General features: G+C 33.0%; 1 protein-coding gene across 1 annotated transcript; it reads right to left on the bottom strand.

Moving 5' to 3' along the window:
* Nucleotides 1-32127: 32127 nt before the first annotated feature.
* LOC148833016 (cadherin-7-like) lies at nt 32128-67233 on the bottom strand. The gene is made up of 11 exons (XM_088918731.1): nt 67027-67233; nt 65587-65881; nt 64586-64705; nt 56255-56422; nt 54995-55182; nt 48762-49015; nt 45833-45969; nt 45097-45218; nt 43753-43870; nt 42659-42910; nt 32128-33718 (listed from the first exon to the last, which is right to left on the bottom strand). Exons 1-11 carry the CDS (start codon nt 67231-67233, stop codon nt 33228-33230), a joined length of 2352 nt encoding a protein of 783 aa, XP_088774857.1. The 3' UTR covers nt 32128-33227.
* Nucleotides 67234-72089: the final 4856 nt, after the last annotated feature.

The following is a 72089-nucleotide window of genomic DNA, read 5'->3' as shown; positions in this document are numbered from 1 at the left end:
CTGGACCTCGGGTGCTATCTGTATGGAGTTTGTATATTTTCCGCGTCATGTGGGTTTTCACCAGGTGCTTCTGTTTCCTCCCATAGTTCAAAGACATACTTGTCAATCAACTGGCTTCTTGGAAAACTGGACCTGGTGTGTACACATGACTGTATTTATGTCTGTGTGTGGTCTGCAATGGTCTGGCCAAAGTGTATCCCAGCGAGCAACAGGTGCAGCTCCCCCATGACACTGAATTGGATGAAGAAGAAAATGCATGGATGGCTTCTTCAATAATCCGGTTTAAGAAGTACTAGATACATTGGATTCAATTTGGAGTAATAGTTAAGTTTCCTCCTTGTTATTTAATCATATTTCTCACATAGTTTGGGGTTATTTACAATTCAAAACTTTGGACATGTTTAATAAAAGTTTCTAGTGAAAGGCTAGCAATGTGTAGGTACAAACTGTACCTACAATATTACAATTGCAATATATACTGTATATTAAAAATATCAAGATATGATTAATTTAACATTAAATCACTTTTTAATGTTTAGTGGATGAAGTGAAAAACACATTATTGATTATGTAATTGAAGTGGAAATCTAACCTTAATTACCTTTATTAGAACATATGTGAGTATTTGCAGTACTGTATAGGGTTCCTCAATAATCAGGGTAATTACTACCAGACAAACTGTATATTATTTGGCGTTATGGCTGTCTTTACTCCTTGTTTTTCACCATATTTCTAGTTTGGGTTTGTTTAGGAATTTTACTGCGTAACACATTTTTAAAAGTTATTATTGACAACCTTAATACAACGGGTACCTGCAGTATAGTATTTGTCTGGGAAAAAAGTCAAGTTTTTGACAATCATGTAATTAATTTAGAACTAAATCCCTTTTTACTGTTTTCTTAATAATGTAAAAAAACGTTAACTGTGGTGTAATTCAAGTGGAAAGCTAATCCTAAATCAGGGCTGACATTAATATACTGTAGCAATCTTTCTTTGTACACATTTCTTCACTAATCAGGTTAACAACTACAGAAGTTGAATCACATTTGTGGTTGTGGTTATGTTTCCTCCTAGTTATTTAACAATATTTCACCTCTATTTTAGATTTACATTTTAACTTTAGACAACTTTAAAATTGCTAATGAGTGTCATAATACAAACTGTACCTACAGTACACTGTTGATCTGAAAAAAGACAAGGTATGATTAATTTAGCATCAAATCCCTTTATAGTGTTTTTTATGAAAATATGAAAAAACATGTCAATGACTTTGTGGGATAACTTGATTCACATTATCAAAGTTATTGACACAGTCAACCAAACATTTTTTTGGAATTGACAGTGACACATGAACTAGTCTAACCTCTAACCAGTTGGCTCATGAGGCCTAACCACATGAAAAAAACAACACAATGGAAAGAAAATACTGTACAAGAATAATTGAACAAAATTCTAACAATAATATATTATTAAATTAAATTACTAAAATGTTCTACCCTACATTTAAAGCAGAAGTCTACTTTAAAGAGTCCAACTTTTACTGTGAATCCTTTTGTAAACCAGATTTAATCTAAATTTAATCCATGTGAGAATATGGCTCTCTGCCTTTCATCAATTAAGTAATTAATCAATTAATTCACCACATCTGAACCTATTTACACAATAGAGGCTTAAACATGTTGTAGTGGCAGGTTAACTGAAACTAGTTCCTGGTGAGCCACAGGCACGCCCAGATCAATTAGCTACTATTAAGCATTTGTAACTTGGTTTGTAACCTTGTCCAAAAATGTAATATATTTTATTTATACACTGCTTATTAATATTCAAGACATTTTTACATATTTACAGTATGAGGTCCCAGGTTCAGTCCCCACTGTCTCAAGGTTTATTTTATGGGTAGTGTGGAGTAGTTGTTAGGGTTCTGTCCTTTTAATTGTAAGTGCATGGGCTCCAATTCCAAATTTTATAGTATTATTAATGTATATTATATAATTTATTAATGTTGAAACAAACCAAAATAAGTTACAAACTGAGGAAATGCTTAAAACCTTAAATGGTATTTTCCTCAAGAATATCTCACAGTTTTAGTTCAGTAACTGATTAAGAGCTAGAATTCTGCCATTCATTTAATTAGTCCAGCTCTTTTTCTTATTTCAACCTGAAAGGGAATTTGGATTTGGGTTATATGAGAATTCCCCTTCTCCCTTTGGAATACAAACAAATGTAAAGCTTTATCTTCTGCATAATACTGGAACATCTGAGGATGACTGATTTATAGGATTAGATCCCCTTTTTGTTATTTTGCTGTTGTACAGAGGCAAGAGGAAGAATAAAAAATACAACATGATGCTTTATAAATGTTATCTACATGTACCATTTGGATAGCAGTTTAGTAATCTTTTAGGATACTGGATAGAATAAAAAACAATGTAATTAATCTCGAACAGCTAAGTAATCATCACTGTTGCCTGTTCACACGTTGTAAATGTTGTTGGAATTCATTATAATGGATGTTCAGAGATGGGTCCTGCATACATATTTTATACAATCATCTACAATCTTGTGAAAGTATGGTTGTGCAAACAGAAACTGAGCTATATAATCTATGTTTCTTTTTTCACACACAAATTCAGGATTATTTTTCATAATAGGTAACATTTTAATTGCTGTTGAAACCTAAATATTATTTTATGTAAACTACAATGAAAATTATTTTTTATTCATTTATATAAATACAATATATTTTATTTAGAATACATTTTTATTTTGTATGAAGTAAATTAATATTTTTTGTCTAATGCAAAATAACATCATAACATAAAGTGTAATTACTGTATGCTTTATCTGTTGAATTGCTAACCATTTGCAAATATTACAAATTAAAATTATTTTGCCATCACAATTCTACTCTGAATCATTTGACATCCATAAAAAATAAATTTACAAATTATCAAATAAATCTCAATTGGCAAAAGTCTGGATTTTCAATTTCGTGACGCAAGATCAAAATGTATCTCGTTAAATATCGTAACTATAGCAACATATTCTTTATTCTTAACCTGCTCCTAACAGGTTAGTTTAAACTGAGGTTGATTTCACGGTTAAAAGCTCAACTTACAGAACAATCAATCTTGTTTATGCAAAAATTATGTTACCTTTCTTCAAGGAATCAGCTGACATTGAGACAGTTGTCAGGAGAGTTTTACAAACAGAAAGAAAGCTTAGGGTTTTCCAAAACCCTTTACAGTTCACTGATGATGTTTATTTGAAAGATACCGTTTCAGTAAAAAAGTGGTATACTTTACATTCACTATACATTTACGATCTCTTAAATCTACTGTATAGCTGTCACTAGCTGCTACAAAAAAACAAATCATGTGCAGTAAAATCAATCAGTGCCTTCCAGCACACGGCAGCATTTCAAACTATTGTATTGCCATTTTTTTTAGGAGTTGTCAGATATTAATCTGAGAAAAACATAGTTGATTAAAAACACATCTGGCCTAGCAGTTATTAGATTGACATTTATTTTCATTTTCCGTTACACCTCAAAGTGCCATCATAAAGAAAATACATAATAATAAAAATATTTTTAGATTTTAATTATAAAAACCTATTATATTTAGTGGCTCTAAAAATTAGTATTTAAACTATTATTTAAATGCAAATATACACATAAAAACCTCAATTGTGATTTCTGTTTAAGGGCATCTTTAAATTGCCTTACTCTCTCAGAGCATGTTGAAGATTGTTGGTCTGGTGGTCAAATGAATTGACTGGTTTTCCTTACTTCCCATATGGCAGTATTCATACGTATGTTAACACTACACAATTGAGGTTCCTTCATGCTATTACTTGTTTTATTATTGTTATTATTTTAATATGTAACATACTGTGATAATTATGTCAATAGAGTTTACATATTATAAATTATATTTTATTAGAAAGAGTCTTTACTATCCCCAAGGGGAGATTTGTTGACATTGTATTGAGAATGCACTGAGAATTGAAAACAGGCCTCCCTCGTGGCAGAAAAGAATTCTACCACTGAACCACTAATGCAACAGTCTTATTGGACGTCCCTCTGATTAGACGAGCTAAATTAAAAACTACAAGTGATGCTTTTTAATGGGTTTCATTTGATTGTAAGTTTCATTTTATACTACAATAGAAAGAAACATTAAATATCTGAACAAATCATTACAATTACTGACATTTTAATTGTTTTTGCAGAGAAAGTGAAAACAAACTAAGCCAAAGTGTTTTGAAATACAATGGTATGAATAAAAAATACTGAACAAATAAAGGTTACCAGCTTAATGTATATTTTAGAGGGATTCCTTATAACTTTCTAGTATAGTGGCAAAGCTAGTTTTTGCATTAGGTGGGGAATAACAGGCTGGAAGGTTGATCAAGTAGTTTATTCCCTTGACAATATAGTGGATGTGCTAGTCATTGGGAAAGACAGCTAAGGCCTGAGAGAAGGAGAAAAAGACAGGTGCTGGTGCTAACACAGGCATGTGGCATAAAAGTCAGAAAGGGGATCTCTTCCCTGTTTTGGAGAGGAATAATTGGGAAAGGGTTAACCTTGAGGGGAAAGGATATTTAGCTAAAATAACACATTGTAACCACTGTACCACTGTTCTTCAATATTCCTGCTGCCCTCTAAGTGTCATCACAATAAATAGCAAAATAAATAGTCTAGTTATACCCAGTTGAGCTGAACACACTTGAATGTTAATATATAATTCTCTATCACAGTAGATGTAATACAAATGACCCTTGTCTTTATGATTTGACCAGGAGATGTAGATCTGTTCTACAGTGTCGAAAATACAATTTTAGTTAACTATTGCAATATATTTGGGAGAAAATCATTAAAATTCTTAAAACCATTCTGCATTAATGGTATTATTTTAGTAATAAACTGCTGCTGAATTTCAATTTTTTTTTCTAGTGATTTATTGTTCCTCTTAGTACCTTATTAAATTGCTTAATATGTTGGAAGAGTTGCAGTAACTTCGTCCCATACAAACATAATAGTTCCAATGCTGATGCCATTTCCCTTTCACTACACACTGATTTAGCTCATCTTGACAATATTAACACCTATACCATGTTACCACTCAATATATATATATACTATTCCTCCGCTCTGATCCTCAACACAAAACTAAAAAAAAAAATTAAGACAAAATATAGATTTTCCCAATGCAGATGTAAACCCTGAAAGAGGCACATCACATTCACAACAAGCTATAATAATAAACTATATATTTACACTGTATGTATATATACTGTATACTGTATGTTAAAAAAAACAAAGTAGGTCTGTCCAGGAATCGAAGCCATCATCTTCTGAGTAGCAGGTAAGTCTCTAAACCGCTGTACTACACTGCCGTTTGGTTACAATGTACTACATTACAGTCTAGAATTCCATTGTACCGTACTGTACAATAAGGACAGTAAAATGTACATACTGTAAGTAAACTGAACATGTCAAAATATTTCCCAAAAATCTACAATTGATATTTTTAGCTGCCAAAATTTCTTTAGTTACATGATTCCATATTAATATTCCCTGTCAAAGGCTATTAAATCAGTACTGCAACTTTTTTTACAACAATATCAACAGCAAGTACAGTGTTCTTTGAGTGTGCTTTATTTGTTATATTTAGCTACTACTACCATCTACTATATGTACATTAGGTATATATTACTGTACATATGAGACTGAATGACTTTAAAGCCACTACAGTAGAGTATGTGTGAAATATATTTTTCGATGTTTCAAAACTTTTAAAGTTAAATTGTTGCCTGATTATTTGCTGTTGAAATTTGCATTACATTAAGGACATTAACGTATTACATTTAATGTATTATGTAAGGACACTACATATTACATTATACTTTTTTTTTGTTTTTGTTTTTATTTTCAGCTACCAACATTTCCCTTTTATTGTAAAACTCTATATTAATATCCCATATTGATATCCCTAATTTAAACATGCACAGTATAGAAACAGATTAAATTAAGCAATCGTTTTACTAACATTTAACGCAGTGGATCTCAAATGTTTTGGACCAAGTACCACCACTGATCAAACCAATGCATCCAAGTACCACCTACAAGTTATTTTCTCATAGGAACTACAGAAAATATCAATGACCAACATGAGCGCGCACGAGCGCGCACACACACACATATAATAAAAATAGCACTGAGCATTTAGATAATTGTAGCCATGTTCCGATGCTTGCTAACAACACTAGCAGTGCTGTTTGTATCAGGTTCAGCAGCAGAGCTAGTGTTGGTGGCCACCATAGGGTTACACATCATCACAGTTACTTTACCAATGAACATATAACGTGGAATATTTTGAGAACCCTCTCCATCCCAACCCCCTTCCCGGATAAGGCAATAGAAAAGTTCCTCAGGCTGTCCTCTTTTTTATGTTTAAATATGGTAACCCTAGTGGCCAATATATAATCCTCCTCATTTTCAACCTGATCTATTGGAACTGGCATCAGTACCCTTGGTGTCTATTCCTTTCAGCCATGACATAATACTTGATCTTTGCAAGGTATTCATTTTCGATCACTCGTTCAGTTGGCGAATGTGGTGCTAAGATGTGTCTCTGAAAGCTCGAGAGGAGTATGAACACTCAAGTATTAGCGTGTACAGTATCTGCGTAGCTAAGTACGTTGCTGCGTATTTGACATATAAACTAATTTTATTAAAACAGAAAATATGAAAACCTGTCTCAAGCTTTCTGAAACTGATTTAGTAAATTACAGATGACAAATTTACATAATATTTAATTTCCAATTTTTCAGCATAAGCAACAAATTTCCAGGGTCATCTGGCATACTACCTAGGGGCGCTCTGTTTGAGAACCAGTGATCTAATGCACCACAAGTGCCACCTATTGATCATCTTTGGCCAGTGAATGGCACCACATTACAGATAACACATTTGGAAGAAATACTGTAACGTTCTGAGTGGCTGCACCTGTATATACGGGACAATTTATCATAAGGCTCAAAACATATGTAACACCACCAATACACACTATGTTCATTGCTCATAGCCATCACACTAAACAGATAATTATAGATATCATAATAAAGATCAGCAACATCAGATAAGGCCTAATGTATTGTTTTATGTTAAATGACAATGAATTGTAGCACCTTAATTCCTGAAAAAAATTATATTGTTTTTTTAGAAAACAGAAACAATTCTATTTTTTTTAGAAAATTGACATGTACAGTAATATATGTTTTTTTTAATCATTAAGAGACACTTCAGTTAATGATTTGGTTAACTGAAATTTAAAAAAAGGGTACTAAATGTTAAAATGTTAGTAATGTTTATGTCTGTTTCTGTTTGTCTCATCCACAGTACAATCTCATTTTTGCAAGTGATTTGTCAAATAATATTCACAAGGAATAACAACACCAAACCAGGAAGGTCAGGAATATAGATGTTTGCATTAATCCACTTGGTTAAAGACATACTGTAGGATGAGGAAATGAGAACCCCATGCAGAGTGAAGAATTAACCAAGGGGTAACTGCAAAGGAGTAGATAGAATGGGGTGGGTGAAGGAGGTTGGAAGAGGAATGTAAAGGACTAATGAATGTGAAAAAACAAGGGGGTGTTGTGATCTTTATAGAATTTGTAGGATGAAACATAATGGAGAATCGTCCTGAACTTTCTTTAAAAACTCTTATTTACATTTTTTAAGATCTACAGGTATACACTTTTTCTATGGTCAAATGTATCACTACTAAATATCAAGAAAATGTCTAACATCACATCTATGCTGGTTTGCAGAATCTGTGCAGAACTTTGAATACAGCCCACAGAGAAACAAAGAAAAGCAAACCAGAAGGGATATGTTACTATAGGATATAATAAATCTGAGAAACTCCCTTAAAAATTCCTTTGTGTCACCATATGCCCGTGAAAGCATTGTGAAACTCCCTTATCACAATATCTTTTTGGTTTTCTGTCAAAGTGAAGAAAGCTAAGTGTTATAGTTTGTGGAGTGTATTATGTGAAAAATGGCTTATATCACCATGACGGTTGTGCTTTTGCAATTTTAATACTATGCTCTTTTTAGTAATAGGGACGATACTTTGTAATGTCAGAGCACCCTCAAACATACTGAGTAGATAGTTCACATGCAATACAAGATCCCTTGATCTGTTTAGTATTCATACACTTCAGTTACCTAAAGGTTACCAAACCTAATTAGACATTAATGCAGGATCTTCAAAGGTCTCTCTGTTATTAATGATGTACTACTCCTACTAGCTGAATTGATGACATTTTATTTTTCATGAATGTGCATCCTTCATAATATGTGCATACAGAATGGTAATCATAAAAGAAACATCTGTATTTTTTTATCTGAATCTGGGATTTTGTTTTAGAAAGGTGAATAGAGTTTCCAAAATTCAATCAACAAAAATTTAAATGCACTTCATACAACTTGTGTTTAAATGTATGTATAAGACAAAATCATGCTTTTTAATAGTTGTTTAAAATGACCATTTATAATGGAAACCTACACAGATATTGTACCAATTTGCAATCCTAAATTCATTAAATTCACTTCTTTTGCAGATGTAACGTCTTACTCTACAATTGTTACTTACTTTACATCATTCTTGTGATAATTATTTTATTACAAGAATATTTTTTTTATTTACTACATACTAGTATATCATATTATAATATAATTGTACTACATAATATTAAACAATTGCCCTGCCCTTAAAATCATCTAAGTGGTTGACAACAAACATGTACATTTAAGGACAAAATACTGTATAAAACAATCTTTGAGATATCAAATAGAAATTATTGTATTAAAGCAGTGTTCACACAGACAATGTGGATTGTTTGCTAAAAATATATTACAGTAATTGCTTTTAAAAATAAAGTAATTCAACCTAAAGTTTATATTTAGGTAGCACAGTGGCATAGTGGTTAGCATTGCTGCCTCAAAAAGCTAGGTTAAATATGATCTCACCGTATTTGCATGGGTTTTCTTCATGTGCTCTAGTTTCCTCTCAGAGTCCAAAAATATACTTGTACTGTAGGTTAATTGGCTTCTGGAAAATTTAGCCCTAGGTATAAATGTGCACTTGTCTGTCCTTCTGTCCTGCAATGGACTGGTATTCCTTCCATGGTGTATCCTGCCTTGCACTTGTTGCTTGCTGGGACAAACGCTTATTGCCCAACAAATGTGAATTGACGAGAAAGTTAGAAAATGAATGGATAGACTTCAGTCACACATAGAAGAGGATCTGTCAAAAATGTACTAACATGAAATTGTTCATGTAAATCTCATTGAGATGTTAACATCTGTCCTTTTATGTATAAAAATAAAAAATAAAATATAATAAAATAAATAAAAATATATCACCTAATCTCATTAAACTTTTTTCAGACATCCATACAGTATATTACATGTTTCAGGCAAGCCCCTGTAATGACCAGTGTAGTACTCCAGGATCTTTGACAAACAAACATTCATTCAACTTCTATTATGGTTTCACAACCTTGACATAGATTGCTTAGAACAACATGTTCTAAAAAACATATTCTATACATAGATGTATAGAATTCATACAGGAATATGCATTTTATTTTTAATTGTGTTTGCTGTACTCACTTTGAATGCTGTGTTAATATTAGGTACAGCGTTAGATGATTCAGTAGCATATACAGTGTCTTTTTGTCTGTATGAAAACAAAAATCAAATCATTATTACCATTACTTAATTGAATGCACTCGTTACAAATACATTATTACATGTTATCATTCTGTAACATGGAATGTTTATGTGTGGAGTGAGGGACCTGAAGAAGTCTCCACAGCTACTTCCAATATAAAAAATATTTTAGCATATTGTAAGTGTTAAGTCATTAAAAAAATTTGGAGTTCTGAATTAAATAAATAAAAACCTTCACCCTCATGCCAATTGTACATTAAAAAAAACTCGGGACTTGCTTCAGGTTTCTGTTTGGTAGAAGCTGTCTCTTGTAAACAAGAGCCGCTATAGTGTACTGCACTTATAATCTGCACTTAGCAGGTGTACAGTATATCTGATACAGGAATGACTACAATATTGAATTTGTGACATTCTATCAAAGATGTGAATAGAATATTGTCATTTTGAGTTTATTTCAATTTAATATCAGTCAGATTCAAATTAATTAAACTTCATTGTGCCATTGTGAATTAAACATGTTTGGGAAAAGCTAATGTCAAATCTCATTATAATTGTAACAGTTGTATGTAGCATGGAATTAAGCAATATACTTTATGTGAGTTTAGCACCTCATTAATTTTCTTTCTAGAGATAAGATATTGTACAGTGTAGATGATTACTGTACGTAACAATGATCTGTCTAGAATAAAAACAGACACTTGATAGTGTCAGAATTAACATACCTGTTGTAGCTAGTCTCTAACTTGAATTTAGTTATAAATGAATTCTTAATTCATATTCAGAAAATTATTAACTTGTTTACAGTCATATACTATTTCACAAAAGGGGAGGAGAGAAAAGGAAATACAGTATTTTGAAAACATTGTAATACAGTAAAGCGCATACTGTAGTACTATCCTATTAGGAAATGCAAAAAAAGGAGAAAAACTACCTGTAAAGAGACCATACATATGGCATGTTCATCACAGCAGATGAGTGACACAGCAAGCTACAGTAATATTAACACAATAGCTAGTCACACCTAAAATCACCTGTGCATTAGTGCTGGTTGCTGTGGCAATTAATTTGACAGAAATTCTGTATCACCAGGAGGGAGTAATACACCATACTCACCTCAGGTGGTTCAAACAACACAAGCCGTGATCTGGCTGTGTTTGGGATCTCTGTCATAGAGTTCACTACCTTTTGAGCTTCTCTCCGAGGTCCAGAGTTCTCTTCCTGAATTCCAGACCTTTGCTTCTACTCGGTTTTGTTCTCTGCATCCCCCTCTTGTGCTTTTGTTGTATCTATCAGGTTAGAGACTCTGCTTGTTCCCCTCATCTCTAAGTCTGGATTTCCCTTTGTGTGATGTGCTTCTGTGTTTACCCAGCTTTGGACCTCACCTGTTTTGGACTTTGTTTGTATGTACTGTACCACTTGCCTGTGCTCCCCAGCCTGTCTCTGTTGCTTACTCCAAACAATGTTTGTATGTACCACTGAGCTGCTGTTTGTTCACGCAGCTGTTTACCTGCCTGCCTTGGGTTTATTTTATGAGCACAAATCTCTGCCTTTCTCCTATAACAGAACCTGATAAATCACAACATAACTATGTTATTTTTCTAGTGGAGGCTGCTGAGTCATATCTTAAAAACAATGTAATATCACATAAAATGACCAAAAGGCTAAGTAGTGTTTTCCAGTATAATATACATTTTGTTTTTTCCTGAAATACTGTACATACATTGGTACTGTATGTGACAGATATAAACACAAAACAGCTGCAATAAGAAAAGTACTTTGGAAGGACATCAAATCAAATATATCTGTCAAGTTCAGAAACTTCATTCTCTTTGTAAATTTATACACAGAAAGACAATTTTTGTAAATGAAATAACTGAAATGACATTTTATCATCACATTGAATCTACTGTAGAACTGAAAGCTGAATGCTTTGAAGACTACTCAACAAGAAATTTCATTTTCACTATTTAATAAAATTTTTTTATCACTATTTTTTTTACTGAGCTAAAAGGTCAACATTTCAGTACAACATGTGCTTTTACCACTGCTTATGACTGGCGTCCCGTGCAGGGTGTGCCCCACCTTGCGCCTGTTGCTTGCCGGAATAAGCCTGCCCTTGACCTTGCATTGGACCAAAGCAGATAGAAAATGGATGGATGCCTTAATCAGGATTCTTTGTAACAAATAACATACCACATAAAGCTTTTACAAGTGTGCAACATCCTGCTACAATGATGATTTTCAAACAGGTGCCATTTTGCCTTTTGTACTTTAATTCACTTCAGTTTATTTTCAGACAATTCTCTTGTTAGAACCCTTAATGTGTGGTGATCAAAAGAACAGCCATCTTTTGCCTTGACAAAACAGTGGCACATGTTGAAACTGTGAAAGAGCAACATCTGGAATGGGTATGCACAGGCTTATGTTCTATGAGGAGCAACTGAATTCAAATTGTTGTCTTGGATAATCCATGTTTATCCATGTACAATTCTGCAATTAATTAAATACAGGTACACATAAGAAAAATTAAGTCCTAATAAAAGGATCTATTTTTGTGATATAAAACTGATTCTGAATTGGCACGATATGCCATACTGCATTCATTAGCATGAAAACAATAAGCAACAGCAAATTAATATTTCCTCAAGAGATCTCATCTGCACATTTGTTTTTTTTCTTAGCCCCTGTTCTCAAGTGACAAGATATAATACCCTTGGCTTTTTAAGATAATGTAATGAATTCCCCAAACAGTCCTTTTATGGATGGAATACTGAGAAATACATGGTTGAAAATCCCACTAATTACATTTTATTATCATGTTCTATAATGCACTGAATACATTAATGCGTATTATTTAATATAAATTAGGGTAACAATTTTCTCCTTAATGTAAATTTGCTTTTTGAATAAAATAAGACCCCAACAATCCACAGAAAACAGAATTAAATGTCATTAGTATTAAAAAATGCAATTATAAGTAATCAACAACGTAGATTCCTCCTATCTGTATGGACATCTACTGTAAGTCACGGCTGGTGTGGACCTTGTGAGTACACTCCAGGAGCACACAGAAAGCAGCCTCCATCTTGTCTAGTAACACCTGGCTCTCCTTGGCAGAAGAGATACTACAGTCTCTGTTCCAGTGACTGACGATTTGGTCCAGGGAACAATGTCTACATGTTCTTTCACTGCCTGTCTGTCTCAGACCTGCAACAAACAGGTAATTTTTCTTCCTCGTGATCAGCTTAGAATCTTTGTGTACGTTATATGATATTTACTTTTTAATTAAACGTTTAAAGTACTTGAATTTCATAAAAGTTGTACTGATTTAATACCTATTGATAGTAATATTACTATGGAGTTGTGTAATTAAGCAGTTAAAATATCACGAGGGGACATTTTGGAAACATTTGACGTTCGTTTTTAATAAAAATATATTATTGTCCTTATAGTGGTAATAGGCTATTGAATGTCATGTACTGCACTGCACCCAGGCGGTTCAAAGCCCGATCAGAGAATTACTTCATTTCTTACATAGACAAATACATAAAAATAGTCCACTATTATAGCTTGTTGTTGGCTACGGTGTGAGTGTGTCTATCTGGATGAATATTATAAGTGACAGTTTCATAATTTAGGATTTCTTCATGGAATTCATTATGTTAAAGGAGAGAACAAGGTTATATTTACACGTTGTGTATCGCCTCTTCTTGTATTTGTAAAACCATTCCAATTTAAATGCAATACGGAATATATTGTTAATAAAATTATAACAAATTCCAGTTCTTAGGCTTGTGTTCTCACTGCTCCTGTCCCGGTTCATCCTTCACCACATGGGCTCGAACCTAGGTCTCCTACGTTGCTCAACAGAGGTTTTGCCGGCTGAGTTGCAGAAGACCTTCTTCAGCCCAGGCAGCCAACATCCCTGTTATGCGCAGGGGAGTAGAGGGCTGTACTGTCACTGTGCCGGAACCAGGTTGTACCATCTGTATGCCGGCTGTTCGTTACAATATTAACAATGAATGACCATGGACAAGCTGTAAACTGAAGAGTTAGAGAAGACACATTGAGTCTTTTCAGCTTGGAATTTAACCTTTACAGCTATCCTTTTGGCTATATTTTTTTACATAGCAATCAATCAATTTTATTGATTTATTAATCAATAAAAATTGATTAGATTAATAACTGGAGTAAGAAAAGATATTTCACACATACTTTGAAACCATAAGGCTTTGGAACAGCGGGAGGCGAGACCCGGCTGGGAGGTGGTATTTTGATTTCCCTGCGTGAACCGTATTTACTACAATACTATAATGAGTTCCTGAGGCATACCATTCAAATTTCTGAATTACAAAAAATAAACCTTTGTTGAGTTTGCACGAGAGACAAAAGGTACCTTTTGAGAAGTTGTGTACTGCTTGCAAAGTAGCAGATTTTAACAAACAGCTAATTTTGATTGAAGACTCTAATGCAATGTCTATTTTAGGCAGACACATTAGGCGGACACACGTTAGACACGTTATATATTTTTATAATATATAAAAAAATAATGTTAATATAGTGTACATCATTTTTACTATTTTATTTTTTTTAAGTCTTTGTGAGAAGAAAAACTTGTTCCCTAAATGTGTACTCGGATTGCCTAGACAGAACCCCTGTTGACAAACCTGCTGTACCAACAGGCTGCTCGGAAACCCAGCTGAGACGAACAGCTTAAAAATGAAAGTAATCATGCGTGAATGAATCAAGTTAAAAATAAAACATGTTTACAAACATTAAAGTGGATTATATTAATACTACCAGCTATTTAAATATACATATTTAGATCCTAAAATAATATTATTATTAATTTCCTTAGATAACCGATTCCATATTATATTTCCTATTTAGCGGACTCTAAAAAGTATGAGTTTTTTTACTGCAATGAGTGCACGTATTCATAGAAAAGGTTAAAACATTATAACTTTTTATAAAGTATATAAACTTAATATAGTCAGAAGGAGCACGTAAAAACTTTTCCAAAATAACCACAGTATGCAACTGAATGAAAGACCTTGATGCTTAAAATGTTTATTAAGAAAGTGAAATACTGGTGTGTATTTTTTATTTAAACTACAAATACCAGCCATATTTAGCTCACATAATATGTTTATATTCCTAAATTAATATTGTGTATGACCTTCAGACATGTTATGCTCCTCTTCTTTTTATACTCAGTTACTAAAATTTCCCTTTAGTTGTAAATTCCATATTAATATTCAATATTAAGCAGATTTAAACATGCACAGTAAAGAGATTAAATGAAGCAATTGTTTCACTAACAACCAATGCACCACAAGTGCCACCTATCAGTCATTTTGGCCAGCCAATCACGTACTGCAGTATTCCGCACTATTCTGCAGATAATTTTGCACAGAACGGGGTTTTACCACGCATTTTGCATGCGTTCCACTCATCTACATTATCTATATTAAATGTTATCTACCATGTGTGCAGTCATTAATTTTACCTGAAACTTCTTGAATTGCATTTATTGCTTCTACAGTGTTTGCTAATCCTCTGAATTTGGTATAATTTGCTAATTTTAGTTGTTTAACTGTTCTGGAATCTGGAATATTAATATTAATACATTTAGAAGAGGAGTGATTCTAGTACAGATCTCTGTGGTACCCCACACCCTATCTGAATATTCACCCGTTATCTAGTAACAAATTTTCAAACCAGACACTTACATTTCCTTGAATGCCTACTGCTTACAATTTGAAAATTGTTTATGAGGAAGTTTATGAAAAAAACTTCTATCATGCTATATGCCCTATGTGCATCTATTACTGTTTTTACTTGTTTAATGCAAGTCTAGTTTAGATTTTATTATTGTTTCCTTTACCTGACATGTGATAGAAGTCAGACTTTCCTGTCAGTAATTATTTACTTATGTTTTGTCACCATTCTTATGGATAATAAATATATGACAACACTATTTGCCTTTCTTATACCATTATTTTTTAGCAATACTTGCAATTCATTATGTATTTCTCTTTAACTTGATCCTTCTTTTAATCATTTTATAAAGTGCTTTTATTTTATCTGATTGATTTGTTCAACAATTTGGGATACTTTTTTAGATTTTGATTCACTCACTTTTGGGATCAATTTATTCTGTGCTACATTTAGAATCTGTTTTAACCATTCAATTTTCTAAAGATTCCCTATCTCTTATCTGATTTTATCTGATTCTCTTATGCAATGTCTCATTTGTTCAAAGTCTGTTTACTGAAAATTGTAAACGAAAACCACTCTACCGTTTAAGTTTATGTGGAAGATATTCCTACAGGTGTTCACCAGTCTATTTTCGGAAAGTTGGGAAGGTCATAAACAACTACTTCTTATTTTGCACATACAATTTTATTTTCATTATAAATATTAGGGAGACTATATTTCATTATACAGTATTGGATTATAATCAACATCTGTATTTGGTGTTCTACATTGTAGATATTTTAATTAGTATGACCCACATAACTTCAAAGACTCTTGATACATCTAACATTATTTCCTGAACCTGAATACTCTTTTTCATATATTACATCTGGCCCTCATATCTTTCCTGTCTCTTCAAAACAGTTTCTCCTAATGTTCCATACTCACCTTTTGTATAAAGAAGTGCTTTTTCAGTACTGTATGTTAAATATGTTTTAAAAGCATCCCCCTTGAATTTCCATTAGTGATATCTAGTTTGTGTTAGTGTAAACTTTGTAAGGGTCTGAATTCTTCTGCAAAGCACTGCATGTACAGTAGATTATGTTTTTTTGCTATCTGCCTGCAAAACCCTACACTTCATATCATCTGTCAGGTAATTGCTTATTCCTGAATTTGTTTAAAGTCTCTTTGAGACTTTTGTAACTTCTGGAGTTTACTATTAAACACCTAGTATGGTATAATCAGTGAATATACAGTAACGTGCTTGCTACTTAAGTAGTCAAACACCCAGGTCATTCATATACTGTAAATTAGGAAGAGCAATGGCTCTAATATAGTATTTATTAGGACTTTTTCAGGTCCTTGTATATTATTGATTTGAAATCACAATAAAATGCCACTGGATTTAAACATTGTGTAATGTTGTTAAAAACCCAAGTGTTACAAGCTACTCTTGATTGGTTAAGGTGGGATGAATCCATCTTTCTGTCTATTGGAGAACTGAGGAAGATCAAGGATGCATTTTGATGCACATTAACCTCAGTTCTGATGCATTTGTAAAGGCCATTTTGGGCAAATACTGTTGAAACCCATTTTACAGTCATTGTGTTACAGTATTAGGTGTTATTAGGTAAATAGATTAAATAAATGTTTTATGTAAAATTGGTAAGTAACATGGACATGCATTTTATATTTAATCAAATAGATATACATTTATTTCTTACGTCTTTACAAGACAGAACTTCATTTTCTTAGGTAATACATCACATGAGATACACTATATGACATGTATGTGTATTTGTAAACCAAAATTAATTGTTTATTGCTTAAATACATAATATTTTATCAATTTAATTATAAAGATCTGAGTCATTTAGCAACCTATTTTTTTTAAATGCAGATTTATAGTACTGGTAATACTTTGCAGGCATGGATTTCAAAAAGCTGAATTAATGCAAGCATATCAATCCTTTTAACACAGTCTGCACTCTGACAGCAACTGAAATTAATCTGCTCTTTATTAATGAAACTTTTCAAGTCTGAGGAAAAAGCCCTGATATTCTATAATGGCATTCAAAACACAGTTTGGACCAAAGGAAAGTACAATGTTAAATTAAATTAGGAATGGTACAGTGAATTATAACAGAACCACATACTTCATTTTTTCATTCCTCCGATGCTCTTCTAAGAAATCAGTATTGTGTTTAAATGATAATTTCATAATCTTAAGTTTTAAAAAACTCAACATTTCTAATAAATCAAAAGGCTTATCACGCCTACTTAGCTATTAAAGCAGTTATGTTAACAGATTAAACATAGGTAACATAAAGAGAACTTATAAATATGTTTATGGCACATGATAAGTCGTAAAAATTAAATTAAAATAATTTAATTTTTGTTGCAGTCATAGTGCACATAGTACATTCACCACACACCAGCTATCAGTGGGAGGAGAACAGAGTGATGAAGCCAATTCATAGATGGGGATTATTAGGAAGCCATGATTGGTAATGGCCAATGGGTAATGTGGCCAAGACGCTAGGGTAACACCCCTACTCTTTTCAAGAAATGCCCTGGAATTTTTAATGACCAAAGAGAGTCAGGACCTCGGTTTTATGTCTCATTAGAAGGACAGTGCCTTTTTACAGCATAGTGTCCCCATCACTATAGAGGGGCAGTAGGACCCAGGGTGAGTGACCCCTTCTGGCCCCACTAACTCCTCTTCCAGCAGCAGCCTTGGTTTTTCACAGGTCTCCCACCCAGGTACTGACCAGGCACACACCTGTTTAGCTTCAGTGGGTTGTCAGTTGTGAGTTGCATCACAGAAAATATATGATTTTGTATGTCATGTGACACAGTGACTGATTCAAAATTGTCTGTGTCTTTCAAGCTGATATAATGCATTAATCGATCAATTAATTGTTCATTAATGAACAAAGAATATGTTATGTAATTGTTGTGTTATGTTGTATAATATGAAAAAGTGGTTAAAAATGACTATGAATGTTCTTTTATTAAATTATATAGCCTTTATGATGGTTTTAGATAGACCATGTACTGATATGGTCTAAAAAAGGATTATTTGAAAAATGTTGTACTAGTGTAATATTCCAAGAATGTATTGCAATTCCAGCTTTTTTAACGATGGTTAACGACCATTAAAAATGGTTAAATCTTTTCAACAACTAAGTGTAGAAATATTATTTTATTTACAGGTTTAATGCCAGGATGTCACCCAGTGCATGATGTGCATGATATTACTTGCATGATACTGTATAACACTGTATGCTAATACTTAATCTTACATCTCTAAAACTTCTGGTATTAATATTATACAGTAATAACTTAGTATTAAATTCTAAACATACATAACAGCATATACCTTTTCTGACACATTTAAACAGCTGAACCCAAACATAATTTAGTAATGAATGTTTTTCCTTTAGTAAAATATGTCTTTACACAGTCAGATAATTATATGCTTCAAGTTCCATGAGCTGGCATAAGCAATTCATCATATTTCCTACACGAGGGGTGGCAAGTTGTAACCCTGGAGAGCTATAACCCAGCAGTTTTTTAAGGCCATCTATAATTACCAATTTATAATGACAAGTAAATCTACTTGGCTGTAGTATACTCATGCTCTCATTCTAAGTGATCACAACCATGTTATGCAATGTACAGTATGTAGTATAATCTTTAGTACTATATGATATAAATGTGACCTAAAAATCCTACTGACCTTGTCTCCAGTGCATATGAATTGCATGAAAAATAATGCAAATTATAAAAAGTTACCTCCCATGGAGCTAAGATGGCCATACAGTTCTAGATGAAATTGACTTTTTCCAACAATAAATTAATTTTTAAGTTGCCCTGAGACTAAAAGTAATATAATCAAAATTCAGAAACTAAACTCCATCTTTACATTATCTTTATTTTGCTACTATGCTATTATTTGCATGTTATCTTTTGTTATTTTGCATACCAATCTATAGACCTAATTTGTCTGTATGTTTCAGTATTTTGTTATTAGATTAGATTAGATTAGATTAGATAAGACTTTATTGATCCCAAAGGGGAAATTGATGAGTTTTCATACTACATTAGATTTTTAATATCAGAACACTTGTGTGAGTTGTATCTCATTGATATATGGCTGAATATTGATTTCTGAGTTAAATATTTAAATCTCAGTGCTAAATATTTAAGCTTTGATATAAATATTTAGGTTCAAAGCTCTTTTTGCTCTTTGGTGGACTGCATGTAGCTAATGAGCTGCTAGGATTCAGTAATGTGAAAAGTATTCTGTAATCTCACTTTGCATCCGCAAAATTAACTGATCATCTGCATAGCTGAAAACAGTATTCTAAGATATTAAAAAATAAATCAAATGGCTACATCAGTAAAGAAAATTTTTAATTTTAAGTGAAATATTGTCCAAACTACAGTATGTGTTAAATGTCTGCTATAAACAGTATAAGAAATAATTCAAAATAACTCCCTTGAATACAGATAGCCCACACCAATTATGGAAATTCTGTTCATACTACACAAAAGTATTTACCCTTGGACAGTTTTAAGATTTGTTGCTTTAAATCTTGCAGTCAAGACACTTTTAAGTTACAATCAATATTTGTTATACAGTATACACAACCTACTCCACACATTGAAAGCAAAAAAGAAACAATTAATATGAAAAAAATAGTATTAAAACCATTTGTTGTGGCTTAGATGGGAGCAAATGTCCAAAGCTCAATAGCCCAGTTACCTCAGAAAGTGGCCTTGTAACTAGAAAAAAACTCAGTTCCAGCATACTTACAACTGTAATACATTGTAAACATCTGGCATGTAGATTTGAGGTCAGTTAAAATTGGAACTTTTTTATCTAAAAGCATTATATCTGATGAAAAGCCAGAAGTGCACCTACTCTATCTACTCTATTTATACTATCAGACGTGGTGGTCACAGAATTATTTTGTAGTTCTGTTTCTCATCAGCAGGGACTGGCAATCTTGTGAAGACTGATGGGAACATACAGTAGGTAGAGCAAAGGACTGGCAGAACTTAGAGGAAAACTACTTCCAAAAACTGGGACAAAAATTCACCTTTCAGCAGGAAAATGATCCTTGACAGTGATAGATGGCACAAGGCCAAATCTACACTGGGGTGGTTTAAAAATTAGTGAATGTCCTTGATTGGAATCCTATTGAGACTCTGTGAAAACGCTTTAAAACTTCTGTCTATCAGCGGGCAAATCCCGGGCAAATTAAGAGTGTTCGAGCAAATTTGCCAAGAGGAATGTATAAAAAATACCCCAGCCAGTGTGCAAAAATTGAGAGAGATCCAAAAAGTCTTGATAAGTTCAGAAGTCTAATTCTAATGTTCTTAATGTTTGCCGACATTTACTTTAAACTTATCTTACCCTCAGTCTTCAGTTAGAACTTTCAGCTTTTTAATTAAGTCTTAAATGTAAAGTAACTTCACAAAATTAGAAACCATAGGAAGGGTCTGAATACTTTTAGAAAGTGTTCTATGATCACCTCAAGCAATAGCAATGCTAGAAAACTGCACTCTTCTAAAGGAATTTGTAAGTTCAAATACAGTATTGCTTTTCTTTAATCTTCTCTTTGAAACTAATGTACAGTTATGAGAATATCTAATACAACTAGAGTAACAGAGTCAATTAGACCTCGCAGTCCAAATCATCTTTGTGTTTCCTTCATATTTAAATAAGGTTTTGACCTGCCTTAGCTATTTTGACCCATATACAGTCTGAAATATGTGTGTGCTTGTCTTTGTTAACTTGTGGATAGTTTAGGGCTCTCCAAGATTAATCTCTGAGGGCAAAAGTCTAGCATGTTTTGTAGGTCTGCATAATTCATCAACAGCACAAGACTTAAGAAGAGGAAGAAATTATTTTAAATACGGCTTCATTGGACCAATTTAACTCAATGCACAGGTGTCAAGCTGCTGATGACACTTCCTCTTTTTTATATTTCAGAATTTCCATGAAGTGTGATGTGGTCTCATTTTAAAACATCAACACATCAGAAAAAATAACACCATCACTTAATACTCATATGGATAGACTTAACATACACTGTAAACATATAATTATAATATGAAGCCAAGATTTCATGTCAAAAACTACAGGAAGAAAATATTGTTACTAGTACCATCTCAGATTTTGACAGTGGATGACAATATCCATATTTATAAAAAAAAATCCCTATTTTTTTATTAGTTTCTAATGAAGTGCCCTTTTTCTCAGTAACACATTTTTCATATACAACATACTGTATAAAATAAATATCATGAGCGTCCATGAAATATATTGACAGCACTGTTTATTTCAAGGAAAATAAATACAAGCTAGATTTAGATCTCCTACTTCTTATATGCAGTATTACATCATGCATTGAATAATATTTGGATTTTATTTGGTTCATTTTTGAATAACACTTTGGTCCAGTTTCTACAATATGTGCAAGTGTGTTCTTTATTGGAATTGGGGGGTACATGGTGTGTTATCCTTAGCTATCTGTCTAGATCAGGTAACTCAAACTCAATTACTGGAGGACCTACAGTAGTCCCTTCTGGTTTTGTTCCACCAATATTCTCAGTTGGTCTAATGATTAGCTGACTATTTGTAAAACCTCTAACTGGGCTCTGAGGTTATTAATGGATAACTGTTCCTTAAATGAAGCAAATATCTTGTTTAATAAACAGTAAAAGACCTTAGGAAAATCCTATATACTGTATGTATTATGTAAAGTTAAGCTGTTCTTTAAGTACCTGTAACTATCAAGTTTAGAATCAAAAAAAATATTTTGGGGTATAACAAAAATATTTGGTGATTCTAAACTAAAAATAAGTGTTTCTGCTACAAACTTCTGGTTGCTAAGCTTGGGAAGGTTAGAGCAAACTACTTTCTATTCCATCTCTGCATGTTCTGGCTCTGACAAGAGCAGACAAGAGCTGGTGTTTTTGAGCTACCTTTTCAGTACCGTAGCCACATTTGGATTAATGTTTGATGGTTATCCAGGGTTGAGCAGAGTGATTTTAAACACACATCCAGTTGAATGGCCAAGAACTCATGCAAAGACTCTTTCTGTTCATATTCAAAACAACTTACTCTAGTGTACCACCTCTGCTTAAAACAGAAATATTCCAGGCACCAATTATGTATGGCTTACTAATCACTTTATGATTATAAGAAGGTAAGTATGGGTAAGAGGCAGTTCTTTTATTTTCAGGGGTAATCATTTTATTCTGTGCACCATATAATAAACTACAGTATGTGTTTGTGTGCAATTGCCGTTGTTTCAGAGGCATAGGACTATACAAAGAAATAATTTACCAATTCAAACTCAATACTAATCCAAAAGTCTGTGTATACAATTAAATGTTTTTCGTCACCCAGTGTTTGACAAAAAACCTGTGTGTTTTTACTGGTACTGGAATCCATCTTCATAAAATTATTAAAAGATAATTTGTAATGTTCATCAATGTATCTTACTGTACCAGATTCCCATGTTTGCAGATATCTTTTTTTTATGGGCAATTCTTTTTTTTCAGAGCTCAGATATCCATCAACCAATGTCCACAATCTTCCAGTGCTTGAGTATGTTCAGGCTCTGCCTTTATTTGCTTGTTTCACTTGGGTCTCAATATGTAACACCAGAGGCACGTTGTCTTTCTCTTAATACCCTGTAATTTGAAATAGAAACATATGGTTAATTTTATTTACAGATGTAGCCAATCAGAAATCGTCTTATTTCTTCTGAATACGGTAAAACATCGGTACGTTGCGGTATGTAATTCACTGGCAAAAGATGATCTGTAAGTGGCACTTGTGGTGCATTAGATGTTAGTGAAATGATTTCTTAATTTAATTTCTCTACTGTGCATGTTTAAATCTGCTTAATATGGAATATTAACGTGGAATTGTACAATTGGACAATGGAATTTTACTAAAGGAAAATTTTGGTAGCTGGGCATAGAAATGACAGGAGCATAACGTCTCTAAACATCCTACATTATATTAATTTAAGAATATAAATATATGGCTGGCATTGGAGCTAAAATAAAAAATACATAACAATATTAAATTTTCTGCATAAAACTTTCTGCATCAAAGTCTTTAACTCAATCACTTAATTTGGTTATTTTGGAAAAGTTTTGACATGTTCATTCTGACTATATTAAGTTTATATACTTTATAAAAATCTATAATGTTTTAACTTTATGAATACATGCTGTTATTATTTCAGTAAAAAAATACTTTTTAGAATCCACATAAAAGGGAATACAGTATATAATATACAGTATAATATACAATACAATATGGAATTGCATAACTAAAGAAATTAATAACCATATTAATTTAAGGATCTAAATGTATTTATATGGTTGGTAGTATTACCTTATTCCCCTTTCTTTGAAAATATCTGTATCAATTGCTTTGACTCACTCACTTGTGATTACTTAAAAAAAAAACATTTAGACCATTTCAGCTACAGTATGTTGCTGAGCAGAGCATTGGTACAGTGGGTACAGTGGGTTTGGTGCCTCTTGCTCCAAGTGTCTCAGGGCACAAAAAAGACTCATTTTTTAAAACTAAAATAGTAAATATTATATACACTTTATTGATTTAAAAAAATATTTTTCATATATCACAATGTGTTCAATATTAAATTATATGAATAAATTAAAGACATGAATGAGTAAACGTGAATACTGACAATAGAGGGAGTAAAAATTAGTTCAACCTGTTTAATTTAATTCAACTGAAAATACTTTATTCATCCCAGTGGGGCAATTTAAGACAAACCTTCACAACAAGCCTTAAAACAAAATCGTATATTTTATAATTGCAATCGAGTATAACAAAGTAGTATTGAAAAGACCACTGAAACTGAACTATAATATATCTGATCATTATTAACAATATTAATTTATTAATAATAAGTTCAAACTGTTTCAGATGTCAATAACTTTACAAACAAATGACACAGAGGCTTCAAACCACAGACATTTTAAAGTTAGAAAATTTAAATATTCAGTTTTTATTTAAACAACACCTAGTACCTGGTTGCATTTTTAGAAGCCTTATTAAACGAGTAAGTGTCTTCATAATGCAAGAATTATTATTTAAAAGCTACTGTATGTATGTAAAACACCTGACCATATAAAGCAGAATAACACAAACTCATTGGGTCCAACTTCTCTTTAATTCTGAAACTATGTGAAACTACATATGAAATTCTTTTGACAGGAGGAAAGATGTTCTGTGTTCAATAGCTTTTTCACCATACCATGCGTTATGCTACATTTTTTATGCATCAGTTGAGGCATTCTGAAGTCAAGATGGGCAACTGATTCTTTTATTTTCTTTAAGAAAATCAAAAATAAGAAACAATGACGTGTTCCTACCTAACTTATACATTGCATGTGACTTTAATAGCTTTACTTTAAAATAGTTAAAAACCACTTTTTATCTGCAAAAAACAGGTGATTGTTCTTCCTCTTGATCAGCTAAGAATCTTTGTGTATGCTGTAAGTTTTTTTTTACTTTTTAATTAAATGTTTAAAACATTTTATTTTTGTAAACACAATGAGTTTGGTACAGAATAAATCATATTATCCTCTCTTCCTGTAGTGTGGAGCAAATAAGCAGGTGTATTTTTTCCAATCAGAGGCTGAGGAAATAGCACACCGCCCAATGGGCTCCACCAGAGAAGAGGTGGCATTGAGAGAGAGCAAGCAACGTACAGTGTAAATAATTTCTTTTAACTTCACATCTTTTAATTATCATTAAACATAGCTTTCTCAACAGTTAGTTTTATTTATGAAACCATTGTTAACCAAAGCAGAAACTTATTGTACTTCTTAATGGCCTTACATGTGGAAAGATTATAAAAAAAAGAAACAAGAGATGGCAGGAGTTGCTCACTGAGGATAAATTGTAAAGTGCTGGCTTAAGGAAACAGCCTTTCCAATTCTCTTCCACATCAGTATCCAGAAGCTAGTTTGTTATTTAAACAAATTGCCTCTAAATATAAACATCTTAAAATGTTGGCTCCATGGATCAGCATCAGATACTGTGTGTTTGCCTATTCCTTCTATTTATGTGCATCCAACACACAGTTCAATGCTAGCAACTACACAAAATCTAAAATGTGCTTAATTTCTAAAACTATTTATATGAAAAACTATTTCTATAAACTATTTGTGGTTTTACATCGAAACCATTTATTTACAGTACATCTCTAACCCTAAATGTCGTAAATTTTCAATTGTCTTTATTATTTGGACTGGATTTTAGCTTCAGCCTTAGAAAAGCTAATGTTTTCTCTATCTTTTGTTACTTCTACAGAGCTCTTTAACTGTGAAGTTTCCAGAATCTTTATATTAGTCTATGCACATTTTTAATGTTAATACTGATATTTATGAAGACAGTGGAATACTGTGTGTACTTTGTATTGATATATTTACCTACCACTACCATCTACTGTATGTACATATATTATTATCCTGATTACTCATTCATAGTTAAATTATCCTGATTACTCATTGCTAAAATTTGCATTAAGGAACATTAGAAATTATCTCAATGCGAATGTAAGCCTGAAAGAAGCACATCAGTTCACAACAAGCTACAGTAGAATAATAAATTATTTTTAATATATAAAACTGACTAATGTTGTTTTTGTAAAACAGCCCAACTTTCTTTTTTAAATTAATTTAATATTTAAAGTACTGCAATACACAGTTTAAAATTAATAAAAGTCTAAACAGTATACAATTTAAATTCTATAATCGTAAAAATATTGTCTCTCAGCATTGACTGGGGATTTGAAACAGGGCATTTTATGGTGACAGCCCAAATGCTTCTACACGCCACACTAAACTTTCACTGCTCAACCTGGTGGTTTTACAAATAGTGTACTCCAACAACTGAATATTTTTCATGTAGTGCCCCGCAGCACGTGCACCACAATGCTGCATTATCCAGCATGCATTCTGAATGGCTGGATCTGTATGTACACAGATTCTACATAGCTGCCTTTTATTTTGAGACATTTTATTTTTTACATATCATGGATAATGGCTAAAATAATAAAGTTAACTGTTTTTTAAGGTATGTTTTTTCATTATAGGTTAACTGTATTCTCATATTTAAAAAAAGAGTATGAAAACAAATTTGATAAATGGGAAACTCTGTTCCAACACAGAATACCCATTTGTATAGCAGTTCAATCTCAAGTGATTTATTACAAAAATAAATTAAGCATCTCATTTTTACAGAATAAAGCATAGGGCTAGTTTATGTACTAAAATGCAGAGTGAAGGCTTTATCAAAGTAAATAAAAATGAATAATTCTAGTATAGCCATAAGCAACTTTAATACTATGACTTTCAGAATTCAAAGATATCAAACCATGCCCTGCTGTTACACAAGTCCTTAATGCTCCTGCAAGAAAGGAAGATAAAAGGACTTATTCATATTGCTAGTAGTGTGGCAGAAATATAGCTTGTGGAGGTTTTGCTTTCACATTGCATATTTTTCTATTACTAAACAAGATGCCACTTGATATATTTTATGCAGATAAGAGCAAGTATTATATGGGAAAAAGAGGAATGTGAAAAATATTAATAACAGATTAGCGGGAATCAATTTGAAAAGGCATCTTCAAAAAAGATGTAAGTGTTATTTTGACTCATGTTAACAATGACCTCATTTACACAATGAAAAGATGTGACTCAAACTTGATTCCATGGATTGAGTGGAGTGTTCTGCTTCCTTCATAGGGATCAAGCCCTGTGATGGGCAGTTTAAAGTAGCCAATTAAGGACATCCTGTTTACTTCTGTGAGAAAACAGGAACACCCCTCCAAAAATAAAAAAAAAATCCTAATGTGGGAGAACAAAAAAAAAGGTATGGAAAGTCTTAATTGAACCAGGATCCTAGAGCTGTGAGACACCAGCACTAGCTACTACACCATACCACAATGCTGAATAATAATATACTCTAAAATAATAACAAAATGCTATACATATAGCATTATATATCTGTAAATCTGGAATTTCAAATGCATAGTACATTGAAGTTTGCTCATGTTACTAGAAATTATTGGTCTCAGTATACATGCACTCGTTGTCTAAGTTTACTAAATTACAAAATATATCAATAGTACTGTATATTAAGTATATAAAAGTATTTCAAAACGCTTTTGAGCAAAAAAGACTTTTATATTTTATAGATATTTTGTATGCAATTCTCTAAAAATAAACTGTAATAAAGTTTTTTCTAAAAAGTTTATTTTCTAATGCAGTGCACAATACAAAATACTCAAAAAAATAGATTTTAATAAAGGTGTGTAAATTACTTTTGGAATGACTATAGATAAAAAGAAAAAATCTGGTGTAATCAAACTATACAAAATGGATATGACACCACCACCACCACCACCACCACCAACAACAACAACAACAACAATAATAATGTTTTTTTTAATAAAAATAAAGGTGATTAAATACGTTTGCCTTGTAAAGCATTCATACAGTACTTCTACCTTTTGATATAAATTTAGGAATTAAGGCAAAGGAGAGCAAAAAATTATATTTGCTTAGTTGTTTAAATAAGTTTGATAGTGCAATAGTACATGATGCCACATTGCATTGTAATCTGTAATCACAAAAATGAATCTGAGCTTTGTATGTAAGGATCATCTAAGACATCTATACTCTGCTATCAATTGTTTGATGACTTCAGGCTTGGTCTACTATGCCCTTCTCTGAGAATGTATTTTAGGATAGAGAAATCTAAAAGTGAGTTAAATATACAAGAAGAAGGGAAAAAAACACTCCTGTAGAGGATCCCATAGTGGGAATTACTGCTTCACTAATCTGAAATGTCGTAAACAACAAATTACTTCCCTGGTGAGATATTTGCTGAGGCCCTTGTCTTATTAAACAATTTAGCTAATGTCAACTTATTAAAGAAGAAGTCAGCTGTAACTCTAAACAGAAAATACTTTTTTTTCAAACATTTATCGAATCAAGCAATTTGTTTGCAACTGCAGCACAGGTAAGCAAAAATATTCCAAAAGACATACAGTAGTTTCTTGGTTATCTTCCTCATCACAATGGTTTATAGAATTTTTAAAGCTTATAACACCCCAAAGAGCTTTAGATATAGTGGGGAACCCACTTCATTCACTGCTGCAGTGGTACACCTACTTGGTGAAATGTAGCAATTATGTCTACAAGCCCACTGCATAGCAGATTATGTTAGGTGAATAAAAATTACTTCAATAAGTGAAGCAAGAATTACAATTTAAGGAGGTCAGATTGTGCAAGCCTAAAATGGAATTTAGCAAAAAATACAGGGTTCAACACTACTGCTCTTACGATCATTGCCACAGGCATTAAAAGTGCCTTCTATTGATCCACCCACACCACTTACAGCCACAATAATAATTAAAACTATGTTTTGAATGTGATTACTGAGAGCAGTAATAGGTCCATCCTGAGAGATGTACTGTATCTTTGACTAATCATTTAGTATATTGTGGAAGAGAGAACTGCAGAGAAAATAGAATTTCTTAAATTTCACTACAAATTAAAATACTTAAAATTCTGTTTATGTGAAGTTATTAGCCACATGGTACATAATACTTAGAACACTGTATGTAGTGTATGTTTAATTACTAACATTTGGAGGATACTTCAGCTCATGCATTTATTCAGGAGTTAAATGGTGGAAGAATTACATTTTCTAATCATGTCTGATAGGAAAAGTGGAGCACAACAACACTTTTCCCCTTTTTTATCCAAAATAGTGTTGCTGTTGTAGATACTGTAGAAACATTTGGATAATTTGTTGTTTGGTAAAGCTCTTTTTAGAGTCTTTGTCTGTGACTGTACATACATATATACAATACCAAACTGTTCAGTGTCTGCAGTGGATTGTTCAAGTATTCTAACAAATAGATGTCTAAAATTTACAGCTAACAAATCTTGAATGGCAGTTAATAATGCTGTTGTTTTCAGGCGCCTTACAAAATTAAATCCAGACAGAGGCACAAAGGTTAAATGACACAAAGAAGCAGTACACAGTCAACCCAAGAGATACCACCTTGATTTCTAGAAATCGAGAGAAAAGGCTGTTCTAAAGTTATATGTGTAATTAGTGGAGTGGGCAGAGAGGAAGGTCTTAATTAACTTAAATTAATCTAAAATGGAAGCACATGGCAAAATGTTTATCCAATTCATCAATTTTCTAACTGCTTCTTCCAAGTCAAAGTCACAGGGGAGCAAGAGCCTATCCCAGCAAGCAATGGGTGCAAGGCAGAGTACACTCTGGATAGGATACCAACAAAATATATAAATGTAAAATATATGGAAAATATAGTAATAATGACAGCATAATGAAGTTAAAAGATTATATACAGCAGTTCAAGTATTGTAAATCCCTTAAAATGTAAATATACAGTATATACTTACAGAGAAATACTGTAAACAAATTTATAGTTAGACATTAATTTTACAGTTAAAGACTGGTGGCTAAGCTAACCATAAAATATCAGTGGCATACAGAGCAACAGTCATTCATTTTTAAACTACTTCATCATTAACTTATGGGAGACAACCAATTGAACTGCACAACAAAATTATTATAAAAAACCTGTAAAAGTTGAATGTATATTGACAAAAACTGTAAACAAGTTCACTGCTCAAGACAGCAATTTTATACTTAATGATTGGCTGTCCTGGTAAATAATAGTCAATTCCAGTAATCATACATGTATAACATATTCTTTTTTGATTTCTTATGTGTTTGGGGAGTATATTATCACACAACACCCCAGAGTACAATTTTTACAGTATTAAAAATGAGGGTAAATATTTTATTATCTGATTAGAAATACATTTGTTGATATCATTCAATTTTAATTTTCAAAAGCTATTTTTTAACTAAATATAAATCAGTATTTTTTGTTCCCTGTGCCTACTTTGTTCCCTATGGTATTTCTGCCATTAAAATCTGAATTATTTACAGAAAATGTCAAGGAATGCCAGTTTGGCAAAAAAATAATCCTATTCATAAGTATAAGAATTTCTACTAATAGCTCTTGCACGAAAACCTTGGCTGAACTCTCTGATGTGTTAAGTTTTGATTTCTGTGGAAATCCCACATTCCTTTTCACCCTGGGGCTTTATTTTCACTTTTGCAGTAATAAGTGGCAGCAGTGATTGATCCATATGAAAATTGTTTAATTAATCTGTTAAGTATTGGATTAGGATGATATGATTTCGCAAAGAAGATTAGCTCTTTTTTGACAAGTGAAAATTTAAACATGCATTGTGCCTCAGGCATGAAAATGCAGTATGGAGTTTAGAGGTGGAGTGATTTTTACTAATTTTACTCATTTTTTGCTGATTACTACACAAGTGTTTACATTATTTTATTTTTTAATTTAGTTATACTGTATTTTTATAGGAAACTTTAATTCATATTACTGTACATTTCTGTCTTAGAAATAAAATGTATTTATAAGAAATTAGCTGCAGGAGTAATTTTTATGAGCTCCCATAATTTAAAAGTCCATTGCCTATTCCATACCTGTAGTTGGAAAATTTCACTAGACAACAATTTTCCCACCACAAATGAAAAAATGAATATCATACCTGTAATATTACATTGCACTTTGTGGTATTATTAGAAATTAAAATGTATTATACCTCTAGTATTTAAATATTTGAAAAGACACAAAGTTAAAACACTGGTATTGAACTCAATACTGGTATTACAGTATTGAACAATCTTTTAAACTTTTAGAACATTTCATGCCTGATTAGTTGACACACACAAATGTTATAATGTGTAATGGTGTTTTAATGTGTTGGTACTTTGTGAATTGTAGTTTTCAGTAACGCAAATGTATTTAAAGCTTTTAAAAACCATGTCACCTTTTCAGTTAAGTATTTTGAATATAAATATCCACAGATATGTCCTACACAACTATGAGAAGTTAGACTTAACAAATTAGGGATGCATTTAGACACTTCAGATTATGTCATTTATACTGCCATTCAGTCATACATATTACCTAACAGAATACATTCAATAAATGACTAAGTTAAACTGCTCAAACACTCAACAAAATGGAAATGTATACACTAACTGAAGATTTCAGTTGATGTTTTGTTATAAAACTAATAATATATACAGCTTTCATAGTTTAATGGTAACATACAGTTAATTTTATCATAGGGTAATAAGCATTTACTTTTCATGTCACACATAAATAAGTTGTAATAAACAGTACTTACCCTTTCATCTCTTTTATTTGAAGTATTTATGTAATCATTTATGTAATGAAATATTTTGAATTGGGTTTTTAATTTGATTTCTAACTAAATAAAACAACATCATGCAAATCAAAACATACTTTTGCAAAGCAAAAATCATACAATTCTACCATAATAAGTATGGTTTGATGCCTTCTATCAAAAAAACCAAGACCCAGCTACACTGGAAACAAGGGGAAAAAAATAAAAAAGATGAACAATTTAAAGTTTTTTTCATAATATCAGAACATTTTATTTTTGTTCTGGAACACAATTGAAAGGAGCAGTATAGCCCTTTTAATATACAAATAACGGACTCCACTTTTAATCATCAAAAATGGATACTTTACAAAGTTTCCTAAAATGCAAACATTTTAATGAAGACATTATCATTTGGAATAAATACGATTTTTACATAGAATAGTTAAACAGAAGCATTTGAAAATTATTTTTATTTTTCAAGGCAGATGGTGTAGAATAAGATGGTAATTGTGACATTGCTTCCTGGGTCTCTCAGGAAAGTTGGAAATCTTCCCAGCAAAAGACAAGTCTTTTGACTTGGGGATTTGCGAATCAGAGATCTGTCTGTGACACCCATGGTCCATATATCTGTGTTAATGTGAGCATCATTTTTTAATTGTTGTTTCTTTCTTTTTGTGCTCTAATTTACACCATGTTTACTGTGTCTGCTTAGTGTCCATGTCATGAAAGTGTTTACATCAAACCCAAACAGGTAACTAATTTATCTTGGAGTGAACTTACAGTAAGTCTTCAAAGCTAGATAATGAATGTATCTGAAACATCAGTAATAAAAATAAATCAATATTCAGTCATCTTTAATGCAACACAACATCATATCATGCAGGAAAATAAATAAGGAAATTAAGATGGGTGCTAAATTACCTTACCTTTATTTTTCTTTGGTTTTCTTACTGTCAGTCTTGCATTTGTCTATTTTATTTCACAATTATTTTAAACCTCATGACTGTTGTAAATGTGAGCACATGAAAAGTACTTGGAAAAGGGATCTACTGTATTTAATTGTCTTCAGGAACATTACTTAAAGATTACATTTATTTTATAAATATGCAATTTCTTTAGCATGGATTTTGTTTGGTCAGTTTAATGTTTTCAAGATTTAATGTTTTGAGATTTTTACATTTATGTTAATGTAACAATGCAACAGCATAACAGCATATATGATACCGTATTAGAAAAGCTGCATTGTTAGTTTTACTTTTGTTAAAAAAGGCAATAAGGCACTGCATGACTAAAATTAAAGAGCAACAATTGCATTATAAAAACTGTACATGTACAGTATATGTACCTATTCTTTCAAAATGATTCTAAATGTCACCAATGAGAAGGAAATGTCCATATTCTTTATATATGAATTGACCTTAGGTAGTATTTTGGCCTACAAGTCTGTTTCCTCATGACCACCAACATACAAATAAGCAAGTCTTTTGAAACATGGTCCAGAGTCACAAATGTAATCATAATTCTGTTCAGAAGGCCATGAACCAAGAGAACTCAGTGACCCAGCTGCTGAGCCTGTCCCTTCATAGGCAAATGTGTGCAAGTAATCAAAAGGAGGAGCATAAGGATCAGTGTCAGCCTCAAACAGCCTCTCCAAAATAAACTGCCTGAAGACTTCATCCTCAGGTCCAATTAGAAAGGACTGCCTCAGAGACATACGGATGCTTGCAGCCACTTCTTCTTTATGAGTTCTCCGATTCCTCTGCTTTGGGTTGGATCTCAGAATGACTGGGACAATGGCATGGGTATCCTCTTCCCCATATCCCTTCTCATTGTAACATACAACATTCTCTGACACTTCCTCCCATTTCTCGTCACCAAGCTGCTTCTTCTTATGTCTCTTCACTGCCAGTATTAGTAGTGAAAGGACTGCAACACAAAATTGTTAGGGGAGTAACTGATATGATTAAACTAATGGTTAGAAATTGTATAAGCAAGCCAATGGACTAAATAACATATATCATGTCATTTATCACAGCATCCTGCAGTGGTAGACAGAAACATAACTATATTATACTCATGACAACAGTTTAATAAAAAAAAAACTAAAGCACATCAGCATGGGATATAACAACTGTTTAAGCAATACACAGGTAGTATTTCAGCAATACAGAGGGCAGCACTGCATTTAGCATTTATTATTGGTACAAATTCATAACAAAACATAATAAAGCATGGTCTACATAATTGTTGTACTTAGCTGTTTTCTGTCAATTCAGGGAGTTGAATCCAAATGTGACATTCATTTTGATTTTTCATCACATACAATTTCCTGGCGAATGCATGTCAACCATATTGTATGGGTGGTACTATATATAGACATACACACAATTATAGAAAGATCAAAACAGGCTGAAAAATATCAAGAAGTTCATGCTTAGCCAGTGCTAGAAAGCTCATCATGTCTCTGAGCATTTTGTGAAGTCTACAATGGGGTTTCTGTAAATAAAGGAGATAAATAATAGCCATCTAAATCCTCAGTCTAACTCCCAAGTTATGAGTTGAGTCGTTACTTCTTTCCTAAAGCAAATAGCAGAAATAGCAGAACTAAAAACAGTTTATTGAAGAAGGAAGCAACACTTTACATGCAATTTGTCAGAAACAGCTTTTCAGAATTTAGTTTGGTAATTTTAATTTTTACAACCATTTTCATATATCCCATCAGGGTTTTTTAGATATATTCATAGTACTTACTAGAGAAATTACTACAAATATATAAATATATATATTTTAATTTTATCACAATTGCTCAGAAATGTTTTCATAATAAATAAAAATTCATACATAATTGATCAATTGTCAATTGACACCCGAAGAAGGCTCCACAGCTGAAACTTTGTGTTTTCTTTCTTCTCGTTTCAACATGGAATAAACCTATTACTTGCTCCTTACACATAATTATGCAATATATGTGTGCAATATAAACAAAGAATGGTTTATTAAATACATGTATGTTCAAATGTTATGTTCTCATATCCCTATACAGATATAAATGTATTTGTACAAATACATAATAGAGCTCACCCTGTGCTTTGGACAACTGCCTTTACTGGTTAAACCACTTGGGAAACCCAGTAAGAGTAATGTAATAGTTTAACTGGAAATGAAATAGAATTGTACAGTAACTCCATAGAATCAATTCACCCTGTCTGCAACCATGTCTGTTCCATAAAGCATAAGTATTTGAAAGTCTGTATTTTATTACATATAAATAATAAAGTTGATCTGGGCACAGAGTTAATCAATCACATCTTTTCAAACCAGATTTATGACCCCATGAGTCTTGCTGTACCTACAAAATCCTGCAAGTCCCAGATTTAGTTTAATACAAATATTAAGGAAATGTTAAAGAAAGTATATCATGTATATTTTGGAAGGAAACATGACAATTAAGGTACTTTATGAGCTCCACACAAGGTTAAAACACCTGTGGCATAAAGGTAAAAAAGACTAGTCTTCTCCCTAACTTTTTGTCCTACAGATGCAGCCATTCAAAATGCGTGCGTTATTTTGCGGCATACCCCGGTGGGCGTATCGCGGTATCACGCAGTGTCACGCAGTGTGACGTGGTTAATCGCGCGTCATTTGACGCTCTGCCGGAAACTATCCGGCGTCACCTTGTAAAACCGCCAGGGGGAGCTTAACCTCTCATGTACAGCATTTGAGCCTTTAATTTTGAACAGTGTATTACAGCATGTTAATCTTCAGTCATTAAAATGTTGGTATATTTTATGAAAGCAAGATTGCTCAGTTGGACAAAAGTACACAACCTACCTTTATCAGAAATATTTATGCATCAAAGCCTTTACCGAAGATATTACTAATAGTATTAATAATGGATGACTTTGGACAAGCTGTATACTCAAAGTATAATTTCTTTAGCACATTTGTACAGGCACTTGGAATCTGTCCAAGCCATACTTTGTCAGGCATTTTGTTTTACTTCAACGGGCATAAAAACTTCCTTGCTTTTAACAGGGCGTTTCATAATTTCTAACTACGAAAATGATTTAAAATGCGACACCTATCATTCAACTAGAGCTTAAAATATCACAAGGAAAAATACACACCGGTATTCCATTTCTCCCTAAACATTGTAAGCTTCGAAGTCTTTAACTAACGTGATACCGGAGTCAACAAGCATAGTTTTAGAATTTGATTAAAAGGGAATATAATATGGAATCGCGTGTCTCAAGAATTTAATAACGGTATGATTATATCCGTGTACTGCGGCAGGGCTGTGTAGGGCTGTTTCGCCTGCCTGCTCATGCGAGCTGACTGTAGCCGACTGGTCTAGGTGCGTGCCTGCCAACGGGCAGGTTGTGTGCTCGAATCCAGCTGGTGCTGAACCTTCCAGTTTTATTTATTTATTTTTTAATCGCGTAACATATTACCGTATGCAAACTGTACTGTATACAGTATGTATATGTATATTTAATGTCTTAACTGTGCCCGTTTAAGTATTGAATATTCATATCTAATTTTACCACTGAAGGGAAATCTTAACATAAACATACAGTATATGGCTGGTCTCGGTACTTTAAAGAAAACATACACACCAGTATTCCATTTCTCCCTAAACATTGTAAGCTTCGAAGTCTTTAACTAACGTGATACCGGAGTCAACAAGCATACTTTTAGAATTTGATTAAAAGGGAATATAATATGGAATCGCGTATCTCAAGAAATTAATAACGATATAATTATATTCATGTTGCAAAAGAACTGCAACGGACATAAAAACTCCCTTGCTTTTAACAGAGCGTTCCATAATTTCTAACTACGAAAATGCCAGGTGAAAGGATTTGTAAACATATTTTGTTAAAGCAAGTCAGTTTTTTCTGCAACACATAAAATACATTTTTCCAAGAAAGTTTAGCCTTTGTCACTAATGAAACCACTAAATAAAGACATAAATATAGAAATCTTAAGATTTGTTTTATTTAATGTTGGTAGCAGGATGAACTGTCAGAGTGTATATTTTGCTCGCAAAGTTGCTGCAAGATGTTAACAGTGAAAAAGGTATTTAGAAATGAGTTATTTCAAGATGAAAAAGAAAACATACACGAAACATGGTTTCATTACGACCAGAATCGGTCTTGAGATATTTTTAACTTGATTTACAGTATTTGAGAGGTATGTCTTAACACCGATACTACAGTGCTTAAGTACTGCTCACGTATATGTTTCTAGGTTTATATTATGCATTTCATACGGTCAAATTACTTTTGAGCAACTAATAAGAAGCGCGAAACGGTATGCATTTTACTTTCGTTTTGTGCTGGGACCCGTGGATTGATTAGAGATATCAAGTACATACAAGTCATTTTTTAAATGTTGTAGTTCGTCTTGAAAAAATGTTACGAGTACATCATCTATCAACAATCACACAGGTTCTGTTTCCATATTGCGGATTTTGGTTAGGTATTATCAAATCCAGTGGCGCTGTTAGTTTACTGAGTCCCATGTCACATGGTCTGTGATTGAAGCCAGTTAGACCGGTTTAATTCGTCACAGCCAGCACTCTTCAGGTGTGAGGGTCTTCTGCTCAGAATGAAACGCTAAAATGTTTGTGTATATTCTAATGGTAGTGGGGGCAGGGTGTGTGGGAACAGGTTTGGTTGAAATTGCATTAGAGATCTATGTTCTTCACACCTGAAACATTTTCTCTGAAAGCATTTTCTTCGCAGTTTAACCGATCTTGTTACAGCATGTTACAGTTTACTTTTATTAACCATATTAATTTTAAGTGCTTAATGTAAAATCTTGTAAAAATATATTTTCATTTCATTGTTCAAATATACATTAAGTCTGACTATCATATAATAAGTTAAATACAAAACTAAAGAAAAAATAGGGTTAAATATAATTCAAAATATTTTGCTAACAATGTTAACTGTTTATGAATAATAAAATGTAGGATGCAAATGTAGGATACTAAGGAGTAGGATGGCACAGTTGTTAGTATGTTTTTTGTTTTGTTTCTTTTTCATAAATACAACAGTAGTACCTGATGTCTCAGTGGCTTTCAAAATTAAATTATGCAATAAATAACCACATGTAAGACTCTGATGCTTAAAATGTTTAGGGAGAAAGTGGAATACTGGTGTGTATTTTTTCTTTAAACTACCAATACCAGCCATATACAGTCTGTAACGTAGGGATTTCTATACGTCTTTATTTAGTGTTTACATTAGTGACAAAGGCTAAACTTTTAGCTTCAGTAACGTGTACATATCTCCCCTTTTTATAAAACGACATGGTTGAAAACTGTTCCAGAGCCACTGTTGTTTCATCAGTGAAAAGTACATCATGAAATGCCTCTCCCTGTTCAATCCACTGGAAAAAAGAAAAGGAGCATAAAGCTTCTGATGGTCATAAACGATATTCATTTAGGAGCAGCATCAGAGGTATGTTTTTAACTGCACTGCATTGGAGAGAATACCATAGTGTGTTTTTTTTTACTCCCTGGCGGAAACTGGCTTCCAGAAGAATCAGTATGGCTCAGAGATTAAATAAAACTTCACTCGCACCAAACAAATGTATATTTCTAAATATCACAACATGATCGAATTTAAGTCATTTTAATAACAATGAATAGTCACCTATGCATTACAATATAAACATTTATATTGATTTAAATCGCGTTTAAATCACCTTTATTTAAAACCCATAAATAAAGCTGATACTGTTTAGACTTCCAATTATTTAAAACTGTATTAAAGCAGCACGATACACAATGCAACGTAAATCGCTATCTTTGTCTTCTGTGTAATAATGTTCACCTCTCTGTCCAGCAAATTTACAGGTTAAAAACAATACTGTTAGGCTGGGAAAACGATTTTTTTTAAGAAATACAAAATGAGATATAATGATATGTTCCGGCTTAGACATAAACAATTACAACCGCCAGGGGAGAGAGAGAACAGGGGAGGGATGTTGGTTTTGCATAAGGGGCGTGGCTATGGAAATTAGGTCTGTTTGGGAATGTGTAGTTACATGTTCTGGCTGTTTGTGAATTATCGTTGTTGAGTATGGAGTGTTGAGGTATTGATTTTGTGTAATGCTTTATGTTGAAAATTGAGGTGGATTTTGTTTATGATAAACAGGATAAACTGGGATGGGAGGAAGGTTTGGTTTTGCATAAGGGGCGGGATTATGATAATTGGAGGACTTTGCGAGAGTAAAATGGTTTGATATATTTGATTTTGTATTGTGGTTGTTATCTATGTTTTTGGTTGGTATTATGTTTATATGGTTGTTTTTGTTGGTTGGTTGTTATTATGGTTATTAATAATACGATCTATAGTTGAAATCTGAGCCTAAATTAAAAGAAAAAGCAAGTGATTAGGTTTATGAGCAATCTAATTACTTATTCGTTTAAAACGCTATATAAAATAAAGTTTATTATTAATTTGCTGCACAGAGCGGTGAATATTATTATGCATAAGACAAAGATAACGATCCTGATCAGTTTAGAAATCTGTGTACGCTGTAAGGTTTTTACTTCTTAAACTTTTAAAATACACGTTTTGAATAGAAAGAAATCCTCTTCCTGTTACAGTATGTATAGCAAACCAGCACGTCTTTTTTCTCCAATCAGAGGGGTGTCAGATGGTGTCAGCCAATCACCATTCTGCGTTGGGTAGCAACGGGTGACTGTTCTCAGGCGGAAGATGTAAACAGCTTAATGTTCGTGTTAAATAATTTTTTTAAATTCAATTAAACGGGCACAGTCAAGACATTAAATATACATATACATACTGTATACAGTACAGTTTGCATACGGTAATATGTTACGCGATTAAAAAATAAATAAATAAAACTGGAAGGTTCAGCACCAGCTGGATTCGAGCACACAACCTGCCCGTTGGTAGTCACACACCTAGACCAGTCGGCTACAGTCAGCTCGCATGAGCAGGCAGGCGAAACAGCCCTACACAGCCCTGCCGCAGTACACGGATATAATCATACCGTTATTAAATTCTTGAGATACGCGATTCCATATTATATTCCCTTTTAATCAAATTCTAAAAGTATGCTTGTTGACTCCGGTATCACGTTAGTTAAAGACTTCGAAGCTTACAATGTTTAGGGAGAAATGGAATACCGGTGTGTATTTTTTTCTTTAAAGTACCAAGACCAGCTATATACTGTATGTTTATGTTCCAAAATTAATATCGTTTATGGCTTTCACACGCGTTACAGTATGCTCCTATTCTTTTTATGCTCAGCTACTAAGATTTCCCTTCAGTGGTAAAATTCAATATCTACAACGGGCACAGCAAAGACGTTTTTACTGTAAGTCTTTCTACGACAGACCAACGGACCACGAGTGCCCCTGTCGGTCAACCAATCACTTACTGCGGTGCCACGCGTCATCTTGCGTCATACTGAGCGACGTCACCTGCGGTACGTGTCTGTGACGCGCACTTTGAATGGCTGCATCTGTATCTCTACCTTTAATCTACAATGAGATCTACAGTATACGCTAAGGCACAAATCTATCTTTTCACTTGCCACAAAAGCTTAAAAAGTTATTTTACACAGATGTGGACTATTTTCCAGAACGTCTTGGTAGTGTGAGTGAGGAGCAAAGAGAAATTGTCACGGAAGCCGGAGGCTACTCGTGGAGAGAGACCGGTGAGATGAGAAGACCCTAAGCGAAGCGGCAGGAACTTATGGGCTCAATTTATCGGACATAAGCCTCAGGAAGTGGACGTGGGGCAACCTGGTGATGCAAGCCTCTCGACAACCGATCCCAATCGAGTGAGGAGGAAAGGACAGACCGGAAATAAATAGCAAACCTCCACCAGACGCACCGGAAGCACATGAACAGGCACAGGGAACCAAGGAACAGTACAGAAAGGTCGAGCACCCTCTAGGGCTATGAAGATGGTCATAACAGAAATGTTTGAACAGGATATCAAGATTATGAAAAAAAGAAGGTGGGATGTCAAAATGATGACAGACTTCTGCTAGCCCCTTAAGTGAGAAAGCTTGATTACAGCACAAGAAATTGACAAGGAAAATAGTATGTTGTACTACTCATCAATCACAATTGATCAATTACAGTATATTTGTATGGTGACAAAATTATATTATGTACAGTATTTATATATTTGTAGTTTTCAAAATGTGTCATGTAAATACTATGAATACATCTAAAAAGCCCTGATGGAATATATGAAAATGGGTGTGAAAATTAAAATTAGCAAGGTAAACTAAATTCTGAAAAGCTGTTTCTGACAAATTACATGGAAAGTGTTGCTTCCTTGTTCAATAAACTGTTTTTAGATCTGCTTTTTGCTTTAGCAAAGAAGTACCAATTCAACTCACAGCTTGGGAGTTAGACCTGAGGATTTAGATGGCTATTATTTATCTCCTTTATTTACAGAAACTCTTTTGTAGATTTCACAAAATGAGCATTCTAGCATTGGCTAAGCATGAACATCTTGATATTTTTCAGCCTGTTTTGATGTTTTTATAATAAGAAAGTTGCTGTTGGCTGAGGATGAAAAGCAAACTTTACTGTATACACAACTTCCATCTGCTTAAAAATTGTAACGCTGAGTATGAGGAACTGTTCTTCTTATTCTACCCTGTTTGTACAAGTGTATGGATCATCTCTTGGAGTTTATATGTGTCTGACCTTTAAATGTGAAAAAAAATCATCAACATTCATCTATGCCCTCACAGAACAATGGAAATCTACACACTTTTATTAGTGGTATGGCAAAATGGTAAAATTACTACAATAACATTATTCTGCATATTATTCTTAATATATATATTTGCATCTTGGGATTTGACCAGGAGCATTTATCTAATATGTAGATAACTGTAACAGGCTAATTGAATATTGAATAACTCAGTTGCCATACTGAAATCTTGCTTGGTCTTCAACAGCTGGGTTTAGCTGCAGAAGTTTAGCTATTTTCTAATGTTACCCTACACTGTGACTTTTGGTATTTTTCTACTATGTCTCCAGGAGTTTCTCATTATTGAATTAGGCATATGACTGCAGTACTTTGTTTATTTATAGTGTTTAAATTACACATTTCCATTTTACTTTTGATCACTTGGTTATCAGTTTTAAATATTCTATAAGTGTCATAATAATTGTAAAAATGGCATTTGTTTTCTAAAATATTAAGAAATCTCAATGCTATTTTTTTCTTTTTTACATATTGTTGTATGTTGTACATAACTGGTTTGTCCTGTAAAACTTGTCTTCTTAATTAAATGTTTTGGTCTTTAGACAATTATCTTTGAGTTTATGTGGAAACAAAGATTTTGTAGTGTATACAATGAAATGGAAACTGAATCCTAAGTATTTTAGCCATACTGTATGTTTGGCATGGTAATCTGGACAGATACAGTTCAAATAATTTTACACATGCTTTTCATTCTTTGACAATATCTCGCTCTAATGTTTTAAATAAGTCCAAACCACTATTGTTTCATAGAATGTACAATAAATCCTAGGAAAGAGACAACCATATTTTGCTTATCCTTCTCATACATCCGACTTTTGCATTTTACCTCAGCTATAGCCTTGCTTTCAAACCTTTTGATAAACTTCCTCATGTCTGTTAGAATAAACAATATTACAAGCCTCAGGTTAGATTTTTTGTTAGATAATGATATAATTCATTCTTGTATTTTTCCTGACAAATCTTGTTTTCAAAATTTTGCACAAAACCATTTTGCCATGATTCCAAATTTTGCACAAACCTTTCTCATTGTAAAAATGAACTAATGTTCTAAAATTCTGGGCACAAATTAAAGAGGGAGTTATCAACTTACCTACTATAATCAGCAGACATGATGAAATTGCAATTAGGGTCTCAATGCTTAGGCCAATGGACAGGGCAAAAGCCTCCACACCATTAGATCGACAATTGCCATCTGGGTAGCAGCTGCATACTTCGATGGTGAGAGTTGTGGTGCTAGTGAGTGCTGGGGTGCCATTGTCAACAATAACGATAGGCAGGTAATAATATGCCCTGTCCTTTCTGCTAAAACTGCTTCTTCTCGTTAGAACCCCAGCAGTGTTATCTGAAACAATCAACAGGAAGTGATCACATAAGACTTCCGCCTATGCAATTATACAAATGGGGAAATAAAATAAAAACCATAAAAACATATTTGGTAAGAGTTAATTAAAGATAGAGGGCAATGCATGATATTTATCCAAGACACTACTTGTCCAAAATAACCATAGGAGAATAAAGTAAACAGGAACATGTTAATTATTTAGTAAATAATTTTACACTAGTTGCACATTTTGATTTTTTTTCCATTTACATCTAAACTGAACAAACTCCATGTGCAAACTGAAAATTAAGCATATTGAAACTATGTTAAATATATTGATGATGTGGTTTTACATATTAAATATTAGTAATTATTTTTTAAAATGTCTGAGCATTTCTTTTTCACTTGGAGGTTGTATGTTACAATGTATATGAAGGTAAATAAATTCTGATTTAATGTGTGATTTCAGGCTGTTATGTGTTACTTTGGAAAGGATGTGTAAAATTTCTGTAGGCATTGTATTGTATATTTGGTAGATGGTCAGTGGCCTTTATACAGAAATTTTAAAATAGACAATTAGTATACAATGAACATGGTTAAAATAGCAGCATAAAATACTGTATATATGTATTTCTATGTAGTTCCTATATGTATTCCAATCTTTAGGGCATTGAAGAATGAGTGTGGCCTGTGCTTATCTTTATCTATCTATCCCATTTTTTTTCCACAGTAGTGTTAACATTCTCTTGAATTCATGTGTTAATCGTCTTCAGAAAATATGCAGTATATTTAGTGCTTTTTTAAGTTCTTTTTAAAATTGTAAAAATTTCAATGAATATTGAATACGTTTTACTGTACTCTACCTTGATTATCCCTTAATGTGAAATTGGGGTTGATGGGTTTTTCGGAAACCAAAGAAAAATAGAAATGGTGACCTTCTTCTGGATCATCTTTATCCACTGCACTTATTTGTTGTATCATCTTTGAAAGGAGCAGAAGTAAGTATTAATTTAATAAATAATATCTATATAAAAATCCAAACCAATATGAAACCTTACTATTTATAATGTAGATATTTTCTCATTCAACATTGTTCCTTTGAAATATTCACAGTCCCTTTTCAACCTGATTTTATTTTTGTATGTTTTTGATAAATAAAATAGTAAGTTAATATAATATTGTGTTTAATTAAACCACTGTATTTAAACACATTATTTCTCAGACCTTTAAAATACATTACATACATTATAAATTACTACATAATTATAAATTACTACATACATTATAAAATATCTATCATACATTATATAAAACGTTTTATAATATAAACATTATATAAGTAGTTCAGGTGGGTAGCAGCATCTGCATGCGTAGGCTGCAAAGGAACAAGTAATAGGATTATTCCATGCTGAAAAGAGAAGAAAGAAAACACAACATTTCGTCTGTGGAGCCTTCTTCGGGGGTGAAAAAGACAGGGCAGACAGCAAAGATTAAATAGCATAAGAGAGCAAAAGCTGGGAGAGTGGACGAGGTGGGAGCAGGGGAGAGATAGAGAGGCCACTCAGGTGGTGCAAAGTGGAGAGGGGTGAAAAAAGGTGTGAAGTTGAAACCTGCATGTGAATAGAGAAGATTACACAAAAACAAGTCTGTCATTGAGAAAAGGGGGAAGGTGTGAACCAAGTTTCAGGATAATTTTTGTGTCTGATGGCTTTCTGCTATGGGAGTTAAGAAACCCTTCTTTGAGAACAGAGACAGCGAGATCAGTGTGATCGTGGCCGTCAGAGGTGAAATGAGAAACTATGGGCTTGGAGAAATCTTTAATCTATACAGCCCTAACATGTTCTCTGAAGTGGTCTCCTAGTCTCCTTCTGGTTTCCCCAACGTAAATAGCTATTATATAATACACTATCGTGCATTACAATAACTTCCGTTGATCCCCCTGGTTCTGCTTATAGTTGGCTTATACTGTACAATCACACTTTCCATTCAAGCCACACGATTACCTTAGTCATAAAGAAATACAGTATATTGCACAATGAAATCATTGTTTGAACATTGCCATTTTATTTTGTACTTTGCACCTTGTAAAACTAAAACGTTTCAATAATAATTGTACTAGACATACAATGTAACAGCAGAAAATAGGAAGAAATCTTCCTCTGGATACTTTGCATCAGCTTAAAAGTATGCAACTGAAAAATGCTTACCTCTCCCGATTGTGTTCCTTCACATACATAAGGTGTATACTGTTTGGAGAATTGTGGGGCATTATCATTAACATCCATAACCTGTATGGATATCTGCGCTTTAGAAAATAAATAATTTTCTCCTGGAAAAGAGAGACATCGAAATTAGTAATGTGATATTTGAAATCATAGTCAAGGATTCCATTGGTTTAGTATAAATGAATGCCTGACAGCTTAGCTCTCAGAGCTTTTTAACTTTTCAGATGAAGTGACAGTACATCTTTCTTTAAACCAATAGAAATGTCAAAATACTGTGAATTACAGCATATGATTTAGTATTTTCAGTTACTTAAACTTTTGCTCAATTGAACATGAAAGATTAATTCTTACGAAATCCTGGCTTGTCTGAATATGACTAAGGAAGGCAGAAGCTGTACTGAATGACTAAGGAAGGCAGAAGCTGTACAATCTAGTAAAATGCTGTATGTGAAATACTTAAGGGCAGATAACTGCTGTAGTAGTGTTTATTGCTTTTTTATTTAAATGCCATTCCATATACCTTTATTAATCTCAAACTAAATATGTAATTTGCTGATCTGCATTTAAATAGTTTTCTCTTTAGTTGTTTTGTTAAAAGAAGAAAAATTTGTATTTTATATCACGTGCTAATATCACAGTAAGCGCATATGCAGATATGCTATACACAATATATTTATTTAAATACCAAGGTTTTTATGTTATTAGACTGTACACTTACGTGTCTCTCTGGCAGAAATGGTTAAATTGTGCCAATGAGCTGTCTCCCGATCCAAGGGTTTTGCAATGGTAATGGTTCCATTATATTGATCAATACTGAACATTTTGTTCATATTTGTTCTTTCATCAAAGTAATACCTTAAAAATGACATCATGAAACCACTGAATATTTTAAAAGCTATTAAGAAGCATACAATCATATTTTTATGTTATCCCATGAAATGCATAGTGGTCACAGAGCTTTAGAAGTAAAAAAAACTAACTGTGAACAGTCCAGAATATATTTTTTATGTAACTGGCAGGTTACTATTGTCCTTTACACTGTAGTCTATTTATTTTTTATTTTATACTTTTCAAGGCTTGTGCAGACAAAGTACGTTATCTAAAAAAGGACAAAAGATTGTTCCAATATTTTTCCACAAAGAGCTTAGATAAGAATGCACCCATAAAGAGTTACAGTATGTGTTAGAATTGATTAAATTGTTTATATTCAGAAGTTTTATTTTAATTATTAATATCAAAATCCAAGCTGGCAGCAGTGCTTACTTAATATATTTCCTCAAAAAAAAAGTAGAGTATCACATGACTAGACTTTCAAAGAGGTCATGGTCAATTTAAGTTGAGTTAGTAACAGTTTTTACTCTTCCTGTCTTTTAAAAAATTCATAAATTTCATAAAGCATCCGTTCATAGTTTAGAATGATATCTATAAAACACTTTATAAGAGGAAATAATTTGAAATATAGCTTTGTTAGTGGAATTACTAATCGGCTACTCTAAACTCAAAGATAATAAAATCATTTTCCAAGCAGTTTGAATCTAAACTAGATTATGCTTGTCATTTTGTCAAAATTGAAAGGGAAATCTGCATAGCTACCTGTTCTCAGTGCAAAATGTTTTTACAGTTCTAGAAGAGTTATAATTCCAGCACACAAAGGTAAAAACTTTATTTTCTGTAATTGTTAAGGTAAATTTGTAAGGTTAAAACAATGCATCTCACATAAAAACTGTATAATTGGAAGAGATAATTTTAAATCCATAAGAAAAACTGCTAATAAACAGACACATTTGGATTGTCTTGCTCATTGGGTACCATAGTAGTTCAGTGAATCAAAAATTATATTCCAGCTGCTTCTTACAGTATATGAACCCATATTTTGGTCATCAACTTTGCCTGTTCCAAACAGCAGCAAATCCATTTTTCTCCATCTTAAATCAATTTTCTTTACAGTAGTTTCTAATCAAGGCCCAGTTTACTGTTAGTACTTGACTCCGTTATCTACTTTTCAATACTCATCTCAAAGTTCCTCTCAGTTTCCTTTTATCTAGACTGAAGATATTTAGTCCCTTTAACCCATGTACTATACATATAACATTCTCCTCAAGACATAATTCATTTTTGTTACTCTTCTTTATGGACTTAAAAAAAGACTAAATAAGGGATTTGACAAAATACATGACAAATATAATGAACATTGTGATCCACTCGAGGAAGCAAAAGTAAGCACTATACATGGGGGAATTACAAAAGCGCAGAAAAAGCCTGTTCTAGTGGGATAGGAAGAGCACAGGTCAATACTATGTAAGAAAAATTTTAAAATAAATTATATTCAGACTTAAATGATTATACCTCAATCGTACACAAAATATAAGGAACAGAAAGGAAAATGGGGAACATCAGGCATGTGTTCGTCCCATATGAAGACTGGGGAACTCTGCACATGATATTCAGATTTCCTAAAAGCTCTTAATAACCTACTCTATAAAAGGGTCATTTTTAAATTGAAAGCAATAGGAAAGAGAATCCATGAAAGAGAAGTGCAACCTCTTATAAACAAATGTAAGCAGTGGTGTACCACAGGGGTTCAGATAAGACCTGTTGCTCTTCCTGATTTATATTAATGATTTTGATTATGTATAAAACAAAGTAGACTGAGAAACAATTTGGATTAAATACTGAATATAAAATCCTAAGTGGTGTATTATATATACTGTATACAGTAGGTCAACTCAGCAGACTAAAGTAGCAATAAAAGGGCCTTGACAATATGGCATCACAAATGAGAAAAAAGAGAATTCAGATAGGAAAAGAATAGGATAGAAAATAGGAAATTATTTTTTCACAAATATTTGTGTCTGGAATAGGCTCCCAGCGAGGTGGTTGAAGCCCACACTCCTTTAAGAAACAGCTGGATAAAAGCTCACATTTATTTAGATTTAAACTAACTTTACGAAAAGAGCAAAATGGGCCTTATAGCCTCATCTAGATTGCCAATTTTCTTCTGTTCTCGCGGATCAACTATAAAGGCTGTTATTGAGACACGTTGGGGTTTAGTTTTATGAGACATTTCAATTTTGTAAGGGAATGCAAATTAAAATATTACCAAGCGTGATTCATACTTCATATGCAATGAGAAGAAAAAATAGATGGCTCTTGTCACCATCTAGTTAAATGTTTCCCTTTGCACTGTGTACTACATACACCTGCTAGAAAATAAAATAATATGCAAAGGTGGATACAGGCAGACCCACACATTATTTCTATCTTCATTCGTTATTTAATTTTATTTATGCACTTTTTACCCCATGAACAGTGTTTTGTGATAAGATTTATACACTAGATGGAAAAAGCAATAAATACAAAGCATGTATGTTTTATTCAGTAGGTTTCATTTCACAGTGAAGTAATATAGGATAAATGTAACGAAGTACTGGGCACTGGGAAAGTTGAAAGGTAACTGGATGCATAAAGCTGCTGACACAATTTAAAATAAATCATTTTCATTCCCCTGAGGCTACTGTTTCATAATATAACCTGAATTATTGTATACTGAAGTGCTGATATGATGTTATTTATAGAGAACACACTTCTAAACATGTCACCAGGGTAAGATTTTGTGTTTATTGAAAGTCAAGTTAAAGTTAGCCTACCTAACAGGATTATTGGCTGCATCTCTGTCGTATGCATTCACTCTGCCAATAGCTGTTCCAACAGCTGTATTTTCCAGGATTTCCCAAAAATAATCATGAGGAAAAAATAGAGGAGGCTCATCCACATTTTCAACAGTTACCTTCACAGTGGTTTTGTCTCTGAATTGGTTGAAGGTGAGAAACCGAGTATCGATGTAGGCATTGATTGCCTCCACAGATATGGTGAACCGTCTTCTATTTTCATAATCTAAGGCCTAAAACAAAAAAACAACAACATATATATACTTTTATGACAATTGTGTTAATTTATTAAAGACAAGGACACTTACAGTAGAAAGCATATAAATCATTAATTCCATAGTTGCAGAAATGGGCAACTCCAGTGCCAGGACATGGCCTGGATGCTCTAGATTATCTAAGTGAACTAATTACTTCAATTGGAAAGCATGTTTTATGGTTCAAACACTGCCTGAATATGTCCCTGAAGGACTGCAGTTCCTTATCTGTGCACTAAAATATGCTCCACAAATGAATTGTAGAACAATTTTAGTACATTTTATTTAGTTTTATTTTGTGATATGTTAAGAATTACAGCTTTGAGGCAGTACAACGTTTTGACTTGAACACAAAATAACAGGACTGGAAATTATTTTTTAGTTCTTTAAGGGTCACATCATAAGTGATCATTTCATAGATTCCATATTTTTTTTTCTGGAATAGTCCACTTTGTTGTACTTTTTAAAAATATTTTCAGATCTTATTAATGTGGTGTGAGATACAGTATGTTTGTTTTTCTAAAAAGCATTTGAACCCCATGATTTCTAAAAGTGTATTTATCAGAAAAATAAATCATATTTAATATCTCTATTGAATTTCTCTAAATTTCTAAGTTTACACTTTTCAAATTAATATCAGAAAATCATCAGCAAATTTAGTTTTTGATGTTCATGATGTACTCATAAATTAAAAGTATTCATGAGTACACCAGGAATTCAGATGAAAAATCCTGATAGGGGAAATGAAACTGTTTTTAGATCTTTATAGTTACACAACTGTTTGTGCTACCATACTAGTCTCCAACATCAGAGTAAACAAAATTATTGTTACTATTATTGATTGCTTTCTTGTTAAAATAATTATTAAATAAGTCTTGATTTAGGAAATCAATCAATATAGATATTCATATTTTTTCCAAAATGTAATTATTTTACATTTTATCACTCATACAAATATAATAACTGTTTTTCCAAATGTTTTTTAATCTAATTGTTAGAAAAAAAAGTGTCTAGATGAATTTAAGTCTTTATTTTTAACATAAAGCTTCTTATTTTAGTATTTATTCAATTACAGTCATAGATTGTACTAAAAACTCAACATTTCATATGATAACAATCACAGTGCAGCATGTGATGCATACTTTTTTATCTCAGGGCAAATGATGGGAAATAAATCTGTGATCATTAGTGATTGAAACATTTTAAGCTGTGTCCTTTGCACCCTTATACAGTAGCAGTGTTATTTACTTCATTTCTATTTCACTTTAACACAATATAAATAACACTTTTTTAATTACTTAGTTAAGATAGTGGGGGTGATCATTCACATCTATGAAAATATTCATTTTCTTCCCTTTATTTTTTTACATGTGTGATCAATAACTTTGTCCTGTTTAAACGCCATCTACAATCAAAGAATTTCTCATCAAAGTAAGTCAGCTTGGATAAAAGTGTCAGTCAGTAAATTTAATATACAGCCATTCATCCATTTTCTAAACCACTTTATGCAGTATAGGGTCAGGGGGAGCCTGGGTCTAACCCAGTAACCAAAGGGGGCAAGGATACACCCTGAACAAGATGCCAGTCCATCGCAGGGCACAAACCAGACACAAACACACACACTCACACCATGGTCAACTTTCTTAGAAGCCAATTAACCTACGAGTATGTCTTTGCACAGTGGAAGAAAAAATGAAGAGGAAACCCACAGTAATACACTGGGGGATGGTTGTGAATAAATTAAATAAAATTAGGCAAAGAGGTTATTCCTGATGCCTGCTTGTGTTGCAGCAAGTATATAAAATATAAAAACGGCTTTCCTATAGTCAGGATATGCCAAGTATAGTTGTATGGATTCTTTAATACTGGGACTGCATGGTTTCAGAGTAAACGAACTGGCAATACTTAGTGTAGATGTTTCTGCTTACTATTTACAAAACTACTAAACATACATGGACTCTTATCAGTAAATAAATGACAGTACCTGCCCTGTGTATGCTGGTTTACAGAACCAAGCCTTAGTCACCCAGGTGTTTCAGTGAGAGCAGACAGATCCTAACACGTTCCTAATGAGACACAGTTCAGTAAATGGAAAGTAAAACCATTCTTACAAAGTAAAATACTCCGTAACCAGAAATAAGTTCTCTTTCTGCAGTGAATACCACAAAAAATGGGAATACATATTTCCACAAACATAAAGAATGCAAAGTAAAGCACCTCATTCTAATTTTAAATTCAGTCTATTCAGATCCCAAATACTTTGTGTGCTTCAAGAAGTCTGACCTGTAAGAGATCACAGTGTAGCCTGTGAAAGATGACACCCCCTCACAGCGGGCCTCTATACTGTGCCCTACTATATCTGGGTTTTACTGTGGTAGATAGATTACTGAACCTGCTCTTATATACTGTTTCTTGATCCAGCCATTCATCTCTTGGTTGGTGATTCTGTCTCTATATTAGGGCATCATTCACACAACTCTGCCTATTCATATCTGAAAAAAGTGATTCAATAGCCTTTTTGGTTGGATAACTTGCTAACTTTCTGCTCAATTTTATTATTTTTTTTAAAAGGAAAAGAGCCAAAAATTCTCCAGTGGCCCATTCCACTCTGATTCTCTTTCACTTTCTGAGGGAGCACACATTTAAATAGGGAGGATTCCAGCTGTCAGGTATCATGATCTTAGGGACCAACAGCTAGTTTCTCTCAATCAGTGATTAGACTGTGACTATACAAATGCACAAAAGTCCATTTGTAACTACTTATACATCTTAGCATTTCATATTTTTGGCTATTTGAGATTTTAACACCCAATCTTTCAGTACTGAGTCTAGATGCTTAGCCACTACTCTAGAATACCATTGCCAATTTCTACATCGTCCTCATACTGACTCTAGTTTGGATTCTATTGCATTATTGATAAATTGTTAGATGTGTAATCAAATTACATTAGACTCCTCATTTGACAGGGGACAGTGTTTTTTTATTGTTCCAATTTAGTGTGAAGTCATAGTTTACACACGATTTAGAATAATACAGTATATCTCCTGATTTCCAATTCAGCACAGCCTGCCTAATCTGAGTTAGACAAATAACATTCTAAAGTTTTCTTAGATGTAATTTATGCTATGTTTCTCCCCAGGAATATAATTCAGGGGTTACATTTACTGAACAGAGCTTAATTGAAAACTAGTTTTTATAGTAGTTGAATTAAAGCATTAAATTTCTTAAAAGTTCAGTTCAGTTTATTTGTGATATACACAAGTGAATGATACAAAGACCAAAAAAACAAAGAACAGCAGCAACAACAAATAAATAACAAGTTAGTAGTAGGTTTATTCCATGCTGAAAAGAGAAGAAAGAAAACATAACGTTTCGGCTGTTCTTTCATAAAATAACACTCTGACTTTATTTCAGATGTTTCCACTTGCTGTTTGTTTTTCAATTTATACTGCAATTAAGACAGCTAATATTTTGTCATTAAATTATTTGAAAGGAATGTTATCTGATAAAGCGTAATGTAGAAACATTTGTCGATAGAATTGAGTGAAAGGTGGGAATTTCTTTGAGTTGAGACAGGCTTGCCAAATCACATAGTGACTCATTTGGTTTGTCTATTGATATGTAAAGTATAAATGTACAGTAAGCTCTAGTGATATATTACTTGACTTATTTTGAGCTCTACCCTTAGAGCTTAATTTGGTAGTCAATTTGACTTTACTCAGTATATTTACCTCTTAATGTAAATACTGATCCTACTGCTTCAGATGGTGAGCATTAGTAATATTCACTGGCTTCCAAAAGTGTCCGACAATATCAGAGAATTATCAGATTTACAGATTCCCGAGGGAAGATGCATCAACGTTAGCTACATCTGATTTAATGCTGTGTCCAAATTAAATTGAATGAGCAATTAAATGGAATACTGTTGTGCCACCTTAACATACTGTAAGTGCATCTGTAGTTTCACCTTAGCTTAAATTATTTCACAATATATTATTAATAATGTAAAGATTAGTTCTTTGTGCAGGTATGTGTAAATTTCACATTTAATCACATTTAATAGATTCCAAGACAAAGGAATATCAATTCTAGATCTAGATCATACTTTCTACTTCATGTACTGAACTACTGTAGAATTATATATTCCTTCTTCTACATGCTTAAACATCAGCCTCTTAAAAAATGATTCCTTTTTCCATAAACAGTAATGACTGCACTTATAACAAATGAATCTTTTAAACACGAAACTTTACTTTGATAAATACACAAACATATTGTTAAGCCATTTTAACAAAAGTGAAGGCAATAGTATAAGGATGATTGCATACAGGTGCAGCCATCTATAAAGTGCATTAAAACTTGCATTAGCGGTAAGCTGTGAGGAAGTATAGTGCAGTGTGCTTCAGAATGCCAAATTTAGTGTTTTGCTGTCAAAAATAGATCGTATTTGAGGTGCATTAAATGTTAGTGAAATCTAGTCTTTTAATCTTTTGTACTACTTTTTTAGATTCACTTAATATAGAATATTAATGAGGAATCATGCAATTAAATGGAAAAGGTTTTTGAACATTTTTAATAATAATAATTTATAATATATTTTATATCTAATTTTTAACTCGGTCAATTATTGTTATTTCTGTTAAGTTTTGATGTGCTCATCTAACTACATTTCGCATGAGCACTTGCAAGGTTCACATTAAAAACAATAACCAGTTTAAAAATAAGTTTAAAAACTTCTTTTGATGGAAATAATTGATAGTTGTTATTGTCTTTGTGGAATCAATATTCATACTTTAAGCTAAATTAGTTGGGTGTTTTTAAACATTGATGTTGTGAACTGATTTGTTTGGCTCTGTAAGAGCTTTAATGAGGATGTCTGTTCAGTCCACATATTACAGTATGTTAAATATTCAATTAATATTAATATTATTAAAAAATGTTGCATTTTTAATTAATGAAATCACCATTTGTATTAAATTGTTTAATTGGCCTGAATAATTGAATCCGATTCACCAGAATTTAATTTGATTTAACACAATATCTGATTTGTAACATAGTTACAAGATTAGTTCGATTTTAACATAGTATTAATTTGTATGACAACCACATTCAACTACAATACTTTAAGGATTCACTTCTACACCTGAAAGGTTTACAGAGAAGTGCAGGCCTGCATCAGATTTGTGCAGGCAAATTTCAGGATGTGTTGCTGTCTGGAATACCTGGATGCCAACCTGGTATACCAACTGCACCTCATACATTCTAGAGGGCTGTACAGTGGCATGTACTGTATGTCCACATGCACCTAAAACTGAAAACAATGGTCCGTATAAAGCATTGCACCTGACCAAAAACACAACATTATGTCTTAAAAATCAAGTTAAATGATGGCTTTAACTTAATAATTTTAAAATAATGACTCAGGATTTAAATTTCCCATTGTTTGAAAAATGCTTAAACACTTTCTTTTTTGACATATAGGTGATTAACTAACATTCATTTCATCATTAATAAATTCATCCAATGGACAGCTAGGAAGGGATTTTCAAAGATGACTCTAACGATTAGTCTTGCTCACTCCATTTTCTTCTCCATTCTCTCGATCCTGCACTTGCATTCTTGTCTCTGTCCAATAAATGCAAGGGCAAGCATTTTCAGGAGTGTACAGCACTGCCCCTGTGCCCAGTGATTGCTGCAGGTTAGTGAATCTAAGTTTCAAAGGGTTGCTAAGAGGGTAGTGGTACCTTGAAGAACAAGGAGTTTTCTGACTGTATAAAATAATGATATTTTAAGAAATTACTTGAAAAAAAATGACTTTTTATAAATTAAGAAGAACCACTTTTAAAATCTACTGGCCCCTCACACTAAATATAAATATGGTGAATTCTTCTACCTTAAGGCCCTCAGAATTGATTGATTTTAGTATCTATGCATACAGGTGTTTTGATGTGACTCACCTTTTGAAGTATAATCACTCCCTCTTGAGTGCTGGGGTCAGTCAGAATCTCAAACACACCTGTGCTATCTGTCTCCTCGATTGTGTAGTTCATCATGCCATTTAGGCCCACATCCCTGTCTTCAGCCATGATTCTACCAATTATGGTTCCCACTGGTGCTGACTCAGGTATGGGAAAGGAGTAGAACTCTATATTGGTTAGAGGTGAGATATTAAATGTAGAAATAGCATATTTGTATGGTTTATATATATTTGTATGGTTTATATTTATTTTTTTCATTTAATTATTTTCTTGATATTATTGGAAACACATTTTCCTATTAAATTAGTAGATTCTGTTTATGATGTTAAATACCAGGTAGTTCTTAAAAAACTAAATGAAGGAAAAATATAAAAAGCTAAACTTAATGCAATACCAGACTTCAGCAAGACATGTATGTTTATATTATTTTGGTTACGGTAAAGTATTTGTGTTTTTCTGTATTAGACAATATTCCTAAAAGTTATGTAGACAAACAATTAAATACTTCAATGTTTAGGTATATAGTCTGATTAACGTGAGTTTTGTGTGTAATAGAAAGCTTGGAGCACTATACAGAGGCTTTATGTACTGTGATATTTTTTGGAGTAAATTCAAACGTAGCCCAGAACACCCTTTTTGCACCATTCAAGGTGATAAGATGAGTGTGATTTGCATGTGAAGGTGTTTATCTGTAGAAAGAAAAATAATGTTAAAGACAACAATATCAGTTTACAAAAAAAGTTAATTAAGGCCTTGCAGCTATGTATAATTACATATGGAATGTTACAATCTGGACAAAAAAATCTATAGAAAAAAACAGATAGACTTAAATCTCAACTCTTAATGGTCAGTTCTCCCATGTTACATGTAAGGGATGACATCTGTATACAGGATACAAAGTGCTTTAATTTCACCAGGATTGATTCTGTTTTCTTCTATTTGTTCTAAAGATCATGAAAAATAATGTTTACTTTATTTTAGGGTTAAATATTTCCCTCGCGTTATAATGGACTTGGATAGCAATACACAATGGACTAAGCAGTACATTGTTCCAGAAAGCAAATATTTTGAAGACGTTACAGAATTAATAATCTATTCTCTATAATACTATAAAGCCAAAACAACCTGCCAAAATTGTCCTCATATAGGACAGGATGTGATCATGCTGGATGTGAGAATAAAGGCGGAAATATTAGGATAAAAATGGGGGAGTAAAACTATAGTTGTACTTATACTTACTGTGCTGAAATTTTGGCCCATTGTCATTTACATCAGACAAATTAATGGTTACTGTTGTTGTTGCAGAAAATCCTCCTCTCAGGCCCATCATGTCTTTCACTTGTACAATCACCAAATGCTGCTCTTTGGCTTCTCTGTCCATATCAGGCCAAGAAGTAACAATTGTACCTATGAAACACATGCAAGTGGCAATAATGAATGTGAATAATGTGCAGTGCATTATTAAAGAATTAACATTTTCAATGATGCTTATTCTTTAACAAGGGTGAATTACATGGAAAAGCACTGATGGTGCGGGTTTATTTATCATGGCTTTTAACATTTTTCATGCAAACTGAAAGACAGCTCACACAAAACACCGTACTGTGAATCCTTTGTCTAAAATTGAAGTTGGTGGTGGAGCTCTTTTATATTTGTCATGCGCTCACCCTTTAACTCACCACTAGTTAATAATGGAGTTAACAATTTTTTATCTGACATTTCTTCTTCTTGGGTTCAATTAATCTTTAAAATTAGCTTTTTTATTGTGTGCAAATGCTCAAAATGTAAAGTACTTATTCAGTATTTACCCGTGTTTTCATACATAATTACTATTTACTAGAGCACTAGTACAGCTCTCAACAAAAAAAAAAGACAAAAAAAATATGTATACCTAGCATGCCCAGAAGAAAAACAGCACATTACAGAGTATGGAAAATTCTGCCAGGGTGCCAAAACAGGATTAATAGTGGAGACAGATTGACACATTGTGGAAATATAGAATTTTAGAACTTCTAAACCAGGTATATAGCAATATATTACATAAATACACTGTAGTTGTGATAGAAATTTATTTGACATTCTTGGCTCCGATCATCCCCTTATACCTGAGGTCTACTTTATTTAATGGCTAGTTTTTTTTTGGCTCCAAGATATATTATTATGACCAAATATTTTACTTGGAAATGTTGTCTCCTTGTAACAATCAGAATATAGATAGAAGGTTGTCTGGTGTTATCACATATGTCTTGACATCAGATACACAGCTTAGTGCGTAGCAGTGATGCTTCCCTTCGGTCAGGCACTTCTTTACCATAAAAACCTCATTTTACAAAATACAGATGCAGCCATTCAAAGTGCGCGGCACAGACATGTACCGGAGGTAATTGGATACGGCCTCGCGCATCGTGACACGTGATGACGCAAAATACCGTGGTACGTGATTGGTTGACTGACAGGGGCACTCGTGGTGCGTTGGTCGGTCGTAGAAAGATTTAAATGTCTTTACTGTGCCCGTTTTAGTATTGAATATTTATATGGAATTTTACAACTGAAGGGAAATCTTAGTAGCTGAGCATAAAAAGAATAGGAGCATACTGTAATGCGTGTGAAGGCCATAAACTATATTAATTTTGGAACATAAACATACAGTATATGGCTGGTCTCGGTACTTTAAAGAAAAAATACACACCAGTATTCCATTTCTCCCTAAACATTTTAAGCATCGAAGTCTTTAACTAACGTGATACCGGAGTCAACAAGCATACTTTTAGAATTTGATTAAAAGGGAATATAATATGGAATCGCGTATCTAAAGAAATTAATAACGATATAATTATATTCATGTACCGTAACACAAGAATAGTACACGCTGTACATTGTCTGTTGATAATGTTTCTGTAGGGCTTTTTCAGCACTCCTCATGTGACCTTGCCACTGGTGCTGTGGGTTAGCTTCCTGACTCACACATCACACATTGGGTGTTTGAATCCAGCCGGAGTCATGACTTTTTTTTTAACAAACATTTCTTTGAAAAAATAAAACTTTTCCCTCGCACCAAACAAATTTATATTTCTAAATATCACAACATGATCGAATTTAAGTCATTTTAATAACAATGAATAGTCACCTATGCGTTACAATATAAACATTTATATTGATTTAAATCGCGTTTTGATTTAAATCACAAACGCGTTTAAATATATGTGTTTTTTGATTCACAATCAGACAAATGCAACATTAATTGATATCTTTGTCTTCTAAGTATCTTAATAAACTTTCAGCATAGCTTTCTCCCAGTTAAGATTTATTTTTCTTGGGATCTTGGGATCAAACGTGGAAAGATTAGAGCGGGCGCGCGGGCGGTGTGTTGGCTCGCGCTGTTGGCGGGCGGGGGCGCGGAAGAGCCGGGCTAGCAGGTGGTGACGGAGAAGAAAAATAAAGGCTTTCACTTCCTTTAACTCCGCAAGTCTGAGTTCTTGTGTCCGTCCTATCCAAACCTGAAAGTATTACAATATGTATCTATATAGCAGGTGGTGTACAGCTTTTTAGTATAGATTACACTTTTCTAAAACGTATTTAAAAAATAAAAACGATTACAATCTAATCTTTCCACGTTTGATCCCAAGATCCCAAGAAAAATAAATCTAAACGGGGAGAAAGCTATGCTGAAAGTTTATTAAGATACTTAGAAGACAAAGATACTGTATCAATTTATGTTGCATTTGTCTGATTATGATTCAAAAAACACATATAATTAAACACGCGTTTGCGATTTAAATCAAAATGCGATTTTAATCAATATAAATGTTTATATTGTAATGCATACTGTACAGCCTCCATTTCTCTATAAAAATTTAAAAGATCTTGTGCGCAGCCTAAGAGGGGGGGGTCTACTGTCAGTGACAGCTGACAATCCTCCATACACCCATGTGAAAAATTAATAATGCCAATGTAAACGTCATATTTACAATTTGTTGATAATAGAAATGTTAAGTTCTCTAAAGCTTTGTGATAGTTGACCCAGGCAGCAAAAGATTAGCTGCACTGGTAAGATGCGACACCGAAGATATGATTAATAACCTTTTAAATCTGAAGGGAGATCTAAAGGGATCCCCCCCCACACACACAATAGAAGCAGGAAGCAGAAGCAGGGACCGTTGTCAGAAGGGAAGAAGGTGACTATTCATCGTTATCAAAAATGACTTAAATTCGATCATGTTGTGATATTTAGAAATATAAAAGTCAATTAATTGTCCATAATATTGCTATTCTATTTTTTCAAAGAAATGTTTGTTAAAAGAAAAGGTGCAGTGCCAGCTGGATTTGAACACACAACCTGTAGGTTTAGTAATCAGGCACGTAGACCAGTGGGCTACTAGGGAAGTCACATCAAGAGAGAGGCGAAACAGCCCTACACAGCCCTGTCGCAGTACACAAATATAATCATATCGTTATTAATTTCTTTAGGTACGTGATTCCATATTATATTAGCAGAAAAGCTTAAAACTACCACTTTTTTACACGCTATTTCACATGTTAGTTAAAGACTTTGATGCTTAAAATGTTTAGGGAGAAATGGAATACAGGTGTGTATTTCTTCTTTAAAGTACCGATTCCTGGAATCTGACTGGCTGACACCCTTCTGAAGTGGTTCCATAATATCTGGTATATGGAAAAGAAAGCGTTGATAAAAAAGCCTGGATTCTCATGTATCTGATACAAGTATCTTTTAATACAGTCTTTGATGTGCTCTTGAGGATCCTTGTGATATTTTGAGCTCTGGTTGAATGATAAGTGTCGCAGTTTAAATAATTAGAAATTATGAAATGCTCTGTTAAAAGTGAGGGATTTTTTATGTCCGTTGCAGTAAAAGAAAATGCCTGACAAAGTAGGGCTTGGACAGATTCCAAGTGCTTGTAAAAATGTGCTAAAGAAATTAGCAAAAAAAGTCATTCCTTTATCGTATTGGCTAGCTAATGTCCTGTCCTCGTTAGTTAGATCAACAAAATGCTGTGGTGTTTGTCAAAGAAAAAACTAAAAGTATTTTCGTTTAAAATGACGGTTAGAAAGAATGTGGACCAGCGTAATACTTTGAGTTTACAGCTTGTCCAAAGTCATTCATTATTAATACTATTAGTAATATCTTCGGTAAAGGCTTTGATGCATAAATATTTCTGATAAAGGTAAGTTGTGTACTTTTGTCCAACTGAGCAATCTTGCTTTCATAAAATATACCAACTTTTTAATGACTGATGATTAACATGCTGTAATACACAGTTTAAATTTAAAAGCTCAAATGCTGTACATGAGAGGTTAAGCTTTATTGGCTCCTCCTGGTGGTTTTACGAGGTGATTCCGGATACTTTCCGGCATGACGTCAAATGACGTGATATACCGTGTGATACTGCGTTTTGATGCGACACGCCCACCGGGGTATACCGTGAAATACCCCACCCATTTTGAATGGCTGCATCTGTACACACATATGAGCATCTTACTGGAGTATCACTGGCTTCTTCATCTTGCATCACAAGCAGTTTAATGTGAAGAATACATTTAGTATTGGTTAAGTAGATAGAGACCTGGATCTTAGAACTAATTTATCTTAGTTGTATCTCTTAGTGGTCTCAATGAAATCATTGGCAAATCCAAAATTAACCACTTGGTTGTAGATATCTTCAAAGGAGGATCTATCTTAAGATCAACAAAGAGCCTAAGCTTATTGCTAAAACCTTTAATAGTACAGTTCACTTACTTAGCATAATTATGTTTTTAACTTTCTGCAAGAATGTCCACAATCCACTGGGTACTCTGGTGAAAATATGAACCCTGACATATTAAAATGTTACACCACAGTAATTAGCAGGTTTATCTTACATACCTCTTCAGCCTATTGAATGAACACCTACCAGCAGGTATTTTCGTGTTTTTTCCCCTTTCTGTTTTGTGGTATACATAATATAATATAATATTGTTAAGCATTAAGCGCATAACACTACAATTATGTCATTATTGATTTCTAATAATCTTTCCGTTACTGTGACCAGACAATAAGCTTCGCAACTCTTGTCTCTGTGTAAAACTTTAGGAATGAAGATGGAAGTGGTCACTGATAAGCAGCATATCCCGAGTCTGTGGCACAGACTACAACATTGAAAAGGAGGTCCATTTTGGTATCTATAGAGATAAATATCCAACATCAGCATCTCTTATTTCATTAATCTAAGACAGACCATCTGGAGATAAAAGTATACTCCTTTTACTATTCTCTGAGACTATGACAGACTATGACAGTATGATGAAATGAAGCAATTTTATGAGAAGCAGACAATGTATGTAATTCAGATTTTACTCATTTCTTTGTATTCCCAGCCATTTGTATCACAACAGATCAATTTACATTTATATTATTACCCTTGGTGATTTATTGTAATGTACATTTTTTGCAATTTTATTCTAAATTTTACACATTAGGTTTGAATCTATGTTCAAATATTGCTTTTTTTATTTTGTCCAATTGATTCCTAATAGCCCTAAAGCGCTCTCACAATTTACCATGACAATTTCTAATTGAGGTGGTAAATTCATCCATCAATTCACAATCAACAAATGTTACATTAAGGCCGCTTTTAAATATAACAGGGCTACATATTATATATCAGTATAAACATTCAAACAGAATGATGACAAAACTGAGTGCCTTTATGAAATGTGCTTTTGTTATTTCTTGGTGATAGCATATTATTTTGAAGTCATATCAAAATTTGTCTTTGCTCACAGCTCTCCATAATTATGAAACATAAAGACATTTCTATTTAATTACAAACTTAATTAAGATTGTTCAATTTCATGTGATAACCAGTTCCAATTTTAAAGGGAATGTTAAAGTTCAAACAGCAAGTAGATTTCAGGACTATTCTAAAATTTAATATTATCTTTTTTAAACACAATAATTATTTGTCAACACATACAATTATTTAAAGCATTACTGAAGTCTGTATTTATGATATGGTATAATTTCCAATGTTTTCTTTTGTATTTTGTTACATCTATTTTGAGAACTTTGAGATGTCCTCACACAAGCTGACTGTTAGTTCTCCTCAATACTATCTACTGCAATACTCCTGCCCTGTGCCATCTAGTGAAAACCCTCCAATATTACTGTAGTAATATATAATAATATAATAATATAATAGTAATGGGGCTTCTGTAGACATTAAGAGTTCAATGCTTAGTAGCAGTTTGGGATTTTCTGGGTGACCAGAATGTTAGGCCTCTGAATCACCTTGTTTGTAAATACTGTACATAGAGTAACTTGTGTGTGATCTGTTTTGTTTGTAGTGTAGTCTGTGTCTTGTCATTGTAATAAATAATTGTTTAACCACGTGTGCCTGTATTATTGGTCCCCTACCAAAGCTGTGCCAAAGAACAAAGAATTAATGTGCCTCTAATTATACCAGCCACTCAGATATATCCTAAAGAAATCACTCACGATTTGGGGATTATGAATAACTATTTCACTTATTGATTAAACTGCTCAGTCAAATCCTGATTTTCACCATTTTCATAACCTCACATTTCTAACAATATATTAACTTTAAATTCAATAAAGAGAATCACCAAACTGTTGCATATTTTTTCTTAAGTTTTTTCTATTCTTTTCCGTTCCTGCAAGATCAGAAAAATATAATGTACATCATTATTTGAAAAAAAAGATCTTTCATGTACAGCAGTTTCCGAAAATTGTAGTCTAGGGATGATTTTCCTTTATTTAAATCAGTATCTATGTCAAATTCTGTATTAAGAATATTTATTTCAGAATCATTTTAGTGTATATAAACTATGAAAACAAAAGTGTCATCCTGAAATGGAGACTTTCTATAAATCATAACTTCCCTGTCTCTCTGTAACTGTTTCCAGGTGTTCTTTTTCACTATTTGAAACCTAATGTTTTTTTGTTTTAAATAAAATGAAACAGTATGTTTAAAAGGGAATTGACAGATAATTGTATTTCATGAGCAAAGAAGCACGTCTGGTAATTGAAAATTTGACATTTTATGAACCCATTGGCTGTGGGGTATGGTTTTATATGATATTCTGAAAGCAGTATGAGGGACTGTAAAAATGGTAAGTCTCTTTAACCTGGCATTAAACAGTTCCAGAATTATCATCCAAGAGTTTTCTTTTATGTTATAAAAACATAATGAACTAACCTTCCTTAGAAAAAAACCTTTCCTGAGGAAAAAAATGTTTAAGCCTACTTCTTGAGGTCCACAAGGTCAGAGGAGGTGATTTATTAGATTTACTAAATGTTTACATTCTGGATATTCTGTAACAGTACCTGGTAAATCTTGATCACTTTGTGTTATTATTTTCAGTTTCTAACATCCTATTCACTTAATTAAGAGTTACAGAACTGAATCAAAAGTAGCTTCATATTGTAAAATAAAGATTGTGGTATTTTAAAAAATAATAATGTTTAATTATAGATGATTATAGTTTTCAAGAACCATGTCCCACATAAAATAACACAGCAGAATTGCAGGTCATTCTTAACAAAACTGTTAAAATATAGGAAAATATATTAACCATATATTTGTTTTCTGCTATAAAATGTTTTCTGAGAACATTATGTGGAAAAAAAAGAAAAGCATATTATAGTCAAATAAAAATGATTTTACATTTTAATTTAAAATGATTATTTTAATGTGTTGCACTGACATTTAATACACATAATCATAAATAACAAGAATACATTTTTTTAAACATGTAGATACCACTTGTGGGTCTTAAGCAAAAGGTTGTCTTGTATTACTGGTATTACTCTAAAAATTACAGTATGCATACCATTAGATTATATAGGTTATACACTAAGTCATTTTGTTAACTTGCCTTATTTTGGTGATGCTTTTTTTCTCTGATGTTCTATCATTCTTAGGTCACAATCATACGCTAAAATTAAAATATTGTATGTTCCTTGATGTCTGTTTTTCCATTCCCTCTCCTGGGTATGTGAAAATGAGCCACATGTTCTTAAATGAATCGCCACATAATCTCAGGCATTACAACCCATCTTGGAAATCACACTTTAAAATTGGACATGGACAGATCCTGTTAAAACCTTACCAAAGAAGTGTTGAAGGTGATGTAAATTTCCCCTTAATAAAAAAAAACACTCACCAGATTAATTAGTGAGATTATTAGTGAAGCTCAATATTGTGCTCAAACTTAACAGTGTATATTTCTTAACTTTTCATGTTGGTGATGATGGGAATCTAAGAATATGCTACTGTATCTTTGGTGACCAAATTTAATTTACTCCTTATGATCTTTTTTTAGGGCGCCTTAATCAACTTACTCCATAGTCCACTCAACTCATCCTTGATCTATCTAACACATTAAATGAGGAAAATGCAATAATTCTGTCTGCCATCATTTATATTTTCAGGATGCACTATGTAATGCTACAAGAGCATACAATTGAAATAACGTATCAAATGGAATAATACGATAAGAAAGGCTTCTGGAAATTCCAATTGGAAGCTGTTTTTTTTCTGTTTATTTAGCTACCTGTTGTTGGTTCCACAGAGAAGTAGGGCTGTCCCTGCAGGATGCTATAGATTAATCTGGCATTGTTCCCATAAGAAGGATCATCAGCATCTGTGGCTGTCACTTGTATGACTGTGGTCCCTGAGTGAAAAATAAAGGAGAGAAACAAAAGCAACATTAGCTTAATCATGTGTTAACATTTACAAAATGAATAATTATGCAAAGGGCGTGTTATGCAGTGGCTGGTTGCGGCCTGTGCTTTCAGCACACTGCTGCACACAGATCTGGGAGGTACAGGTGTGCATGACAGTTATTATTCCTGTGGAGACCATCCTCTCTCTTCACACTACTTGATGTCTCACAGATCACTGAGCTAATGGAAATTTATAACCAATGAAACCTGGACCTATGACTTCATAATTAACAAGCAAAAATGATTCATGATCTACAAAGGATACAGTATGTGGAAATGTTCTGGTTATAATTATAAATTAGAAATAACTGTTTTTTTAGTAAAATTTAAGACGTATTTTGACTCCACTTTTTTGTGATTTATCTTTTAATAAACAGTATGTGTCTGATATAGCAAGTACCAAATTACTTGTTATGTATTTGCATCATAAAAATTCCAATTTAAAGATATTATATAATATATTGTTTATATTTTGTTCATGTTAACACTATTATTTATGAAAATATTTTATCTCATGCTAAAGAATATACTGCTTATTAATAACACCAATGAAGTGTAGATGTTGTTGAATTAAATAATTATTGTCATTAAGAACACATTCTTATTAGTACGTTATAGGTTTATATATATATATTATAGTTTAATTGTAATTAGTTTCTTTCATCAGTTCTGTTATACTAGGTGAGTAAAGAATGTGTAGTAAAAAGTGTTTCAAATTTCTTTGTTATAAAAATTAGGAAAATCAATTAGTACAGTATTAGACTAGGCTAAAGAACTTTTTTTAAATTCAGCTTGATGTTCTATGAAATCTGAGAAAAAGAAAACTTACCAGTTGGACACATTTCAGCAATTGTAGCAACATAGGGTTCATTTTGGAACTCTGGCACATTGTCATTGATGTCTTGAACTTTGATAATGAATTCAGACTCTGGTTCTACAGGCTGCATTGATAACCTATCAATGGCTTGTGCTCGCAATACGTAGGAGGATTTCTTCTCTCGGTCTAGCTTCTTCATTGTGTAAATTTCACCAGTATCTTCATCAATTCTAAAGACATCTCCAGCACCTTCTCCAGAAAGAATGTACTTTATAGAAAAGTTCACTTTGTCATAATCTGATTTTAGCTGTAATACAGTAAAATTAAAGAAAAGAAAGGTAACATATTACAAAATTTGCTAGGATATAGTTTCTCTTTCAGTCCTTTTTCCGTTATTTTGTGATGTTTTGCTCTTTAAATAAGTTTTATTTTACCCTAAAAATACATGCCAAAATTATATTTCCTAAGCTATAGTATGTGTAAATAACATACAGTTTTATTTATGTGTAAATAAAAATACAGTTTTGTTCCACAATTTACGAAGCACGTTTCAAAGATGTTGTGTTAGATTTTTTCACTGCACGAAGCACTAACACGGATGAACCCTTGGGTACTACATTTGGTCAAAATAATTCTCTTTGGGAAAATCACTATGTCCAGTGCTGTACCAATGACATTATGTGTTGCTCTTGCACTCGATTTATCAAAATCAGGTCCCAAGAGTTCTGAATATAGGGCTTTATGTTAAATTACCAAGTACCCTCTATTTGCTTATGAGGTATCACTCCTTTTGCAATAGTACTGTACCATTACACACCCAAAAGTTCTGTTTTTAACTCATGTGTCCAAGTAAAAGTGAGAAAGGGGGCTTCTTACCAAGAAATATATCATGACCTAGAAAACATTGAAGTAATTCTGAAATGATCTACATGCAAAATTTCCAAGGTAGATCCCCACCTTCTTCTCTGGACAGTAAGCAGGAATGAGTAATTTATGCCTGGCATTTAACTTTTTTTTAAACTAAAAATATAGAATAAAACATTGTTAATTTTGGTTTTCATAGTCTGTCTTATAGCAGACAAAGAAGGTATGTCCTAATTGATAAAAAAAATGTCTGAATGATGATTCCTAAATTCACAAATATTCTCAAAACATATCACTACATTTGTAGCTGGATCCACATCATCCTGCAGATTTTACATATTTTGGCTATGTTTTTCATAAATCTATTGAGACTTCAAATAAAATGATCATTCATTCATATCTAAAGTTTTTCTAGCATGTACAGTAAAGTTCGAAAATATTTGTGATTTACCAAAATAATAGGTAAAACTAGAACTTTCCTGATGTTTATATGCAGCCAGCTGCTGACATATTCAAAAAGCTTACTGTTTACAGGGTATTTATTAAAATGTTCTAAAACAGTAAATGTTTTAGTTACAGTTACAGTACCTGCCCAATAGTACGTGGAGCTGGGTCTTCTTCAGGAACAAAGAATTGTTTCCATATCCAGCCACGACGTAGGCGACGATGAGAAATATATTGTTCTTTGTTGAGACTTGGGGTTTTTAAGCAGAGCTTTGTTCTTGTTTCATTTGTTACACAGCAGCCCATCATAGAAAATGCAATTAGCATGGGCAACCAAGCAGAACAGTTCATTGTTCTTTTTTATTATCTTCTTCCAGTATAGTACAAACAACACAAATGTCACTGCTTTATAAAAACGTTTTTATGTTTCAGAGAATGTAAATTGATAATGTATTAATCTTTCCTCGATTTTAGTAATCAGGCTTTTCCATTTCTCTCGCTTTCTGCATGCCTGTGAAAATAAATATATAAAAATCACCTTAAAAGTTTTTTAATTCAAAACATAAGCATGAACATGAAAATACTCTAAATTTGTCTATTAAAATAATATGGTAAAAGTGGTAAATTACAAAATCAGTAATATGGAAGACTGCATCTCAATTATTTCTTAATTTTTTAGTGATCATTAGAGATAAAGTTTTTCTCTAAAAGCTTGTATGAAGAGCCTTCAAAAGCACATTCATTAGATTGTATACAGCATTATCATCAGTTTTTAAATGATAACTTTCATAGTACTTTCAAATATTTTTTGGTAGTGTTAACACATGAAGATACTTTTAGATTAACTATGTTTGCAGGGAGGAGGCAATCAAAACAAGATGTTTCTGTGTTTACTGCAGTTGTATTTTTTTGTGTGCATAGCCAGCAATACGTCACTCTATTATGCATAAGCCAATATCTCTTTAACAGAAGTCATTTGTCTGTCATATTACTCAAGGATGTGACATTCATTTATAATGAATTTTGTCACCACGTTATAGAAAAATATATTTCTACTCTGGAATCAGTCCAGAGATAAGCAACCAAATACATTCCACAGCTTAAGGGAATGCCCTAAATTAAATTTACAGGCTGAAGGAACAGAACTTTTTAGTCTTGAACAGAGAAGATTATGAGGGGACGTGATAAGGGTATTCATAATTCTCAAAGGCAATGGCAAAGTCAACCCAGGGGACTTCTTCAGAATGAAACATAAACCAGAGGTCAAAAGTAGAAAATACATGAAACTGCATTTAAAGCTGAGAACAGGAAGCTCTTATTTACCAAAAGGGTTGTGGGAGTATGGAACAATATAGGGATACAGGGGACCTGGAGCCTATCCTGGCAAGCTATGGGTGCAAGTCGGGATACACCCAGAACTGGAAGCCAGTACATCAGAGGGCACACACAGATATAAACATGCACACACTCAGACTGGACAAATTTTCCCAGAAACCGATTAACCTACCAATATGTCTTTTGACTGTGGGAGAAAACTGGAGCACCCAGAGGAAACTCGCAAGAACTAGAGGAGAAATGACAAATTCTATGCAGATATCACCCTGGAACTTACCCCAAGGCCCCAGTGCTGTGAGGAAGCAATGCTAAACTCTGCTCCACCATGCCACCTGCATGTCACAATACAGTACACCTGTCAATTTAATATTAAATGTTTTGCCTTAGGGCGGCACTGTTGCACAGTGATTAGCATTGTTCCCGACTTCTTACTTGTGGGACTCTTCACCTGCTGAAGCCAATTTTTTCATGCCAAAACCCTTAGCTTATACTGTTGTCTTTCAGTTGTTCATAAACATTCATCTTTTCCATTTCCCCAGTGTTTTCCAAGGCATTCAATGTTTCTTTCCCCTTTTATCTCCATACCATATAGATTAAAGGGAGAAAAAGGCAGTCCAAATGAAGATTCATTCTTCTCAGAAAAATTAAAAATCCTATTGTTTTTCATTTCTACAAAAATTAGTGTTGAACTGTTGCTGCGACACTTTAAATATTTGCATCTAAACTGTTTAGCTGTTCATCTGTTTCCTCGACATTACACAGAGACCACCACATGTGATTCATTTGTAAGCTGATCTTTTGTACTGACAGTTCTTGTTTCCTTTAAATTTCCCCTTTCTTCTCCTTCAGTGTCTGTAACACAGCTTCCTTTATACTCTTCATTTTTTTCACAAAATGCTCCTTTATTATCCTTCTGTGTCAAAACCTGCAACTTATCCAGATGCAAAAAGCAGAGACATTGCCAGAAGTGATGTTGTCTAAACATCACCATGCCTTCAAAGGCATTTTCTGATGTTTGAATTTTCTCTCTTTCCAACTGGTAAAACAATTATTCTCACAGCTAGCATTTAAACTCTAAATTCATGATAAAATGAGACGATCTATGGTCCCTAAGCAAAAATGAATTATAATACAAGCTAGAATGACAAAAGTATCTTGGTGGATTTAGAAAGGAAATTAAGACCTTCCACAAAAAGAAAATACCCAACATTACTTCATGGGTTTCTGTTTATCAATGAGTACAAGAGATGGAAATTATCATTTGATACAGAAAACCCCAACACTTGTCATTACTTTTCTATTCTTTTTCTTTTCTCTCCTCCAAAATAAAGTACTAATCACTTGTACTTGCTCCCAGTTCCAGAAATAAATGTGTCAAAACATTTGGTTGTTTCCTTAAAATATTAAAATATCACTGGTTCCATAGCAACATCCCCTTTTAAAACAAAAGACAAATAAATTATAAGCACATGCAATGTATACCTAATGCAAAACATTATCCTCCCCCTCCCACAAATAATTATGGTTAATTTGAACAAAGATAAGATAGATTTTAACAAAAGCAAATTCAAAAGCTTTTTGCTTTAACTGAATTATGAAAATATCCTCAACAAATGTATCATTCATAGGCCATGAAACAACAGATTTCTTGCCATTATCACCCTTGAAGTGTCTTTTTTCAAAATGTTTATGTTGGTTAACAATCTATGCCAAGAATCAAACATTTATCTTGCATGGTTTTTAATATCTGAGATGAGACAACTGGATACTTTTACAAATAAAACACTTGTCATAACATAAAATTATTCAGTGATAGTTATTCAGATAGTCAGTTATTCAGTGATAAGAGCAAATTTCCAAACCTTCTAAAAAGTTCATAGTTGTTAAAAATAATTAGATTGATTAGATTAGATTAAATGCGCAACTTCAGCTGTGAACATTCCACACTCATTCTAAAAATCTTAAGCTGACCAAAGTTGTTTTTAGTTTTCTTTTATTTTCATACTCTTGCACTGAGTTCAAACCAAAAATTGTACAATCCCAGCTCCATAAATAATACATTTCTCCATAGGCTCTCTTTATGGACTTTGTAAAAGAATAGGCTGTTACTTTGGTCTTGCTCCCCAGTGCAGTGCCTTTCGCTTTGAAGACATCCAGTGAGGGTTGGTTCCATTGCACAACCTCCACTTGCCTCTGCTCAATGGGCACACTGTTTGTGTGCAGCTGAGGTGTTGGCCAAAGGCAAAAAGTTCTTTGTATTAATGATACTCTGAGAGTTATAGAAACCACTGAGGACCATAAGCCCTATTTGAATGTCTGCTAATTCTGCTGCTGGCAGATGAGTGAAAAGAATAAGGTGTTCAAACTGTCAAGATTCCTGGAAAATGAAGAAATAGTACAGGAATGTCAGGGCAGGCTTTACCTTGTGCTGCACTACTGGGTAACACTTCCACAGCAGTTGGAGTGCGGCATAATGGTCATACTGCACTACATTCAGCATTGAAGCACTTGGAGACAGAAGTGCAGACTTTGGAATCATTGCCTGACTTCCTTGATGACCTACAGCAAACCACATCTCATTTGTCTCCGACGGGGAGTAGTAATTGTTCTTAGGCTGTCCTCATTTCTCATTCAGGTCCAGCCTACCATCACAGAGTCACAACCATTGCCAGGATTCCTGCTTCCTAATGAGCTATTGCCTGTTCTGTTGCCTGATGAGCCCTGATAAGCCCTGATAAGCCCTGATGAGCCACTGCAGTCTTTGATTGTCAAGAACATTGTGGCTAAAAGGAGACACAGGGAAAGATAAGGTGGATTCTTGGAGCATTAATTTCTACCTTTGAGTCAAATGCAGATATTTGCAGTAGGGAAAACTGTGACTTAAGTCATGAGGCAAAAGATGCAATTTGTTCATCAGTCACTTGTTACAAAGCATAGCTGACTGGAAATGTTATATGGCCTTGTGCACTTTGACAGTGATATGAATCTATTGCATCAATCTACATGCAGGCAAAGTTTGTCTCTGCTCTTTGTTCAAAAACTTTCAACTATCTCAAACCACTTTTTCAGTTCATCCAACCTATCATCACAAACACTCAATTACTGCATTAATATTTACCTCAGTGCATTCTTCAAAAGTATGACATTCTAAGTGTTTTTCACAAATCTTTTGCAGTCACAGATATCCTTTTCTCATTATATGGTTAACTCTCACTGAATATTATTCAACTCTGTTTATTATTTTTAAATTTAGTTCTTTCATATTGTTCTGCATTTTTGGTTTCCAATCTACTTAACACCTGCTTTTGACTTCTCATTACAAAACATGAGTAACCATAAGACTGTAACTATCAGTGTCACTTGGTGAGATGTTTTAGATGGTTTCTTTATATTCTAATTCTAGCATGGAGTCATTACTAATCTGACATACACTATCTGTATCATGCTTAATAACATCAACCTCTACAGACCCTTCACACCTATATGAGCATCCTTTTTGTCTGACATGCGTACTTTACTAACAAAAGCAATTTACTATTGACTACAAAGATAAACAAAAAATATCAAATCATGCATTATTTCTAAGAGATGTTCCTGCTTAAATTCAAAAGTCTTGCATCTTTCATACTTCTAAGCATTCAACATTTTACTCTATAAATGTTCACAAATTATCAATAAAAATCATTTCACTTACTTTTCTTAATTTACAAACAATCAATGTACCAATCATAAAAGCTCATTTAGTCATTTTAATACAAATGTGGATGTGATTGTGATATTCATGTTACTAAACCTGTACCCATAATTATTCAAAGTTGGGAAAAATATGCACTAATTATCAAAATGCCACAAGTGTCACAACGTAGGAGATA

Source organism: Atractosteus spatula, chromosome 6, assembly GCF_055471065.1.
Source record: "Atractosteus spatula isolate fAtrSpa1 chromosome 6, fAtrSpa1.hap1, whole genome shotgun sequence".
Lineage (NCBI taxonomy): Eukaryota > Metazoa > Chordata > Actinopteri > Semionotiformes > Lepisosteidae > Atractosteus > Atractosteus spatula.
This window is presented reverse-complemented; position numbering and strand designations above follow the sequence as displayed.

Bases quoted from the DNA above. Each gene is read 5' to 3' on its own strand.
- LOC148833016 (XM_088918731.1), bottom strand. From the start codon at position 67,233: ATGAACTGTTCTGCTTGGTTGCCCATGCTAATTGCATTTTCTATGATG. The intron at 64,706-65,586 runs GTAAGTTTTCTT...TTTTTCACTCAG, and splicing joins TGCTGAAATGTGTCCAACTG to GGACCACAGTCATACAAGTG. The intron at 33,719-42,658 runs GTAAGTTGATAA...TTTGTGTTGCAG, and splicing joins ATGTCTGCTGATTATAGTAG to TCCTTTCACTACTAATACTG.